The sequence below is a fragment of the Coccomyxa subellipsoidea genome (assembly GCF_000258705.1).
Source record: "Coccomyxa subellipsoidea C-169, whole genome shotgun sequence".
Lineage (NCBI taxonomy): Eukaryota > Viridiplantae > Chlorophyta > Trebouxiophyceae > Coccomyxaceae > Coccomyxa > Coccomyxa subellipsoidea.
Window position 1 is genome coordinate 1,185,429 of NW_005178024.1, and position 63,732 is coordinate 1,249,160.

General features: G+C 54.1%; 18 protein-coding genes and 1 non-coding gene across 19 annotated transcripts in view; 8 read left to right on the top strand and 11 right to left on the bottom strand.

Annotated features, from left to right (window-relative positions):
- Positions 1-554: 554 nt before the first annotated feature.
- COCSUDRAFT_t61 lies at positions 555-628 on the bottom strand. The gene has a single exon. It is a non-coding gene; the product is annotated as a tRNA-Ile (tRNA).
- A 1,049-nt stretch (positions 629-1,677) lies between these two features.
- On the bottom strand, positions 1,678-3,591 carry COCSUDRAFT_58753 (hypothetical protein; the record flags this gene model as incomplete). Its single annotated transcript, XM_005643960.1, has 7 exons — positions 1,678-1,866; positions 1,974-2,090; positions 2,188-2,451; positions 2,586-2,705; positions 2,815-2,991; positions 3,158-3,319; positions 3,433-3,591. The coding sequence occupies 7 exons, from the start codon at positions 3,589-3,591 to the stop codon at positions 1,678-1,680; spliced, it is 1,188 nt and encodes a 395-aa protein (XP_005644017.1).
- Positions 3,592-4,029: 438 nt separating this feature from the next.
- Positions 4,030-5,427, top strand: COCSUDRAFT_48957 (hypothetical protein). The gene is made up of 5 exons (XM_005643961.1): positions 4,030-4,311; positions 4,408-4,611; positions 4,707-4,791; positions 4,897-4,989; positions 5,126-5,427. Exons 1-5 carry the CDS (start codon positions 4,120-4,122, stop codon positions 5,194-5,196), a joined length of 645 nt encoding a protein of 214 aa, XP_005644018.1. The 5' UTR covers positions 4,030-4,119; the 3' UTR covers positions 5,197-5,427.
- A 98-nt stretch (positions 5,428-5,525) lies between these two features.
- Positions 5,526-6,126, bottom strand: COCSUDRAFT_19571 (ParB domain protein nuclease; the record flags this gene model as incomplete). The annotated part of the gene is made up of 4 exons (XM_005643962.1): positions 5,526-5,609; positions 5,776-5,835; positions 5,916-5,974; positions 6,069-6,126. Coding segments are annotated over 4 exons (261 nt in total), but the record flags the coding sequence as incomplete, so codon positions are not given.
- Positions 6,127-6,634: 508 nt separating this feature from the next.
- On the bottom strand, positions 6,635-9,424 carry COCSUDRAFT_44776 (alpha/beta-hydrolase; the record flags this gene model as incomplete). Its single annotated transcript, XM_005643963.1, has 8 exons — positions 6,635-7,256; positions 7,419-7,635; positions 7,793-7,924; positions 8,010-8,140; positions 8,246-8,421; positions 8,795-8,895; positions 8,997-9,093; positions 9,254-9,424. 8 exons carry the CDS (start codon positions 9,422-9,424, stop codon positions 6,635-6,637), a joined length of 1,647 nt encoding a protein of 548 aa, XP_005644020.1.
- Positions 9,425-10,061: 637 nt separating this feature from the next.
- COCSUDRAFT_67908 (hypothetical protein) lies at positions 10,062-11,338 on the top strand. Its single transcript, XM_005643964.1, has 4 exons — positions 10,062-10,281; positions 10,401-10,591; positions 10,692-10,859; positions 11,183-11,338. The coding sequence occupies exons 1-4, from the start codon at positions 10,266-10,268 to the stop codon at positions 11,300-11,302; spliced, it is 495 nt and encodes a 164-aa protein (XP_005644021.1). The 5' UTR covers positions 10,062-10,265; the 3' UTR covers positions 11,303-11,338.
- A 1,942-nt stretch (positions 11,339-13,280) lies between these two features.
- On the bottom strand, positions 13,281-17,758 carry COCSUDRAFT_19673 (WD40 repeat-like protein; the record flags this gene model as incomplete). Its single annotated transcript, XM_005643965.1, has 15 exons — positions 13,281-13,406; positions 13,586-13,808; positions 14,016-14,158; positions 14,298-14,394; positions 14,594-14,711; positions 14,904-15,069; positions 15,182-15,314; positions 15,395-15,529; positions 15,651-15,779; positions 15,946-16,085; positions 16,180-16,386; positions 16,549-16,704; positions 16,910-17,095; positions 17,174-17,326; positions 17,471-17,758. Coding segments are annotated over 15 exons (2,400 nt in total), but the record flags the coding sequence as incomplete, so codon positions are not given.
- Positions 17,759-18,340: 582 nt separating this feature from the next.
- Positions 18,341-19,204, top strand: COCSUDRAFT_58758 (ribosomal protein L35; the record flags this gene model as incomplete). The annotated part of the gene is made up of 3 exons (XM_005643966.1): positions 18,341-18,352; positions 18,855-18,908; positions 19,022-19,204. 3 exons carry the CDS (start codon positions 18,341-18,343, stop codon positions 19,202-19,204), a joined length of 249 nt encoding a protein of 82 aa, XP_005644023.1.
- Positions 19,205-19,279: 75 nt separating this feature from the next.
- Positions 19,280-20,216, bottom strand: COCSUDRAFT_54709 (hypothetical protein). Its single transcript, XM_005643967.1, has 3 exons — positions 19,844-20,216; positions 19,604-19,747; positions 19,280-19,485 (listed from the first exon to the last, which is right to left on the bottom strand). Exons 1-3 carry the CDS (start codon positions 20,028-20,030, stop codon positions 19,382-19,384), a joined length of 435 nt encoding a protein of 144 aa, XP_005644024.1. The 5' UTR covers positions 20,031-20,216; the 3' UTR covers positions 19,280-19,381.
- A 544-nt stretch (positions 20,217-20,760) lies between these two features.
- On the bottom strand, positions 20,761-23,083 carry COCSUDRAFT_25912 (kinase-like protein; the record flags this gene model as incomplete). Its single annotated transcript, XM_005643968.1, has 5 exons — positions 22,811-23,083; positions 22,269-22,448; positions 21,843-22,050; positions 21,287-21,575; positions 20,761-20,881 (listed from the first exon to the last, which is right to left on the bottom strand). Coding segments are annotated over exons 1-5 (966 nt in total), but the record flags the coding sequence as incomplete, so codon positions are not given.
- A 3,399-nt stretch (positions 23,084-26,482) lies between these two features.
- On the top strand, positions 26,483-27,529 carry COCSUDRAFT_19601 (NLI interacting factor; the record flags this gene model as incomplete). The annotated part of the gene is made up of 3 exons (XM_005643969.1): positions 26,483-26,714; positions 26,942-27,033; positions 27,272-27,529. Coding segments are annotated over 3 exons (582 nt in total), but the record flags the coding sequence as incomplete, so codon positions are not given.
- Positions 27,530-28,775: 1,246 nt separating this feature from the next.
- On the bottom strand, positions 28,776-35,295 carry COCSUDRAFT_38298 (WD40 repeat-like protein; the record flags this gene model as incomplete). The annotated part of the gene is made up of 16 exons (XM_005643970.1): positions 28,776-28,952; positions 29,114-29,260; positions 29,537-29,650; positions 30,030-30,223; positions 30,608-30,792; positions 31,141-31,286; positions 31,515-31,653; positions 31,919-32,100; positions 32,852-33,076; positions 33,320-33,559; positions 33,729-33,859; positions 33,986-34,302; positions 34,481-34,626; positions 34,755-34,925; positions 35,028-35,081; positions 35,191-35,295. 16 exons carry the CDS (start codon positions 35,293-35,295, stop codon positions 28,776-28,778), a joined length of 2,673 nt encoding a protein of 890 aa, XP_005644027.1.
- A 295-nt stretch (positions 35,296-35,590) lies between these two features.
- On the top strand, positions 35,591-39,432 carry COCSUDRAFT_67911 (JmjC-domain-containing protein). The gene is made up of 6 exons (XM_005643971.1): positions 35,591-36,154; positions 36,449-36,570; positions 36,721-36,883; positions 37,040-37,133; positions 37,268-38,703; positions 38,844-39,432. Exons 1-6 carry the CDS (start codon positions 35,729-35,731, stop codon positions 38,931-38,933), a joined length of 2,331 nt encoding a protein of 776 aa, XP_005644028.1. The 5' UTR covers positions 35,591-35,728; the 3' UTR covers positions 38,934-39,432.
- Positions 39,422-41,696, bottom strand: COCSUDRAFT_31289 (dehydroascorbate reductase). Its single transcript, XM_005643972.1, has 8 exons — positions 41,494-41,696; positions 41,331-41,360; positions 41,035-41,125; positions 40,878-40,948; positions 40,666-40,744; positions 40,484-40,574; positions 40,243-40,374; positions 39,422-40,138 (listed from the first exon to the last, which is right to left on the bottom strand). Exons 1-8 carry the CDS (start codon positions 41,660-41,662, stop codon positions 40,004-40,006), a joined length of 798 nt encoding a protein of 265 aa, XP_005644029.1. The 5' UTR covers positions 41,663-41,696; the 3' UTR covers positions 39,422-40,003.
- Positions 41,697-41,856: 160 nt separating this feature from the next.
- COCSUDRAFT_54712 (TBP-domain-containing protein) lies at positions 41,857-44,429 on the top strand. The gene is made up of 8 exons (XM_005643973.1): positions 41,857-42,380; positions 42,558-42,629; positions 42,757-42,807; positions 42,927-43,064; positions 43,227-43,248; positions 43,375-43,446; positions 43,578-43,708; positions 43,914-44,429. The coding sequence occupies exons 1-8, from the start codon at positions 42,201-42,203 to the stop codon at positions 43,983-43,985; spliced, it is 738 nt and encodes a 245-aa protein (XP_005644030.1). The 5' UTR covers positions 41,857-42,200; the 3' UTR covers positions 43,986-44,429.
- An 800-nt stretch (positions 44,430-45,229) lies between these two features.
- COCSUDRAFT_38301 (hypothetical protein) lies at positions 45,230-46,341 on the bottom strand (the record flags this gene model as incomplete). The annotated part of the gene is made up of 4 exons (XM_005643974.1): positions 45,230-45,379; positions 45,640-45,819; positions 46,061-46,155; positions 46,308-46,341. 4 exons carry the CDS (start codon positions 46,339-46,341, stop codon positions 45,230-45,232), a joined length of 459 nt encoding a protein of 152 aa, XP_005644031.1.
- A 2,285-nt stretch (positions 46,342-48,626) lies between these two features.
- COCSUDRAFT_19549 (cobyrinic acid a,c-diamide synthase) lies at positions 48,627-51,746 on the bottom strand (the record flags this gene model as incomplete). Its single annotated transcript, XM_005643975.1, has 7 exons — positions 48,627-49,015; positions 49,513-49,692; positions 49,911-50,173; positions 50,450-50,670; positions 50,982-51,391; positions 51,514-51,554; positions 51,649-51,746. 7 exons carry the CDS (start codon positions 51,744-51,746, stop codon positions 48,627-48,629), a joined length of 1,602 nt encoding a protein of 533 aa, XP_005644032.1.
- Positions 51,747-55,154: 3,408 nt separating this feature from the next.
- Positions 55,155-57,006, top strand: COCSUDRAFT_34327 (hypothetical protein). Its single transcript, XM_005643976.1, has 8 exons — positions 55,155-55,314; positions 55,471-55,599; positions 55,706-55,953; positions 56,059-56,195; positions 56,303-56,455; positions 56,565-56,716; positions 56,800-56,834; positions 56,954-57,006. The coding sequence occupies exons 4-5, from the start codon at positions 56,084-56,086 to the stop codon at positions 56,416-56,418; spliced, it is 228 nt and encodes a 75-aa protein (XP_005644033.1). The 5' UTR covers positions 55,155-55,314; positions 55,471-55,599; positions 55,706-55,953; positions 56,059-56,083; the 3' UTR covers positions 56,419-56,455; positions 56,565-56,716; positions 56,800-56,834; positions 56,954-57,006.
- Positions 57,007-57,417: 411 nt separating this feature from the next.
- COCSUDRAFT_48964 (hypothetical protein) overlaps positions 57,418-63,732 on the top strand; it is a gene marked incomplete at its 5' end in the record, with an annotated part of 8,474 nt that continues 2,159 nt past the window's right edge. The window contains 14 exons of the mRNA XM_005643977.1: positions 57,418-57,438; positions 57,866-58,022; positions 58,174-58,335; positions 58,428-58,603; positions 58,753-58,956; positions 59,169-59,562; positions 59,788-60,011; positions 60,251-61,516; positions 61,649-61,750; positions 61,890-62,003; positions 62,239-62,481; positions 62,828-62,962; positions 63,180-63,290; positions 63,557-63,732. The exon at positions 63,557-63,732 is cut by the window's right edge and continues 128 nt beyond it. Coding sequence (XP_005644034.1) covers positions 57,418-57,438; positions 57,866-58,022; positions 58,174-58,335; positions 58,428-58,603; positions 58,753-58,956; positions 59,169-59,562; positions 59,788-60,011; positions 60,251-61,516; positions 61,649-61,750; positions 61,890-62,003; positions 62,239-62,481; positions 62,828-62,962; positions 63,180-63,290; positions 63,557-63,732 — 3,485 coding nt within the window. The remainder of the gene's footprint in view (positions 57,439-57,865; positions 58,023-58,173; positions 58,336-58,427; positions 58,604-58,752; positions 58,957-59,168; positions 59,563-59,787; positions 60,012-60,250; positions 61,517-61,648; positions 61,751-61,889; positions 62,004-62,238; positions 62,482-62,827; positions 62,963-63,179; positions 63,291-63,556) is intronic.

The following is a 63,732-nucleotide window of genomic DNA, read 5'->3' on the forward strand; positions in this document are numbered from 1 at the left end:
ATCCTCGACTACTGTTAAAAGATGCTTGAAGCTTAAGCGCTTAAGCTAGCATGATTGTTGCTAGTGTTCCAAGCCACCGGTATCCTCAGAAATCCTCTGTTAATATTCATATCAGTACTGTGTTGGACCGAATGCCAAATTGGGTAAGGCATTACATTTCCCTGTGAGCATAGCCCTAGATGTTACAATCACTTGGATTCCGCGGGTTGACCGATTCAAGCCCAACACTTCCTTTCCGCTATTTTTCTCTTTTCTTTTTCTTTCTCAATCTAGTTGGACGAAATGCACATGTTCATTGCCGAACCTCTTTAACATTGCCCTGCCCTACTATTTCCAGTGATGATCACCGGGTAGTCATTGCATTATTGCAAGGATTTCAAATTGGATCCAAGTTGGGATCCGGATCCGGATGAGCCGGCCCTATGATGGCTTGAATGCAATGACTACCCGGGGATCATCACTGGGAAACAGAAGGAGCCCCCGAGAGGACAAGGTCAAAGGGGTGCGGCAATGACATGTGCACTTCGTCCAACCAGATTGAAAAAGAAAAAGGATGGCCACTACCGGGATCGAACCGGTGACTCCCGCGTTATTAGCACGATGCTCTAACCAACTGAGCTAAGCGGCCTTAGGGTTGGCATTGTGAAGGCACGTGGGCTCTTTTGCTTTGCATTTATAAACACCTAATCGACATTTGTAAACGTCGTTCCTCGATCGTCTCCGCTCTTCCTCAATCGTCTCCACTCTTGTTCGAAAACTTGATGCAGTCCTTGGATCTACAACTTATGAGATTGCCAAAAGCGTGGATTGGGCTGCACTAGTGTACTTTGCATCGCATGCTAGGCACGCGAGACTCTTTTTCCATGCATGTGGCCATGTCCTTTGCCAAAGCTCCCTCATTGGAGGTCTGATCGGGTGCTAGTGCTTCGGGATGCAACGTGTACACCTTTGAAAGACAGTGATTGACTTTGGTGCAGCAGCTCAAGGTGTGAGCAGAGAATTTTTTGTGGCATGCCAAGTTTGAAACACGTAGCATGGGTTGATGATGCTGTACAGCTGATGCTGTACAGCTTTACATTTGAAGCTGAACCAGATCGGGACGGTTAAAGTAGCATCGGAGGGCTCAGGAATTCACTCAAGCATACATTTATTGAAGATCCTATCAGCACCACAGGAGATCTTGATCCGTGGACAGTCACTTGGCAGATTTGCACTTCAATGTGGGTCGTCATTTGGAACACATTTATTGAATGTCCAAAGCTACTGCTCTGCTGCACATTGACCTCAGGTGTGCAATTGTCGGTGCAGCTTGCAGGCAGTGTTGTGCTGCTGGCCAGGGCTCCCTTGGAAAACACCTAATCTGCGGTCTCATACTCATTATCACATAGGCATACTAGACCAGTTTCTTGCCACCCCCTCGGCAGGGTTGTAATTGTGCCTTTGGCATTCTGACATACCTTCATCCGCATCACTTCAATACCTGTTTGTTTTTGCTGAGCGTGCAGCGCAATGTTTTGGCTAAAATGACTTCATCAGTAACTTCGTTTGGGCGCCACATTCTCTCTCAGCAAACAGGCGGTCCGTTGCTGTGGCAACACAAGGACACCGGGGATCCGATGGTATCTCTGTATGTCACTTGTTTATCCCTGTGTGAAAGAGTCCACAATAGTACACTGTTCACACAAGACTGGCTGGCCCTGCATGATTGGCGACCCCTCTGAGAGGTGCAGCATTATCCACTTCGTCATCATCGCTGTCAAAGGACGGTGGTGGCAGCTCGGCCTGCTTTTTCTCCTTTGCCTGCCGCTCATTGATCTTGGCAAACAACATCCGCAGCACCTTCTCCCGGTCCTCCCATGACCAGTCCTGTTTGCACAAAGATGTGAGGATGCATACTTTGATCTTGCATGCAGCGGCATGAACAGTGTAACAAAAGTACACACGCCGTTCCACTCAGAACCAGGAAGACTCACCTTGATGTCAGGTTGTTTCCCTGTCAGGAAGTTTTCACCGAGCTGAGAATCCAAGCCTGCGTCTCCTCCATTTGTCAACCCGAGAGGCTGCCTGCCGCACTTCAACTGCTCCCTCACCTGCACAGAACAGCAAAAGCTCTGCCTCAAATTCAAAAGTCATGAGCGATGCGCATTGTGGGCCCGCATGTGGCTAGAACAGTGTGAAGGCTCGCACCATGCGCAGGGAGGTGACGAGGAAGACTTCGATATCGCTGCGGCCGCGGAGCACGTCCTGCGCGAGCGAGCGCACTTTGTGCAGGGCTCGGCCGCGCGCCTTGGACAGCCGCCGCAGGGCCACGATGTCGGCCTGCGCCGCCGAGCGCTCGCCCGCATGCGCCGCCTGCTGCATGTCGCGCTCGCGCTGAAAATCCTGCAGCACACGCGCCAGGCTTGCCTCAAGCGAAGCCGCCCTCGCCCTCTCGTCCCCAAGCCGCTTCGCCTGCACCCCAAGTTATATGCTTGGTGTACCCAGAACAGAGTGTATCTTAAGCTAGGCTGAGCTGCAGCAACATGCTGTCAGGTGAGAGTCAATGAAGCACAGCCTCAAAGATAGTGAAGAGACCAAGGAGACACCTGTAGGACGCCGCGCTGGGCGTACTGGACTTCCATCTCGCATTTCAGCTCCAGATCCCTCCTCAGCTGCCCCGTCTCCGCTTGCAGCAGGTTCACATCCTTCTGCAGGGCCTCCGCTTCCTGCCACAGCCCAAATTGAATCAATGTGGTGCAGTACAGAAGCGAAGGCTTTGTTGCTTGTCTAAAAATCATTGCAACATCGAGCACAGGCCAGCAGACAGGCGCGCACCGAGATGTGCAGCTGCAGCTCTGCAACCATGCTGTGATTCTCCTGCAGTAGCCGCCGGCCGCGCGCGTCAAGCCCGGCGCCGTCGGTATCCCATCCGCGCGCCTCCTCGGCCCGCTGCTCCGCCTCTGCGCGAGCCCGCTTTGCCGCTTCCAGAGCGCGCATGTCCGCCTCCGCAGCCTGCCCCATAGCCATCACAACTGCTCTTCAGTCTGAAACAGGGTTTGCGCCACCCAGAGTCTGCCAATTCAGTAGTAGAGCCAGGTGAACACGCAGTTGGGTTTGACTGAGATGCACGGCGGAGAGAGCTTGCCTGCGTGGTCAGATCATTCTCCAGCTTCCTGACCTGCGTCCGCAGCTTCACCAGCTCGTCGTCTGCAGCAATGCGCTTTGCCATCGCATCCGTCAAGACTGCTAGTTGGCCCCTCAAGCCTGCGACTTCCTCATGCAGCCCTGCTGTCGATGCGGCGTTTGCTTGCCTCAGCTGCTCTTCTTTCAGAGCAAAGCGCTGCCGTGCAGCACTCGACTCTGCTACCATCTGCAATGAATACTCCACTCAGCCATTTGTGACATGCAGCGCTCAGGAGCTGCAACACTTGCAATCCTCAGCTAAAAACCTACCTGCTCTACCCTGGCGCGAAGCTCTGCAATCTGTTCATCTCTGCCTTCTAGCTCTTGCCGGAGATACTCTGTGATCTCGTAATTTTCGTGCTCGACAGCCTCTAGCTGTGCAAGAATGTCTCTGTTCTCGGCCCCAATAGTGTAGCTCTGCTGGTGCATTCCTCTAGCCAGCTGACTCCTGCTTGCAAGAGAACAAGCTTGCATGCATACGCCGCAAGCAGTATCAGATCAGAAATATCGCACGATGTTGCCTGCTTGCACCATATGATGTATGTCAGAAATTGGAGGTGAGCGCACTGCTCAAGAACAGAGTACGCAGGTTCGGCATCGCCTTCCCTTTCCCTGTCCATTGGTCGTGGTGTTTCTTGGGCGGGGACGTATTGATGAGATTATGCACTTCTCAAAACTTTCACGATGTTTTTACCTCGATCGGTTCCGTTACAGCAGCATCTGCTCGACTACTCCCTGCGCTAAAAATAGAGGTCCCCCCACGCCATTGGGATGGGTCCCCCCTCTCATATCCATATCTGCATCACGTGCACAGTGATCTTTTTCTTGCTTTTGCAAAGTGCAAAATTCCCATTTTGACATCTAAGTGCAAATTGGGTTGCAGTATATCTGCAGAATAGGTTTGGATTCGTCGCAAATCGAACAGACCATTGTAAGTGACATTTTGGGAGCAACCAAATGCGAGGGTCGGCAGCTTCGACGTCTTCCATGTCGGGGGTGCAGTTGACCAGCAAATGTAATATATTGAGACCTTATGGCAGCGCAGCTCATCTTCGACAAAGGGGCAGGCTGGTAGTAACAGCAGCAGTAAAGAAAAGCACTGTGAAGAACGTAGTATGTCACAAGACTCTGGTTGCAAAAGAAGATCAGGCAGGCTCTCTACTCTCAAGATGACACGGTCTTGCTCATATTCATTGCCGGGCTTTGTTAGGGCAGGTGCTTAGACTTCATCTTCGTTTCTCCCAGGTGGACAAGGTGGCAGAGATGTGCAAAGACATGCTGGACTTTTCAGATGGGAAGAAATCACAGAGGAACAACGGAATCCAGGAGTTTGTAGTGAGCAGAGATCAGTTCGAGCCAAACGTGTTTTACGTATGGGAACGGTACAGCAGCAATGCTGACCTGGGCCGGCACAACTCCAGCGCAGAGTACAAAGCCTTCATGGAAAATGTGCGCCCCTACACAGAGTGCTACAGTCATTTGAGGGGGGCTTGTATCAGTGAGTAACGTGGTACTGAATCGCTGTGATGCCTCCTTTTGTGCAGATCCAAGAGCATCTGGAAGGGCCTATCGGCATGGCGCTGTATGAGTGGAAGGATGGCAAGATCGGCAATGTCTGCGTCCAAGGAGGTGAGCTGCTGTGACACCCCACCGCGTGTGGCTTTGCGTCTGCTGCGGCTGCCAGAATCTTGTCCATTCCGAAATGTAGTGACCAGAATTGTTCTGGAGCTACAGGTCCAAAAGGAGAGGGCGGCCTGGATGATGCAACTGGGGCCGGCGGAACAGGAGCTTCCAACATGAAGCAGACGTCTGCGGTTGTCAATCTCGGTGAGAGACAGACTTGGTTGTATGGGCTGGAAGGGTCCAGTATCAGTTCTTGAACTTTGCCCCTCTCAGACTTGCGCTTTTGGTGCACGTGACTGTCTTTTCCTGTGCTGAAATCATGTCACTCTGTTGGGGACAGGGGATGTCAACAGAGGAGGGGAAGGAGACTCGTTTGGGATGGGGTTCAAGTTCCCCTGGCAGAAGGACTGAAGTTGCATGCAGCAGCTCCAAAAGGTCACAAAACATTATTAAGCACTTTGAAAGCGTGTGGAGTGACAAGCTGGGCCTTCGCAGTATCTGGTTAAATTTCTGCACGCATCTGTTCACTCACATGTACAAGACAGCAACTGACACCCACTTTGAGGGGTCTCATGCTATTTTTTGACTTGTAGCTCTAGCCATCTACTTAAATTTCTTTTCTTGTAATACTTCAACTAGCTCTCCACACTCTGTACAATGATTGTACTACATTATGTACTACAATCCTCTGTCTTGTTGGACTGCCAGCTGGACGTCCAGTATTTGATGGGGGTCATAATCTACATCATGTGCATCTTCAGGGTAGTCCTGCTGCCTCGTCTTACCTTGCATAGTATTGTCTCCCTGCCAAGCTGTTGATGTGCCTGCATGCACAATATATTTTCAAGTTTCCAACCGTATCATAATGTCGCTTTGGCGGCATGGCGCGGCTGTGCCACACATGCATGCATGCATGCATGCGCAAGAGATGGAATGCCGCAGACAAGATCTGGGCTGCTTCATGATACAACAGCGTTCCCAGTAGCCTACCTCATATCTGTGACAGCCAGAGAATCCATAATACTGTCCTTCCACCTCCAAGACATCGATCTGCGCGTTTTCCACACCATCAGGATCTCCAGTGAGTCAACTGGAGGAAATTGCACAGAATGCCTACTTGCGACACTCACCGGTTCTTGCAGCCCAATCTCTGCAATCGACTCCGCCAAATCTTTGACCTTCTTGGGATCTGCCACACCAGAGACCTCTCAGCGGTCAAGCTTGCTGTCAGAGGTGCACAAGATAGGTGCAAGCAGCAGAGCACTGGAGGTCATGCAGCCTACCATTCGTCCTCGTGCGCTGCAAAGGTCGGTTTATTTGATCCAATCTCAATTCCTGCACTCTCCTGTCGCCTTCATCAAGTTCCCATGTTGGTCAGATCAACTTCGTTGTAGATGCAGCTTAAGCACAGAAGAAGTGAGCTATACCTGTCGCCGGTGAATTTCCATTCGCTGAAGTAACTGCATTCAGCTTGCGTGTGTTATTACAGGCATCAGGCCATTGATGCAATTTTACAAACGCGTTTGGAGGGATCTTCTGAGTATTCGGAACCCTTTTGCCCGAGTGTGCTGGTGGCTGCGTCCTTACTCGGATTGGATTGCGGGAACAGATGCCAAGTTCTACATTCATGATCACGATTCAGTTACAATGTAATTGGCTCCTTGCAAATTTGACATGAGCCCAAATGCAGGTGCCCAGTATAGATTTCTGGGTCAATTCACTCAATCCACCAATTCATTGAGACTCCTATCCGTTGACTCTAGCTCAGGCCAATTGTGTTCAATCGAGAATTCACACAGATTGCACCAAAGAGAGCCAATCACATTTTCAGTAAATCCCAGTGACAAGCTCAGCGCCAACCCCCGTCCATGGCATGCAGCAAGAACGCATAGTTCCTGGCAGCATCCTGCACTGCATTCGCGTCATCCCCAAAGTGCCCGCCCTTGGCACTGTGCTCCAGGAAGATCTCGGCGCTTCCCAGCTGGTTTGCACGCAGGCGGGCCACATACTTCGCCGGGCCCCAGGCGGGCACCCGCTGGTCATTCAGCGCGCAAGTCACAAGCACCGGCGGAAACGTGTTGGGCCGGATGTTTTGGTATGGACACAGCGCCCGCAGGCTTTGCAGGGTCTCCTCGTCCGCCGCCGGGTTGCCAAACTCGTCATACTCATGCACTGTGAGCGGCAGGGAGGGATCCTGCATGGCGGTCAGCACATCCACAAAGGGAACGCGCAGCACGGCTGCGCCGATACAGTCAGGGCGCCGATTGATAAGCGCTGCGGCCGGCAGGCCGCCGGCGCTCGCGGCCTCCAGCGCAACAAGTCCCTTGCTGGTGTACCTGCGCCTGATCAGGAAGTCCATGCATGCCTCCAGGTCATCCAATGACTTGGATTTGGCGCTACCAGTTGCGGACTTGTGCCATTGGCGCCCCAGCTCCCCGCCCCCTCTGACGTGTGCCAGGGCCACAACCCACCTGAGCCATCAAAGACACCCAATCACTCAAGAATAAATGAGCATGCGCATACATGCAGATTACAAGAATGTTGGGGATGCACTTGGATGCACAGCGTTGGGAAAGGTGTACCCTCTTTTGAGCAGGCTGAGTCTCTCAGGCTTGAAGCCTGCATCCAGGCACATGCCATAGGCGCCATAGGCATGCAGCAATACCGGATGGGATCCGTCCATTCTCAAGCCGCGCTGGTGGGACAGCGTGATGGGAATCATGGTTCCATCTGGCGACTGTGCCTCCACCCTTGTGCAGATGAACTCTGGGTCTGATTCAAAAGTGATGCTCCCGGGGGCGCCGTTTTCTAGATTGGTCGTATCACTTTGCTTTGATTCATCACTGGCACCTGTCACAAGTAAATTTTAGTGCAGACTCGCAGTTCCAGGGCAGCTCTTCAGATAGCCAACATTTTCGTGCTTTGCAAATAATTTTCAAGTTGGTCACACCTGTACTGCAGACTGGCAAGAAATTGAATGGCTCGTGTAGTTGCAATTGCCATCTACCTTCTGGGTTGACAGGTGAAGATAGGCGCACTATGATGTCTCTTGCCTTAAAGTCAGGGTTGGCACCGGGGACCACTTCTGCCATGTCTTCCGGTAGACAAATCTCTCTAAGCTGATGCCGAGGGTCTGTGCCTGCATGTGACAATAAAATACTTATCCTCTTATGACAGGCATTGTGTCGAAGATCTAAGCAGGAATTCAGTTCTCTGAAGCTCACCACTCTGCAGGGACAGAATTGAAATTGCTGGCCACCCGTTGCGCCTCTCATACAGGACAAGCGCACTCTCAAAGATGTCCATGTCTTCTATACAGCATCCTTGCCTCACTGGCACCACCGTCTCCCATTGCCTGCACAGCAGCAACACATGATCAGTGCTGCTCCTCCACAGTGAGAATTTGTCCTCCGCATTGCTCTGCATAGCCCTGTCACAGCTCTTGAGAGCATATCCTTACCCTTTCCGTGTCCCTTTTAGCTCCGCAACTTTGACCACATACTCTCCCCCGCCATCATTTGTCAAGATGTACAAAAGGCCTTCATGGTGCTCAATGAAGTACTCACACCCTTCTGCGCGGGACTGTATGCAAATCTTGCTTTGGTGCCATGGATTGGCTGCGTCCAGAATGTGGACCTGCACACCAGTGTCATTCACAACCCAATCATATGGCAAGCCAAGGCTGTTGATCTCTGTACGAAGGAATCAGGTGAGGAGATGCGCACCTCAGACGATGTCTTAGAATTAGCATTGAGAGTAAGGAATCTGTAATCTTTTGTGCGGCCAACATGGAGATAGAACCGCTCGTCAAGCTCCTCCATGATGCAGATATCATTATCTATGTGCTCTCCCAGCTTGTGAAGCATGACCTTCAATACACTTATCCAGCTTTATCAGCCTGCCTTCATCCAAAACATGCCTAATGAAATTGTAGGTCTCTGTGCGTGTTATGAAATTCCAATGCCGCCGGAATTGCACCCTTCATTGCATGAACCAGCCATATGCACACCATTGAGGGCCTTTTGGACGAATCACCGACGGTGTAAAGGAGTGACTTGTCCCCAGCCAGTTCTATGCTATGCACGTCAGGGATGATATCAAGGGTTCTTCCTGTTGCCAGTACAATTTCATGCTTAACATGCTGAACCTTATGACCGCATCAGGAATAAAGCTCGGAATGAAGGCCAATGCAAGAGTGGCATTCAGCATACCTGTTTCCAAGTCGTCCACATGGACGGTGTATATTTCGGATCCCTGCTGTGTCTCCAGGGTATAAGCCAAGAGTTTTTGCGATTTGGAGACCTTCATCTGGAGAAGCACACAACCATTCGCCTTGTCATGCATGCATGAGTGCTTGCACAACCTCTGATTCTCACCAAACAGCAGGCCGGCCCTGCCACATGCGGCCACCATTGCCGTGTCGCTGCCTTATCCCAGTCCAGTCAAGTGCACGGCAGGGATCCAATACCTGTCCCAGCGTGCCCTCAGAGCTGATGTCATTCATGTCGAGCAGGATCTCCTCGAAGCCTGAGGACTGCCGGCGCAGGTAGCATGGCAGGGGTCGAGCAGGAGTTGCACGTGTCAAGTACTGGTAAATACCGAGTGTCTCAGGGAGGGAGTCCTGCATGAAGATTGCCATTGCCTCACAACACTGGAACTTAAGAACTTCCATTGGAGAGGATCACAATCATCTACATGAGCTGAATGAGGGAGCTCACCACTTGATCTGGATACTGATCAAGTATTTCCTGATGGAGTTGCCCTTGCAGGGCACGAACGGCATGGAGGTTGTCATGGCAGTACTTCTGCTCCCGTTCCAGATGCTGCTGCAATGGCTTCCCACCCGCTTCTAGATATCTACGCCAGCACATCGGACTGTGAGTAGAGCAAGAGAGGAGCAGAAGTATGCCAAGAGCTTCACTCAGCTTGAGGGCATGAGATCAGGAGCCAGCAATACCTCTGCTGTCTAATCCTCACCTGCAGTCGTCTGTGCCTCTCTGACCATGTATTTTTATGTTTTCTGCGTTTGCTGACAAACGAGTTATCAGGAAAGAATCGAATGTTGAAGACCAGAAACAAGCACTTCTCACACAGTACAACAGCTTATCTTTCGTTTTCGATGCCAGTATGCTTCTCATCAGCTTTGGAGACTATAAAACGATTCAAATATGGTGTATGGGGTCTGTTTCCCAACTCCAAGAAAAGTGAAGGAGGCAGGGGTCGAAAATTATTGGTAGACATGCCTCTGCGCACCTTCAGAGTTCTCCACTCACCAGGCTGGAAGCAGCCTTGAAAATTGGTTGAATACGTTATATATAGAAACCTGTGGAGCGCTTCATCTACTCTGAGAATAGTAGGATCGGAAAAGGCACCCGTGGTAACCAACGATTGGTGTACTAGTTGAGTTATTAATTCTTTGTTGAGGTCGAGACAGCGTTGAGGAGAACTGTAGCATCAGACTTGTTCTCTGCCTCTCTTTGATGCAGAGCACAACAGGTAGATCTCATGAAATCCAAGCAATATTGTTGATGTTGTGGCTTTCACCCCCCTTGCTTGTATTGATTTATAAATGTGCATCAAACATTATTTCATCTTAGAAATTTTTCCGCGCGCAGTTGTCGTTGGTGGGAAAGGAACAAACAAGAAGACTACTCTATATGTTGGTGGCTTGGAAGAGAACGTGAATGAGGCCATCCTGCACTCAGCATTCATTCCCTTTGGCGACATTAAGGATGTGAACATCCCTCTGGACAACACAACCGGAAAGCATCGGGGCTTTGGCTTCGTGGAATACGAGAATGCAGAGGTGAGGGTTGCTTTGCTCTGTGTCTCTGCGAGCCTGAAGTGCCCCATCTTAGAGGGCACATCAACCTTGATCAGACACCTACCTTGTGCCTTTGGGACAGGATTCGGCCGATGCCATCGACAACATGCACAATGCAGAGCTGTATGGCAGGGTGCTGCGTTGCAACTATGCGCAACCCATGAAGATCAAGGGAGGTGACAAGGGCTTCTCGCATCAACCAGTATGGGCAGATGCAGATGATTGGTACGAACGCGCAGAGGCCGAACAGGTAACTTCTAACGCCAGACCTAGGCATTTCTCCTGCAATTCTGCAGGGTCTGCAGTTCATTTGTCCAGACGTGTGCACTTACAGGGCTGCAGCCTTGCATGCAAGCAAATCCCATGACCAGTATTTGCTACCGAAAATGTGCTTCTGGATGATTACTCAAGCAGAGATCTCATTTCGAAGTATTACAGAGTGTACAACTAGCAAATGTGATACTTGTTGATTTTCCTGGGTTTTCCTGTTGCTGCTGTCTCCACTCACTATTTGCTCTTTTGGGGGGTTTCTTCGTTCTTTTCAAGTTGTGACTCTTGAGTGTGACTGAGCAGGAGCTGGAGAAATTGGCTGAGGAGCAGGGGAAGAAGGCACAGGCAGAAAAGCTGAAAGCAGGGCAGCTTGTGAAGGATCCCATGGAGGCAGCTGAAGAAGCGGCCATTGCAGGCCGATAGCACTTTGCCAGCTCTGATTCTCTAGCTGACCGCATGGGCAAGCTGTGACAGGCCTCACCGTGCCGTTGTGCAGATGTGCATGGGAATATTTAATTGAGAGCAAGAGCGAGGTAGTCCTAATATGGTACAGAGGGCACGTTTGATTTCTGAAGAGATAATTCAACAAGATGTGTTTTAGGTTGCAATTGTGTCAGCAACTTGATGATCAATGATGTCATGCAACGCCCCCATTGGACAGGCTGCAAGTGAAGCTCAAGTTGAGCCATTATCATAATCAGCGATTGCTCAGCATCATGATAATGCCATGCTTAACTTCCGAGCAATTAAATTTTGTGCATCTCTTGAGATCAACAACCGGGCAGTATAAGTAAATGATTTGTGAAAGGTTTTGTTCCAGTGGTCCTCTGTCAATGCTTTGGATGCTGATAATGCAGCAGCTGCTCCCTCAGGTCATTGATCTCTTGAATCAGCTTTGCGTTCTCCTGCACAAAGACACTTTATCAAGAAACGCATGACCACCTCACAAAGCTACTCAATTCCTATCATATTTGTTTGCAGAATCAAAACCTTGGGAAGTGTCAATTTAATTGACTGTCAAGAGCGCAGACCTGCAATAGTCTGGCCTTCTCTGCTTTGTGGGCCACGCTCTCGCTTGCAGCTTTTGCCCGGACACTTTCCACTGTCTTCTCCAAGGGCATCTGCTGCCTACAGCATGGCATCCCTATTCATGGACGGTATCACATGAAGAGATACTAAAACCAGCACGGCATTCAGATGATTTGCTCTTTGTTTCATGTGCAGTCATGCAGGTGCGGATGCCTCTGCAAATATTTGTGGGTCACCTGTTCAAATCTTCTATGTTGCTGTCCTCCAACACCGGACCATCCGCAAGGGCCGCCCCATGTGCTTGATGTAGTTGCTTCACTTGCTCTTTCAGCACTTTAGGATTCTGTATAGATGGCATGACAGCCTCCAGATCATGCTGAAAGCGCCTGTGTCCATTAAAGTCAATGTTGAAGGTACTACGTGCTGGTCAATGGCCAAGCAGATTCTTGTGACTTGTTCGACACAATTGTTGTGGGCAAGCGAACTCAGCTTTGTCTTGTCAGCAATTTGCTCGGGCGCACATGATACTGCGGTTGGCAGCTCGCAAAGTCCTGTGCTTCTGAAGTACCTCGCCACGAGTGCTATCAAGCTTCTGACGGAGATCTCCTAGGGCCAATTCCAGTGCAGACTTCTTCCTTTCCATCTCCCTCAATTTTCCTTCTGTACCCTGCGAAGGAGTGCAAAGCACTTTCATGACCTGCCATGCAGACTGCAATGCATGCCAGCATGAGGAAATTGTCATTATCGTGGGAAGGTCAGGCTGACAACCTTCACAACATCTTTGCTGGATGTGACCTCCGCCTCCCGTGCCACGACATGCTTTTTGAGGTCTTCTATATTGTGCTCAAGGACAAATTTGAACTTGTCCAGTTCTTGATTCTTCCGTTTAAGATCAAGGATGCGCTTCTCCTTTTCATCAATGGTCTCGTCGCGCTCTGTTCTCTCCTGCTTTAGTTCCAGAATATTGTGCTCTAGATTTGTAATGACCTGCACCAAGACATGCGTACAGTAGTCTACAGATGGCATCAAGTCATACTGCATGCGGCGAAGACATGCTTGTCTTGGTCAGAGTGACAGGGCAGACCAGGATCCTCCAAAAATGCCAAACTCACCTTTTGCAACTCCTGCTCATGGCTACTCAGCTTCTCACAATTCTGCAATTCTTTGTCAATCTGGCTTTGCAAGCCATCAAATCTCTTCTTCATGATTCCATTTTCTCCTCTCAGCCGCATGCACACCTCAATCTCCGCAGCAATCTTGTTATCATACCTGCATCCCATGTGATCAAAATCAAATTAAATCTTACAAGCATGCGAAACAGGTATGTGATCAAATTTGTGGTTAAATGTATGTAGGCTTTGTGGTAAAGCCATCACATTTGTTTGAGCTCCTCTATTTCTTGATCTGTGTCCTCCTCCATCTGTTGCCTTATCTCTTCATGGCTCTTCTCCATGTCTTCCTTCTCCACTTGCATTTGATCCAGCAACTCTGCATCTTCCTGCAAAAAAAGAGAACTCCGGATCATCATACCCCCCAAGTACCGCATCCCTAGGAAAATGATATGTAGGTGTCGTCATCACAGGGTCAGGGATGCTGTGAATTCTTTGTTCAAGGCAGACACTTTCTGATAAGATTGTTGCTGCCCAGAGGTGTGCGCAGTGAAGCAGAATGGAACACCTGCAGCTTGGCTGTGAAGTCGTCAGAGACCTCCTGCAGAAGGCGCTCATGGCTAGCAATGAGCTCCTGCGTCTGCTCGTCCCACCGAGTGTTGAGTGCGTCCTTCTCACGAACAAGCTCCTCATATCGCTGAATCTCGAGCAGCACCTTTGACTGGTACTGGTCATCGAGTGCCGCCAGCATAGCCTGTTCACCAGCCACTTTTCCTCTATGAAGGCATGCACTGCAGTCTCAACAATAAACAAGCTCAGGCGCCATGTTGACATGGGACAGCGTGCAAGCATGCTGCTGCTGCTGAAGGGTGCTTCACATATTGCTCAGTTTTCTAATTTGAGTGTGGTGTTGATATCCATGTTGGGCTTTAGTAGTTGCCTGGTGTCGCTCAGATGCCTCTTGGGCTGCAGCTTCATATTTGGCTTCCTGCTCAGACTTTGCCTTTTGTAGCAGATCATACTGTGCCTGCTGCTCTTGGGATGCCGCTGCAAGCGTGTCTGAGAGCTCCTTGATCCGCTCCGCCATCGCAACATCTTTCAGGCGCATGTTGTACTCGTTCTGCAGTGTCACGTCCCGCACCTATGCACGCATGCATGCACTCCTCTGTGCTCCTCAGAGGTTGTGCAGATCCACAACTAATGAAGAATTCATTGTGCAAGCCTTTCTTGGACTCCTGAGCCTTTCTCTTGCCAAGCAAAAAAGATTTTGGAGGACACACCTGTCCTTCAAGCTCTATAATGCGCAGCTTCTTCTCATCCAGGTCCAATTTGGGCAGAAGCACCTCATCAGCAAAGGCAATCTTCTCACCTTGGTCCCTGAAAGATCGCTCCAAAATTCAATACCATTGTTCTCTTCAGGCAGAGCCAGAGCACATTGACACAACGGCACAAACTGTCCGGTGGCGGAGAGCTGCACCTCTTGACCAGGGACCGCACTGGATCACGATCTTTAACCTCAAACACAAATAGGTCACCAGCTGCTGAGGTGGCATACAGCAGGCTGTCATCATGTGACAGACGCAGCCGAGTCACTGCACTGCTGAAGCATCTGACCTCCTGATTTTCACCGCTGAGCGGCAGCTTGTACGCGCGTATGCACCCCGTGTCTGTCCCGGCATACAGTGTCTTGCCACCTACATGACACACACTCCCTGTCATAAGTTTTGTAAAGTTTGCAATGCACACTCGTACTGTCCAGACAAGTAATTGGGTCCTTTGCGCATCCGTTGCTGTCAGTGTCTCTAATGAGAACCGATGAGAATTCAGCTCCTGCATGTCCACTTTGTTGCAAGATGCATGCGGCAATGAGGCGTTCGGTGACTCACCAGGGGGCAGCACGAGCTGCACAAGCATGCAGCCGGTGTCAAACTCCCTGGTGATCTGCATGCCGGTGCCGGCAATCTCCTCCAGCTCCTTGATCTTCCGATCAGAGCTGGTAGCATACATACGCTGGCTGTCTGCTGTGGCAACAGCGCAATTGTACAGGCATCCCTGCAACCATCAACGGCGAAAAATGGCAATGCACCCGACCTGGAGAGATCTGAACAGCTTAAAGTGCACAGATATCAAACAGCATGGGTGAATGTAAGCGGCTTAGGTCTACCTTCAAGACATTCTCCTTAGCTCTCTTGAAGTTCTTGAGCTTCCACTGGTAAACCGCCCCATCAGAGCCCGCAGTTGTCAGCAGAGCATCATTCGTTGACCAGGATAGGCTCTTGACTTTGCCATTATGGCCCCTGTTGTGGAAAATGTCACGAATTTTCATGAACATGTTCACCATCAGGTTGCATTGGAAAACTCAGAATTTTGTGCTCACCTGAGTGTGCCTATGAGATCGCAGGTGTAGGTGGTATAGATAAAGATGTTGTTGCCACTGGAGGCAGCAAACAGGTGGCCTCCATTGCTGAAACGACACTCTGTGCAGCCCTTTACAGGGAGTTCCTTCACCAACCTGAATTCAGCAGCAAACTGCCTGACACATGATATAAACCCTGTACAGAGCTGCTCATGGCCAGAATGGCACAATCCAGTAAAGGGCTAGTACAATGAGGAGAACATCTGCGGTGGCTCACTTGAGGTTGTCCATTAGGATTGTGAAAAGGCGCAGCTTGTCCGGGAAGCCCACTAGCACAGAAAAGCCGCCGGGGTGCAGCGCCACACTAAAAGGGTCTTCCATGAACTGCTTCACCAGCTCCGAGGTCCTGGCAGCCACGCAAACAGCACTAAGCCCCCACCTAGCACTGATCCTGCCTTATCACGTCACATGCCACCTGACACGTGTGCACACCTGGGGGTTGTCTGATAGTAAAGGCACAGTAGCATAGATGACCTCTCTCACAGAACATTGCAAGGAAGTCTGGGGTGCACCTGTCATGCACGTGCCACACGCGCAGGGTGCGGTCAAGGGAGCATGTGGCCACAACTGCCCTGCGCACGCATGCATCTGCACCTGTCACCTCTGCGCAGTGGTACTGCTGTTCCACCAATTTCAGCGCCATGTCCTCCACCTGCATGCCGCAAGACAAGCACTTCATGTGCAGTCCAGCAGATGCAAGTGTTGATGAGGTAGATCTACCTGTTGTGAGGTAGATCTGCTCTCACCTGTGCGTTGCTGGCGAGCTTGAGGCTGTACATCTGGTTGTTGTCCATCGAGGCTATGAGGGTGTCCTCTGCTGGCGACAGGGCCAGGCTGCACACATTCTGCGCTGACCCCTCGATGGCGAGCTGCTTCACTATTTTGAAGAGCCGGTCATCTGCTTCCCTCTCACACAGGATCACCACCCCGCCGGTTGACCCCACAGCAAAGCCCTGGCCAGCACGGCAGCAACTCTAAGACTTAAGAAATGAAGACGTTCCTGCCAGAGGCAAGGTGCGTCTGCTGACCATGCTGCGGGGAAGGCAGCAGTGCATGAGAAATGTGATAGCTGCTGCAGCAGCAGAGATATATCCAGGGAGTTGTGGAAATTGTACCTTGGGCGAAGCGACAATGGCTCCTATGACAGTCGAGGGGCTTATGACGAGCGTGCCCCGTACATCGCCATTGACTACCACCAAAACCTCTCCTCGGTCCGTACCCACCACAATGCGGTCCTGGTCCCCTGCAGTGCCAAAGAGTACCTCAAGGAACTGAGAAATTATCCGCAGCCATAAATAGGCTGATCCCATTTCGTTCGCCGCTACTCAGGGAATCGCTTTGCTTTCTGTTCGCTCGGCTACTAAGATGTTTCAATGGGGCCGGGTGTCAATCTCTCCCATGAACAGTATGCATGGGGAGAGCTGCCTTGCTTGATTTGACAGAATTTATGGCTGCGCAGTGACAGAACAGAAGTACAGTGGCATGCGCCTCACCCTCCACGAGCCAGGCATGGCAGGTGTAATTCTGCGGCTCCCGCTTGGCCATGGAGGTCGGCATGGGCCTCAAGGCATTCTCTTGGTAGCGGTATGTTTTGAAGATGCCGTTGCCCACAGCACTGACGATGATGTTGCCGTCCAGAGCGCTGCCAGGTGCAAACAAGATCTGCGCAGATGCATCCAGCCGTCGATAGATGCTTGGCCTAAGACAATCAGGAATATCAAGTGGATCTGATTTGCACACCTGGTTCACTGGTGACCCCAAGGCATTGCCGGTTTTTACTGAGGCCAGCACTTTTGACTTTTCCCAGGACCAGATCACCAGATTCCATTCGGGAGCACCACCCTGAGCTGCAAGAATTTTGCTGTCTGAGCTGAATGCAATGCTGGCAATTTCCTGCATACAAGTAAAGAACGATCTTCAAAATGAACTCTCCATGGAGTCATCTCCCGATCTGTGTTACACCTGGGGAGGAGCATATTGGATGGTGCAGCAAGAAACAATGCTGCACGTCCTGCAAGGGGCTGAATACCAGCTCACCTTCCCACCAATATCAACCGATGCCAGCACTTTCCTCCTCTTCAGTGTTTGCAGATCATAAATGGTGACAGTGCTCTTCTCTGCCCGCTCGGTCACTGCTAAGAATCTCCTGTTGGGCGTCAGAGCAAGGCCCAGAAGACCCTCTGACTCCGCAGGAAGCGGAATGAACTGCTGTTGCTTGGTTTCAAGATTATGAATGATGATGTTGTGCCCAGCTGGATAAACCAGGGCTGCTTCATCGACATAGTGCACGTTGTCTTTCACGTCCCCACGGAGACCAAAGATGTGCCTGCAGAAAAATAGAATAAGCAAACTTTTTCTAGAGGATATACTGTATTGCTTTATTATCTTTTGGAGCTCGCGTACCTCGGGATAACAGCCGATGCTGCCATTGGCACCTCTTAGACGATTGATTCACTATCTCAGAGAGACTTGGTCGATACCATATGTGTTCAACCCAAGATTTCTCAACAGAAGTTACCGATTGCTTCAAGAAGAAGTCAAATCAAGCCGTCACGAAAGCAGCAGGTTAAGTCCAAGAATCTTCTAATTATAGCGACTGCATGCAATACAGACACTGCCGCCGGTTTGCTGCTCTGGCAAAGCCCAAAAATTTCAAGAACTCTCTTCGCGCATTACGACCCCAGCCCAAACGGGTGGGAGCAGGGCATGGAGCATAAAAATGCTTTCGAATACGATATCCAAAACTGGCTCATGCATGTTTCGGTGCCCCCCGTTGGGAGGGGGGGATCCGAGCAAGAGCAGCCTATCGATTATCTTCTATTTGCCTGCATTAATCAGAAAGTGTGGTTCACGATGTCTCTCGCATCTGTCACTTGTAGCCTGCATGGCCTCTCCATCAGGCCTCAGATGTCCGCCAAGGTACGGTTTCTCGATATGCACGTCTGATAGTGGTTTGCTCCCATCTTCGGACGTTGCATTGTGCACTTGCCTAGGGCTCATGGGTTCCTCTTGGCTAATTAATACAAAGCAAAAGATCTCAAAGATTATCATGTGGGGCGATGGGTGTCTGTCAAGTGCCTTGGATCGGCCCCAGAGGTGCCCTGCAGATTCAGACCTTTTCTTGCTGTCTTTGATAATTTACTCGTTAGTCTTGTGGTTGCTACGATTGCAGGTCAGCTCATTGAGCAGGACTAGTACCAGCTGCAGTGCTCCTTCGCACACAGCCTTGAGTGCACGACGCAATGGACTTTGTGGAGCACAGCTGCTTCCTTCAAGAACCCACAAGGCACAGCCAGCACTTCACTCCATGAACATTGGGCTATGTCTCTTTGTCGCCAATTAGTAGCGATTGTGGAATGACAGCAGGTGCAGTGCCCTGGTCCAGCATATATGGAGCTCAAGGGAGGCTTGCTGCTTGCAGGTGCAGAGGATTGAAGCGATTGGGGCTGTGTGCGGCAAGCTCAAAACAAGAAAGGTGACCCTCATACACGGCGTCCATATTGTGCCTGCAGAAGGACGGGAAGTGACCAAGCCAGCGTGTGCGTGTGGCTGAAGTTGTAGACTCACTCGTTCCTGTGTCAAACTCAGGCTGCTGCCAAGCGCTACAAGATCACTGGCACAGGCAAAGTGCTCACTCGCAGACCAGGAAAGCAGCACATCAACGAAAAGAAGAGCTCGAAGAAGCTGTCGCAGCTGGGCAAGCTTAAACAGGTGGACCACGGTGACCTCATCAAAGTAAAGCGGTGCTTGCCGAATGCGAGCATAAAGTGACGGTGTGGTTTCGGTCAGACAGAACGGATGCCACCAATTTGCACCATCTGAAGACTAAGCTTTCATGTTCAGAACAGCAATCAATTGAGGGTGTTAAGTGCCACTCAGGCTACCTATCACATAGTTCAGGACTGACTCTTGCCAAGACATGCTTGGCTAGCGCTCAAAACAAAGTAATCAACATGGTTGCAGCACTGTAAAGATTGTCACGGAGCAGGGTCCATAGCTTGGTCTTTTTTTAGAATTACAGACCGACGTCGACACTGTTCTGCAGACTCTGCCTGCAGCAGACAATCCCACTGGTGACCGTCCTGTCAGGAGCACGTGATCACAGGGCACACTGTCTCCACTAGCATGACGGAGGCTATGAATCACTCTACTAACACGTATTATTCATACCATGGTGACATCTTTGATCTGCTCCATAATTCTCTATATAGAGAATTATATCCTCTGATGAATGAGTTCTATCTCGTGGCAGAACGTACTTCCTCCCCTTCCACAGTTCCTCTAATATCCTCAACAACTGCGCGTGCTGCAGATCTGAACAAAATCACATCCACATCATTAATGTAAGTGCCAATGCTGCCACAAGGCTGCAGAATGGGTATGACACAAACGAAAAACCTGAGGGCCTACCTTCACAGCTATTGACGCTTGGGCCCAAGCCTTGCACCCCCCACTTCTGTGCCACTGCTAACATCTTTACAGTACCGGAGTAGCTTGCGAGGGAGTAGGTAGAGCAAACAAACGGCGATGAGGACCAGTAGCAGGGCATCTGAGACAGAGAGGGTGTAAACCCGGTCCGTTTGAGGATCTGATACATTAGCCAGAGTCACCATAATTTAAAGCGCCGATCTGGACGCTGCAATGGCGTTCAGTGCATCCCGTGCTTCTATGCTAAGAGATCATGAACCTGAGCACTTTGTCAAACGTCGTGCCAACGGCTCACCTATTGATATGTGCGTTTACTTTCCAGGGATTTCAGCAGTTATTTTTTTATCATCAAATCCATGTCACCTTTTCTTTCATCCTCGAAGAAAAGGAAGAATGTGATTCGTCACTAGAGAAGCTATCCTGAAGGTGCCTTGGAAGGCACTGGCAGGAAGGCAAACTCAAGATGGTGCCCCTGGATTTGATACGTCTTATGGTGCGCCAAATACGTGCGGTACTGAAGACAAACATTCAACAAACTCACACTGTGATTCCTTAATTATATCGAGGCCCCGGTTGGTATCACTCCATTAGCCTGAGGGACAGGGCTCACACTGTGGCAGCTTCTTTTGGAAATATCGCACACATCGACAATGAGGACAAGAGTTTCGGCCGTTCAAATAAGCGACCCAGCAGGCTTGCTACAACGCGCCCAATAAGATACAAGTTCAAAATAATAGTTTGCATGAATGGCACACGACCCAGGCTGCCAGAACAGTTCCCACAGGTTTTAGATTCCATGTTCAGATCTTGAGGAATCAGAAATATGAGGCATCGTCGATAACGAGGTTGTCCACCAGTGTCTCCACCCCGTGCTGCTGGTGCTCGGGCTGTGGGCCAATGGCTTGCCCCACGATCCTCTTGATGTCTGCCACGGTCTGGTACCCTGGGTGATCATGCGGCCGCAGCCGCAGGCACTCCTCATTCATCTTCATCACAGTGGGCGGAAGCCCCTTCCTGTACCTGCAGCACCCATGCCCGCCGCTTCAGCATTCAACCACCCCTGCATGTGCTTGTCTTACGATTTTGCAAGCTGTGAACTCTTGAGAAGCAAGTTCTGCCAGTGGACTACCGCCGCCCCAACACTGGGAGTGCTTGCTGCGCCGTAAATTTGAGGCTGAGTCATACACAGGAATAGTGAAGAAACTCAGACCGTTGAATCATGTGATGCACTCTATCAACAAAGCAGGGCGGCCTTTTCTCCTTTTCTGGCGCTCGCATTGCTTCATGTCTTGCAATCCCTCGTCTACCTAGATCACCAATCATACCAGGCTGAAGAGCAGAGGGAACAGATGGTTCACGGGTGTGAAATCTCTTTCGCGCTCTAACAGAGGACGCATTGCGTTGAAATAATCATCGAGCCCGCACCAGGGGTGGCTTTGGATCTGCTCGATGGTGAGGCGCTCGTCGGGGTCGGCGACCAGGATGAGCTGCAGCAGGTCGCGGCACTCGGCGGAGATCCTGGGGTACTTGGGGAAGCGGTAGTCCACGCGCATGATGCGGTCCAGCACCTTCTGGAAGCCGTACTTGTCCGCGTCGTCCTCCGGCCGCTCAAAGGGGTACTCGCAGAACAGCATCACGTACAGCATCACCCCGCAGCTCCATATGTCCGCCTTGGTGCCATCGTAGTGCGTCTTCGCCGAAATCACCTCCGGCGCTGCACAGCACCCACCACCCATGCTAAGTGCCAGCTGACAGCATGTAATATTCTACAATAGAAATATTCTGCATGCAATTGTTTACGTGCTTGTTGGCACTTCTTTCCATGCTTGTTGGCTAGCTCAGCGCACAAGCCTGAGATGTCTCTGCTGAAACGCATTGCACAGCTGCCAGACCGGCATGCGCGCTCTTTGGTGTGCATGGCAACATCTAAAGGCAGCACGCAGCAGAAAAGGAGACAGAAGAGGAGACAGCGTGTATGCACCTGTGTAGCCTGGGGTGCCGACTTTGGACTTGGGCAGGCTGTCGTTGCTGGCCTTGCAGTATCCAAAGTCTGTGATCTTGACGAGCGGCTTGGGCGAGGCGTCCAGCAGCGTGTTCTCCAGTTTTATGTCGCGGTTGACCACGCCCATTCGGTGGCAGTAGTCAAGCCCCACAATCAGCTGCTGGAAGAACCATCGAGCATCCTCCTCCTGCACACCCCATTAAAAGCATCTGAGCAGCGAGTTCACTGCCTCCCACAATTGCCTGCGTAAGGGGCCCTTCTTCCAGATCTGTCCCATGGCAATGCGACCCCCACCAGGCAGAACAACCATTTTGTCAAGGAGCAGTCGAGGAGGAGGAGACTTGCAAAGAATGAGCATAGCCACTGAGGGATGTCTGCATCAGCATGCATGGGACACAGGTGCACCTTCAAGCCGCTGTTCTTCTTCACAAACTGGAACATGTCTCCGCCGGGGGCGTATTCCATGGCGATGGCCAGGTGGGTGGGAGTCAAGAAGATCTCCTTAAACTGGATGACGTGAGGGTGGCAGAAGTTGCTGTGGCATATGACCTCCCGCTCCACATGCTTTGTGATCTTGTTGGGCCCCTGGCAGTCGGGGCACAGCGTCAGAAGTGAATTGGATGATCTCTGCCAGAGCAGAGGTGCAATGGAACGGCGTGCTCACCTAGCTATATTCGGCCACATTTTATAATAGAAATGCCCCAATATGGAAATAGGGCGGCTTCTGTCTTTCCACAACCAATATACCACTACTGTCAAGGTTAGGCTAGCTTCAGCTAGCACTAGTTCAGACTAAATGATGCTCTCATAATGCTGAACTCTGCAATTGAGCAGCTACCAGCCGTCTGAACATCAGCTGCACAATGCTGGCAACTCTTTCATGATTATCTGAAACCAGCAGCAGAAGGAAGCTGGAGGTGTAGTCAACAACGTTAGACATTGCTCACCCTCTCAAGAAACTTGATCGCCACGAGCTGACCACTCTTCTTGTTGCGGCACAGCTGAACAACTCCAAATGCGCCAGTACTGAGATCTTTTATCTTCTCGTATTTTGCGTGCGTTGCGGGAAGGGGATCTTTCCGAGGTTCTTTCACCCTCCGGTGTTGGTCACCCATCCGATTCCCGCTCGCCACCAGCTACATGATTACAACGCACATTGAGATAAGATAAGATGCGATCGATGTGATCGTAGTGGTTTGCTGTGCGTGTCTGCGTTCTTCTGGCTCTGGCCAAGATCAGTAAAGCCTCAGTCACTATCAGTCATCAATACTTTGTCGAAGTTCTTGGCTTGCTGGCTGCAGTACGTTGCATCCGTCCCTCAATCCATAAATCGTACATATCTGAAGTAAGACATCGCAAAGAGTGATGCGATTAGAGGTAGTTGGGCTTTTTATTTCACATGAGCATCTGAGTCTTCAACAAAATACAGCTATAGAGTGCATTAATGGCGCAAAAGAAAGTCAGAAATATCAGAAAACGAAAGGCACTTGATGATCAGGAAGAAGTCTCCGATGGGGATGAGGACGATAGCCTCAGGTGATGCCCATAGTATGAGTTGACGCCTTCTTTCACAAAGTCAATGCATATTGTGGCATACTCATGACATCTGTTATCATTCATGTTCTGCAGGAAAGTGCTGGATGACACCAGACTGCTGCAGAAGCAGAGGGAGCGCAGAGCAGTGAGTACATAGCAAGCACGGCTCTGCCACTCAGCACAAGGAGTCAATCTTGCTAGTATCCAATCAAAATGGGGTGTGGATGCTGCTGCAGGGGCTGGACGCAGCTGCTGCACTTACTGCGCAAGTTCAGGAGGCCGGAGTGGTGCGGTGCTCACGAAGCCTCTTTTGTCTTGACTTTGATCAAGGATGACATGCCATAACCTGGCCTCCCCTGCTGGATCTCATGGCAACCTGCAATGTGGGCAGGTGCCTGCCTTGCGAGATGGACAGAGCGAGTTGATGGAATCGTACGTGAAGGAAGAGAGCAAGGGTGACCTCGAAATGGACCCAGAGATGTGAGGGTCATTCCTTGTTCCCCCAAACTTTGAGCTGCTGATCTGAGCACCAGCACAGTCCAAGCCCCACTTTTTATTTGACCTGCAATCCTGCGTATTGTTGCCAGGGAGAAGTACATTGAAGCTCAGCTGGCAAAACGCTTAGGCCGGCAGAAACCGTCCGAAACTGCCGATGCTGGCGACGCTGCAAGGACAGATGAGGACGACCTGTACAGCATACCAGAGAATTTGAGGGTGCAGCACTTTCCCCCTTGTATTGGATCATAAAATGTGTACTTCTCTGGACCCTACGGCATTGAAACATGTTGCAGCCAATTTGCACTGTGTGGCAACTTATATGTTCCGGTAATGGTATGCAGGCACAGAATTCCAAGCAGCAGGATGTATCTTCTTGGATGACAGGCATCCAGGAGGTCGCGCTCCCCATGGATTTCAAACTGAGGAATATTGAGGAGACAGAAGCCGCCAAGAAACGGCTTCTGTCTGCCGCTGGAGCACCCACAGCCAGGTAACAAATTTACCCTACCCAACCCTTTCACATTTGATGCTGTCTCTCTTTCAGGCAATGCTGGGGCTTTGCATGGCCATGAGCCTGATGGCTTCTTTCTCATGGTTTGAGGGTCAAAATGTAGGTCTGCCTAAAAGAAGTTGCTGACATGTTGTTTCGGAGTTGTATGGCTTTGTTTTTGTTTGCCAGGGTCCCGGTGGATGAGGAGGAAGATGAGGAGAGGCCCAATCAGGGTGCCCCGAGCGTCCATCGTGCAGTGTTCCCTCGCGATTTCGGCCGCCAAAATGCAAAGGATGTGGAGAGACGCGTGGAGTTGGTGATAGGGTGCGTTACCTCTCCTGGCCTCGCAAGTAGAAGTTCCCTGTGTTGTGTCCACATAATTGTGGTTGGTCACAGCAACATGCTTTTGCCAGTGACTGATGTGCGGCCAATGCGACAGGTCTCAACGGGAAAGACCGAGTTGGAAGGAGAAGAAGATGAAGGGCCACCGTTCTTGATTCAAGACCGCGGAGTTCAGCTGAATGCTGAAGTCAGGGTATAGCTAGTCAGCGCCGGCATTTACAGGTTGCAGAAACGCCCAGCACGTGCTGGTTATTGCTGCAAACTTACTAAAATTTATAAGCCTGCAGTCCTGCAAATTGCATCGATTATTCAGCAGGGTGAATGCAAGAGATGATGGTCTTGCAATCGCGAGCAATTGCACCACTCTGCAATTTGCACAATCATTGATTACGGTCATCATGATGCCGCATCATATGACCAGTACTCCAGTACTGTGACCGTCAGCCTGCCAGGCTGGCGGTCACAGAGAGTCATGAGGGCGGCTCAGTGAGCCGCCCTCATGAGGGTGACCGCACTAGTAAGTCATGGCTACATAGGGGCCTTCACGTGAGTGCACTTCATACTGTAAGCTCGGACTTTCAGGAATCCTCTGGACTAATATTGACTTCTCATGATGACAAAATGTCTTGCATGCATGCGAGCAATGATATGGGCCCCCCGGTCAAACCGCGTAAGTGCAAGAGCGGGAGATCCCTGAAGCCAAAACCATTTCTTTCGAGACATTAAATTACAGCATGTTCGTTTGGATTGCATTCATTGCAGGTATCTCCCTGATCGTCAAACCCGCCACCTTTTAACCATACAGGTGTAGCTTTCCGTCAGTACATTATTTTGTAGCATTGCCAGAGGCTCTGCTGTCCCGCTGCATATCTGTACATCGGGGGTCCAATAGGCTCTTGAAAGGGGTAAGAGGATTAGGTCGAAACAGATCAGGGTCTTCATGTAGAGGGCGTCCAAAGAAAGGGCATGGTTCGCAGCACAGAGAACCGAAACAGCCTGCTACAGTTGACAAAGAGGGTGCAGATATCAAACAACGATCGAGAAGCTATAGATACTGGTGACGACAGCGCAGCACCAGAAGACCACCGCCATGTGCCAGAAGAGTCTGTCATCACCCAGGTACCATCACCCCCTTAATCACAGGCTTCTGTGCTGATCGGAGATCTTTTTGGGACCTTTATTCCTTTTGCTGTCGGCGTATGTGCAGATGTGGTTGGATGTTGCAAGAGGACTCCATGAAATGGGTGTTTTGCCTTTCAGAAGGCTGACCCTACACTGGCTTGCCTGCAGGTCACGACAAGGGATGACAAGTCTCCAGCAGCATTGCAGTACAGCGGCACTGATGCCTCAGAGCGCCCCTCATCATGGAAGGAGCGTTTGCGAGCTCTCTTCTGTTGCTTCGCCCCAGATGCCAACGAGCAGTATTACCGCAGCAATGAGGCGGAAACAGCGATCATCCGCCCGCCTCAACCCCCCACCCCACCCGCATACAGGGGAGATCCGGTCATTGGACCACTGCAGGTGCTCACCACGTCATGACTACACTTACTCTGCAGAGAGTCCATTGCTTTTAGGACCATGTGCCCATGGCATGGGCCCCATGCAACCAGTGCATGGCCGTGGGACATGTTCATGGCCTTTGTCACCAGGACAACAGGCACAATGCACTGTAACCCTTTGCTCGTGTGGAGAATGAGCATCAAACCCTTCTTATGGATGCATTCTTTTGGTGTGAAACAAATTTGTGGCCTCAAAACAGGACCAGGACAGGGGCAAGAAGACACTGGTGCTGGATCTGGACGAGACGCTGGTGCACAGCTCGTTCAAGCCCATCCCCAACCCGGACTACATCATCCCCGTGGAGATCGAGGGCAAGATAGTGGACGTGTACGTGCTCAAGCGGCCCTGGCTGGACCACTTCATGAATGCCATCGCCGGCTGCTTTGAGGTCGTCGTGTTCACAGCCAGCCTGTCAAAGTACGCAGGTGAGAAGAGCTTGGCAGTGGTACTCCAAGCCCCAGGAGGGACCCATTGTATGTCCTCAGATGCATGGTTCCTGCAATGGCCGGAAGGGATGTGGCAATCGTATTTGGCAAAAGGTGGCTGTAGCATGGAATGGAAAGCAGGAATGGCATTTCCTTGCAGAGAATGTTGAACATGCATGTGAGATGACACAAGTAGGGATCTGAGAAGTAGCGTTGTCCTTGTGCAGACCCCCTGCTGGACTTGATGGACAAGGCCAAGGTGGTGAGATGGCGGCTGTTCCGGGAAGCCTGCTGCCCCTACGAGGGCAACTACGTGAAGGTACAACACCATATCACACCCGCTCTCCAACAAACTCGGTCTGCAATGCCAATCAGAAAGCAGTTCTGTTCTTTTCACTGCACTATGCAGTCAGGTGCATGTTGCTCTGTAACGAAGATGACATAAAAGTACCTCCCCAACACCACAATGGCGCTGCCGGACCTCTCTTTGGCTAGGGAATTGCCTGCAACATAGGCAGAGCAACACAATGTCAAAGCAGAGATGTCTGTGGGCGCAGGACCTGACATGCCTGGGGCGGCCGCTGCCGGACTCGATAATTGTGGACAACTCGCCGCACAGCTACGTGTTCCAGCCCGACAACGCGCTCCCCATCGGCACGTTCATCGACGACCCCAACGACCGCGAGCTGCTGGACATCCTCCCAGTGCTCAAGGCCGTGGAGAAGGTCGACGACGTGCGCGTGACTCTGGGCACCCTCGTGCAGCAGCTCGCCCACAACCAGCTGCAGCGCCGCAGCGTCTACGGGCCCGGCTGATGGGGGCGTGCCCCTGGCTCACTCAGAAACAGCGTTGCCTCTCCCGGCTGCTACGGCAGGGGTGCTGATCAGCGTGAAAACCACGCTGCACGGTGCTGGGAAGACCCCAGCTGGGGAAGCCCCCAGTCACCAGCCCATCCCGGCTGCTGCGGCAGGAAGCGATCTAGGGCACATACTAAGCTTCTCGCGCGGGGCTCACCTAAGCTGGTGACACCACATACATGGTGTTCCCCCCTTGTGGCTGTTGCGGCTAGGGCCTTGGAGTGGGCAAACACCACACTTCTCTCGTGGTGGAGATTGCAATAATTGGAGATGAGCGCGGCTGCTCAGGCTGCAGTCCAGTGGCCTTGATGGTATTGTAGGGTGTGGAAAGGGAGGCGAGAAATAAGGCAGGCGGGCATTTGATGGACTCCTTGGGTGAAGGGCGATCAGAGATTCGCTTTGGGCTTTCATTCAGCAGCAGCGGCAGCAGGCTAAACAGAATGATGAGGGCAAGCGTTACAGCTTGACATGGTTGTTGCAGACCAAGCACTCGACGAATGAACAGCATCTAATCAAAACTGTCACACGCCCCCTGGCTCCAAGCCACACCGTGAAAGTTCACCGCCACATGACGCCAAGTGAAGGGGCGCATTGATTTTGGATTTCAATTAGGTAGATTGCAAAACATACTTTTGAAGTGGAAGTTTGCAGCGTGGAAGGGAGACACCAGAGCAGTGCCTTGCGTCGCGGATTGCCTTGCAGGGGCACAGGGTGTCCTGCAGCTGTCGGTACAGCTGTCGGCAATAAGTCATCCTGTGCGCAGATCCTCTGCCAGATTGCAAAAGATTCCTATTTTTGGCTGATCAGTGGGTTTCTTTCACGAATCTGTCACAGATTATCTGTGTTGAAAGCTCTGCACTACCACCTACTGAGGCATCTGACATCTCATGCAAGTGTCTCGATGGACTCCTGGCCAGTCAAAGTCATAGATCATTTGGTGAAAATGCACTGACAACTGCGTGAGTTAATGATTGTCTTTTACAACGTGGAAATTGTGAACAGTAGGCGACATTATTTTCAAAGGTCAACGGGTGACAATCAGGAACTAAATTCTTTTCAACATTTGCATATACATATCTTCTGTGATCCCAGATTTTGCCATGCATGGCACACCATCCTCACATCAATTAATGCATGTGCTCAATCAGTAAACCGAGCAGCATGCAGCATGCCCTGCAGCGCTTTGCAATATTGCATCACTCCCTCAACCTGCCTTCTCAAGCTGTCTTTGCGGCGCCTGGAGTGCGGGTTTGCTAGCCGCACACAGGTAGCGCAAGGTGTACAAGTTTGTGTCACAGGCACTGGCTAGGTCCTCATGGGACTTGGTCACAGCCTGCTGCAGCGCTCGGAAGACTGGCATCGTCCTGGAGGCTGGCATGGCCTAGACAGAAAGAAATCCACAAAAACCCTCAGCCAGAAGTTCTCCTCGCAAGAGTCAACATTTACAATCAGTGGACCAGAATCATGCCTTCTGACGGATGTCACAGATCATATGGCTCTACGAGCCAAAGGGCTGTTCTTTTTATGGGGCGGGCGTCGCACCTGAAGTGTTGTGCCATGCCGGAGACACAGCGAGCGGACCCACTTAAGGAGGAACTCCAGGTGGGGGGAATCTGTCATGTAGTCAGCCAAAGCCGCCAGCACGTCCGTCAATGCAGCCGCCGGCACAGACCCGGCAATCATGTCAACCTGCAGCAAGGATAAATATACTCTTGAACACCCATTCAGCAGCTGCTGTTTGCCAAAGGTCGTCATCTTGCAGCAACTCCACGAAGTGCATGCATGAGCATGCCCGCGCCAGTGCAAGGTGTCAGAGACATGAAGATATAAAGTTTGAAACTGCCAGCCCAAAAGGCTGACTTGATATGTTGGGGTGCCCGATGCCATGTGTACATTCCCTTCTGTAAGGACTCTCTGATAGACGGAGCAACCAGTACGAGATCATATTAAGCGGGATGGACACACCTCTTCGGGCGGTGTGCCGAGGATGACCTGGCGCAGGAGCTGAGCATCCTTCAGCCGCAGCGTCACCAGCAGTGCCCGCAGCCAGGCGCCCTCCCTCATCGCCCGCCGCGCCGCCTGCGCCGCACACACACCCTCAATAACACGCATGTCTTTCCATGAATTCGTATTGAGAGTTCCTATGCAAACATCGCCCTGTGTCCAGTGATATTTGATCAGGTGTTGCAGCAGCGTCAGTAACGGCTCAAGTAGTGAAGGTTGGCCTGCGCATGAAAAGGCAATTTCAAAAGGCAATGTACCTCATCTCCAGCCCGCAGTAATCAGGAGACCAAGAAGGCGGAGCTGTGATTGTCAGTTTGGCTGGCCGCAAGATAGACAGGTATCCATGAGGGTGGACCACGTGGGGAAGGAAAGGATAATCAAAGGTGAGGAGGAAAATGGTGTTCCCTCCTCCCCCATAATGCAACACTCAGAAAGGGTGGGTGAGTCAGCGCGCCTGCGGGGTGACGTCATCCGCGAGGTCGGTGGGGTCAAACATGGCGGCCGGATCGAGCGAGTACAGCAGCAGGCCGTCCGTGGTGGCTGCCGCCCAGCAGCGCCCCGTGGGCGACAGAGCTACCGCGCGCGACCGCACCGCCGGCCGCCGCTTGCCGCCCGTCCCGGGCAGATCCTCTTCCCCTGCCGGGCCCCCTGTCACACCACAGCACACGTTACTACCCCTCTGTTCCAATGCCTGCTAGTATGTGGGCAGCATGCGTAGTTCTTGCTGCGACATAAGCGCATGGCCTTCGTCGAGCGTGCGAGCAGGCTGCAAGGGCAGATAAAGCTCGCTCTGGACAGCGCTTGGGCACATGCACTTGTTGACACAAAGCACGGCATGTGACACTACCAGATTCATACAGACTGCCAAGCTGCAATGGCAGAAGCTGCTGAGTGCTTACAGGCTCTGCGCAAGCCAGGACATCAGCTTCGCCGGCTCCAAGCAGCTGGAGGGGGCATGTGACCAAGGGGACCAGGGACCGGTGTGGGTCATTAACATGTTGTACATTGATCACCCCAAGGACCGGGGTACACCTGCGGTGGTGGGCGGCAGGAGGAGGTCCTCGTCGTCAGGGGCGTCGTCGAGGAGCTGGGCGGGGCCGGCGTCGGTGAGGTGGCGCGAGTTGAGCTGGTCCAGGACGCCGTCCAGGCTGCGGTTTGCGCTTATCTGCACCCGCCGCAGCAGCACCTTCTCCTCCACGTCATACAGGCACACAAACCTGCGCCGCCATGCACATGCTCAACCTCTGGCATGGGCGCTGATTTCCAAGTAACCCCACCGGAAAGGCACCGCATGGTTTACATTTGGTTGCCGCAAGCAACGCCCGGTCGTAGTGTACCAGCGTGATGCGCTGCGTTTCCGTGGCAAACTATTGAATTCCACAAATGAATTTTGCGTAATTAGCAAAGCAATCCAGATTCACCCTTCTTGAGCAGGACACTTTGCAACTTTGCAGAGCAGGTCCGGGTCAGGATGGGCACAATGTTGGCAGAGTCTGAGATTTGATCAAGTCAACGGGCATGATAGCGACTGGTGTTGTATGAACGGTGTCAGCAGCGTGGCACACTTTGAGGCGCCTGCAGCGAGCAGCATGGAGCCGTCCGCGGAGAAGGCGAGGGAGGTGAAGCACTGGCCTGAGCTGCGGTTGCCGGCCGCTCGCCGATCCGACTGCAGCCGCCCTCCTGCTATGTCGCGCCGACCCTCAATGGTGCCCTGACGCAACATAATCACATAATTTAACAGTGCTTACCTGAATGCAATGTTGGGCTCAACGGTGAGGGTACAATCTAAAGACCAATCTGACAGGGCTATATTCATCTGATTGTGTGGGTGCTAAGGGAGCTCAGTTGAGGAGGCCACGCATCCCAAAGGAGATGGGTAAGGTCAGGGATGAGAATTGAACAGAGAAGAGGGGAAAGAACACGATGGGGGGTACTGTACCAGCAGCTGGGCTTCGAGGGGGTCCCAGAAGTAGATCTGGCCATCGAGCGTGGCGGAGGCCAGCAGCTTGCCGCTGGGGGCCCAGGCCACCGCCAGGACATCATGCGTGTGCTGCAGCACCTCCACACCCCCTTTCCCACTGCATGCATGCACCATTCTCTTGATCAGTCCCTGCCCAAGCCTCCACAGACACACAGGGCACCGGCAATTGCAATGCCCAGGACAGGTCAACATGACAACTAAAATTGGTTGTGCCTGAATTCCAATGTGATTCTGTGCTTGCTTAGTGTGAGCTGCATAGTGAGGCATCCTATCACGATGGGATTGTGTGCTGCTTTGTTTTATAGAGAAGAGCCTGCACTGCTCACTGGTGCAAACACAGAGAGAGACAAGGAGGGTTGCACCTGAAGACGTCCCAGGTGCGCACAGTCTTGTCCCAGGAGGCGGATGCCAGCAGGGGTTGCGTGGGGGAGAAGGCCAGCGCCACGACGGGGCCCTCGTGCGCTGCCAGCACATCCAGCAGCCGCGCCGTCTTCACCGACCACACAAATATCTGGAACGTGTCCAGCGACCCTGCGCACACCACCTGCACACAGCCGCAACCACAGCCCCTCAACTTGGGTCATGCACACAGCTAGAGCCGGTTGCGAATGACCTTTGCACAATTGGAAGCTGCATGCTTGCTTTGTGAACACTCAAATCGACTACGAGAAGGGGTCATCCTCTCGAACTGCATAGCAAGAAGAGGCTAAGCGCCAAATTTGGTGGTCACACAGAAAAATGCCATGACAATATCTGTGTTGCAATTCCCAGAACCGCTGTCTCAAGGCCAACACAGTCTTTTAAATTTTGCTCACCTCTACACCGTTGCCTGAGCCTGTCCAGAAGGGAAGCTTGGTGCAGGAGTGCCATGTCACAGAGTATACAATATTTATTGTAATCCACAACACCCTCCAGGAAGGTAGCTCAGGCAACTGAATAAGGAAGGTTCTGAACACTGCACGGGCCCAGCAACAGCGGGCTACGAGCTACAAAGCAGGCATTACCTGTAAACTTCACTGTGTTACAGCTGACTTAGCTGTGTAGAGTCCTGTCTCAAGCGATGATGCCCACATGCCATGAGCACTGCAAGGCTCACGCTTCAATACAAACGGCCTGTCAAGGGTGGAAAGACAGGAGGGAAGCCGCTGCAGACGGTGTCCTTCAGCCTCCTGCTGTCTGACATCAGCTTGAGCGGCCACATCCAAGTGTTGGCCCCATGAGCCATGAGCGCTGCAAAGCTCACGCCCTACTACAGGCCTCTGACCGTGGTGGAAAGATAGAAGGGAACGCCGCACCTCTCCGGCGGGGTCGACGGCGAGGGAGGCGAATTGGACGGGGGTGGGCGAGGTCATGGTGCGGAAGTTGCGGTAGCGCAGCAGGTCCCACGCGCGCACCGTGCCGTCCATGCTCGCGCTCACCGCTGCGGACGACGTCGGCAGAAACGCCACCGCCGTCACTGGCGCTGTATGCTCCGCAAATGTCACAAAACAGAAGCCGCTCGACACCGTCCACAGCTTCACCTGCATTGCAAGAAGCACGCACATTTTATCTCTTCGCTGTGTGCATAGATTCCCCTTGCTTGCAAATATGCATGGCTCTGACACACAGCCATTAGCACCACAGCGACAACAGCGGTCATGGCATGGACACTTACAGGTGCCATAAACATTCCAACCTCAAGTGGCGGGGGATAACACCCGATGCCAGAAGAGAACCCTGCAGAAGAATAGCTTGGGGGAGCGTGCATAAGAGATATGCGGCACCTTGTTGTCATCGGCGCCTGTGGCAATGTAGGCGCCGTCGGGCGAGAACGCGAGCGCAGAGACATCGTAGTGATGCCCCTGCTGCTTGAGCACGTATGACTCGCTGCGCCACTCCCACACCAGCAGCTGTCCCAACGCAGCGCAGCCCAGAGCCACCCAGTCCCCCCGAGGACTGATTGTCACCGCAGTGATTGCCTCCCGGGACACGCTCAGCATGTGCACGTTCTCAAACGCCGGCAGCTGCAGAACACCACATCAGCCAGCCCGTCAATGCGACTCAATGATGGGCTGCCCCCGCAGGATCGGATAGTGTCTCCAAGATGCCAAGATGCACGGAGTGAGAGGCTCTGTGTTGGTTCTCAGATGCAGACAGTGCTGTTCCAATGCTAAATCATTGTTTGTGGTGCACCTGATATATGTCAAAGATTCCGCTGCTGAAGGCGACGACCATGATCCTGCTTGGCTTGTGGTAGTCCAACGCCGTCAGCCGGGCTCCGCGCTGGTTGAAGAAATGCTTCTCCGCAAGCTGCCACCTTCCCTCTGCAGAAACAAGCCCATTTCTCTTACAAATTATAGGCCTACTTAATCATGGTAGAGGCCTAATTATCCAAAATTACACCCCATGTGCATGCTGCGCTTCGATTGACATTTATCGGCTCAGCGCACCTGCATAGTTTGTGCTGCCGGCCGTTGCCGCCCTCTGCCGCTTGGGCGGCCTGTCATCCCCCTGGGAGGGCCAGTCGCTCTGCCCATTGGCGCCTGCTTCGCTGGGCTGCGGAGGGGCCGAGGGCTGGTCGCTGTGGAATTGCCAGGCAAACAGGGCGCCGTCCCTGGACACCGTGAGCAGGTGGGGGGCAACTGTGCCCTCCAGCTCGGCTGCTGAGGCGGCGGCGGCTCCCACAAAGAAGACCCCCACCAGCATGTCCTTGTGCCCGCTCAGCATTGGCGGCCTGTACCCCTCGATGGGATGCAGTGAGAAAACCCTGTACACAGTGCCCTTGCATTTACGATTTTGTCACGACATTCATGTAATGGCCTGATGTGGACATTCTGCAGGCACTGTTTGCCTTGTGCCGCTGTGTACTTCGTGGACATAAGGTCCAAAAAGTGATATAAGGTCCAAAAAGTGGCATCTCAGATGTCAATATCAGAGGGGCGCACCTCGCGGAGAGGTCTTTGGAGGCCACTGCAATCCACTCGCTGTCCTCGCTCCAGTCCAGCGAAGTGATGTCTGCTGCGCAGCCGCCGTACGTCCGGTGAAGCTGCATGGGCGCTGTCGTCTTTGTGTAGCCTGGTGTGCGCCAGATCTGCGTGACAGGGCATGATACCGCCATTCAAATGCCATTTGGCATGAGAGCGCAGGAGTGAAAATGATTTGCCCACTGCGTGCATCCGCTAACAGTGGATGGGGAATTGCCTGGAGAAGCCGTCCGACGGCACAGGCAACGTACTGCCCGTCAGGGCTGAAGCAGGCTGCTGCCACCGGGCCCTTGAATGAGAAGTGGTGTAGGAGAACGCGGCGGCGCCTGTTGATGAGAAGGGACCGCCCGTCCTCATCAATGGCCAGCAGCAGGCCTCCGTCTGGGCTCAGGCACAGCGTCCTGATCTGTTGTGAGCAATCCATGTTCATTAGTCAAATTGGCAAAGATGATAAAGGGAGTTCCAACAGCAGCAAACTTGCTAGGAAGGCACTTCTCATGGAGCACACCTGCTTCAGGGCCTCGAAAGGGAGCGTGGAGCTCGTGCTCGCAGTAAGGTCCACCTGTGAGACGCCCAAATACATTTTTAGCATCGAAGTCCATCAAGTTATTTACTTTTTACCAACTTCTATTCAGCAGAGAAAATACGGATAGCTAAAAATCTCATCGTACCGATGAGATGCGGTTCCCAACAGCTGAAAGAAGGTCCGTGCCATGAAGGATCAGGTTTCCACCGCGATATGGGGCTCCGAGCAGGTTTGCAAACTTGTAATCCATTTGTACTATTTCGTATTTAACGCAATCATTGCGCAATCATTCGATCGTTGTCCGTTGAAAAGCTAAATTATTGTCTCTTTTCAATCATAATCGAGCACCTTTCAATATTTATCTTGGAAGTCTCTCGATGGCTTGCGCAAGGAGCCGAAGGGCTAGGCGTCGGGCTGGCGCCAAGTTTGGCCACTCGCAGTGACGTGATCAACATGTGTTCGTCGCTACCTCATGGGCTGAGACGCACCAAGCCCAACCCTTAGTATTTCACGTAAGATCCAGCTGCTTTTCGAGCCCGATCCTACTCCTGCAGAGGCCATAGCAAGTGCTGCCGTCGAGCTTGAGGTATTTGTGGAAGCAGAAAACATTTCGCCACCGTTTTTAGTGTGGCACTGGATGTGTCCTTAATGCCGCAGTCTGCCTGTTCGCGGTTCCGGAGTTGATGGTTCTGAAGTGCCAGGAAGTGCCGGTGTTCCATCCGACCTTGAAGGACATCAGCGGGTCTTTCGAGGCATACATAGAGTCCATCGAGAGGCGCTTTGCTAATGTGGGTCTTGCAAAAATAATACCACCAAAGGGATGGACTCCAAGGAAGGAGGGCTACTCTGATGACTTCGATTTCGAGATCCCGCGTCCCATCAAGCAGCATGCCACGGGCAAGCGTGGGTTGTACCGCACGCTGCTGGTGGAGCAGAAACCCATGTCCTTGGCGAAGGACTTCAGACCTATAGCCGTGGGGGATCCCAGCCTGCCGCCAGCCAAAGAGACTCCGGAAGAGGTCGAGCGCCGCTTCTGGCGCAACATCACGCTGCGACCGCCCCTCTATGGAGCAGATGTGCCAGGGAGCCTTTTCGATGCTGATCTGAAGGTAAATAGGGCATCATGTCCATTATTCTAGTCCTCGTAGTACTTATTTGTGATCATTCCTGGATATACATGTGACGGGATGCGTGCTATTGTCCAAAGCATGCAGTAAGTAGTGGTTGCTACATAACTGCCTTGTCATCCAGAGCGTGTGCCTAGCGTGCAAATATCCGTGCAACATGTCATGTCTGAATTCCTAGGTATGTGAGGGCAGGTGTCAAGGTTGCATGGAGGAAAAGACGTGTGGTTGTTGTGTCACAGAAGGTGACCTTATCTAGCTCACCTGCCTACTTTGTAGGGCTGGAACCTGCGGCACCTGGACAGCCTGCTCAGCAGAACCCTGGAGAAGAAGAACCTGGCCATCCCTGGAGTCAGCACGCCTTACCTGTACTTTGGGATGTGGCGGAGCATCTTTGCATGGTGGGTTTGGACCTTCATCAGCCGATAAAGACGATGTGGAGTCCAGGACATGAACTGCACTGCGTCTGGCCTGTATTAGAGGTTGCATGAGACGCTCTTCAATGTGACATCATTGCATGCAAAGTGATGCATGCATGCCCTGTCATGCAGGCACACCGAGGACATGGACCTGGCCAGTGTGAACTACCTGCACTGCGGGGCACCCAAGTCATGGTACTGCATCCCGCCAGCGCACAGGGAGCGTTTCGAGCGCTTCTTGCAGGGCCTGCTGCCAGACATGTTCCGCGCCTGCCCAGAGTTCCTCCGCCACAAGGTGCAGGAGCCCGTCAGTGTGGATAATGGGACCATGATCGTCTCGGAAATGTCCCTGACTCCATGAAGTCATGACATGCATGTGTCGTGCGCCTTGTGGAGGACATGCGTGCTGGTACAGCCTCAGGAATACTGAGCTGAGGAATGCATGGTGCAGGAGCTACTTGTGTCTCCCTACATGCTGCTACAAAACAACATTCCAGTTGTGCGCTGTGTCCAGCGACCTGGAGAGTTCATCATCAACTATCCTGGTGAGCAACAGCTCACCCTTGTTGACCTGCATGATATGATACCTGCCTGGCAAGTATCCACATCATCTTGCGCATCTCCATGCATGATACAGCTGCTGCTGTGAGTCTCAAGTTGTTTGTGTTTTGATGCGCAGGGGCATACCACTCCGGCTTCAACCACGGCTTCAACTGCGCAGAGTCCACCAACTTTGCAACGAAGACCTGGATCGCTGTGGGTGTCAGCGCGGGCTTCTGTGAGTGCCAGAAGGACAGCGTAGCCATCCAGATGAGCCTGTTCATGAGCGAGGCAGCTCCGCGCGTGCGCCGCATGATTCGTGAGGCGGAAGCCTCCAGCTCCGATGAGTCCGAGTCAGACAGCGAGTCAGGCAGTAGCAGCGGAGACTCAGACGATTCGGATTCAGAAGCCGAGGGATCGGAGGATGAGGCGCCGGCTAAGCCCGTCAAGCGCAAGGGCAAGGCAGGAGCCAAGAAGCCGCTGGTGTCTGGCGGTCGGGGAATGACAGCAGTTGTGGGACCTGCCAGCAAGGGCAGAGGGGGTGGAAAGGGATCAAAGAAGCAGCTAGTCTCTGGCGGGCGGTCCATGGCGGCAGTGGCTGCGCCTGCCAGCAGGGGAAGGCCTTGTGGCAAGGCGCCAGCCAAACCAGCTGCAAAGGCTGCAGCAAAGCCGGCGGGCAAGCGAGGGGTATCCAACCCCGCACCAAAAAAGGCCCAGCGGAAGCAGCAGCCCAGGGCTGAGGACACTCCAGCCAAGCAGCCTGCACGAAGGTCAGCCAGCCGCAAGCCCGTAGGCACAGTGTCCCGTGCAGTCGGCAAGCGGGCGGCGTCCCTGCCAGCCAGGCTACTGCCGATGAAGGGCGGCGGCCTCAAGAGGAAAATTTCTGCCAAGCAGGCCGCCGCTCGCTTGGCCTCCGCCAGCCGAGGGCAGAGCAAACTTCCCAGCAAGGCCGCATCCACCGCGCGTGGGAGGCCGCCCGGCAAGGCCTCGGGGCGCGCCACAGGCCGGAAACGGTCACCTGTGTCGGCCAACACACGGGCTGCGGCGTCAGCTGGCAGTGCCAAGCGGCAGCGGACGGAGAGCGGCACGCTGCCGACCCCGGCGCGGCGGCACGCCGATGACGGCGCGCAGCAGCGGCGGGAGGTGCGCCCGGACGCGGCCAAGGCGGCGGCCGCCAAACGGGTCGTGCAGCGCGCCAGGCAGCCTTCGCCGCGCGCAGCCGCCGCCGCCCAGGGCTCCATGCTAGGACGCATGCTGACGCTGACGGCCAGGGCCGCGGAGGCCGCCAAGGGCTTCCTGGGCGGCGGGGGCAGCACAGCCACCAGCACGGGCCTTGCCGCGGGCCCGCCCGGCTCGGCGCAATCGCTGGTGATGCCCGCCTGCTCGGTGCGGTTGGTGCCCAAGGGCTCCCTGTGCAGCCCAGCCGCATCCAAGCCGTGCCAGGTGCCAGGCTCGCCCAAGGTGCTCAGGGAGGTCCCCCGGCGGCCGCGTTCGGTGCGTCTGGTCGGCGGCGGCGGCCGAAAAATTGTCGGGCCAACGTCAGACCTGGCACCCTCTCCAGTGCGCCACCTGCAGGTGCAGTCCAACAGCTCGTGTCAAACTGCAGGGCAGTTCGGCTTCTTGCTGCCCAGAAATCAGGACATGTGCTATTCACTGAACCCGGCAGTGTTATGCGTGCACTGCAGACATGACGTTTTTTGTGCTGACTTCTGCAGGCGTCCAGGGGCACAAAATTGCTGGGGGTGCAAAAGCCCACACCAAAGTTCAAACCAGGCAGGGTGCGCAAGCAGTTAGTTGCGAGCTGAACTCTTCTCTGGGCTTTGTTCTCTCAAGATGGTGTTTTCAAGATGTCAGCTTCCTGGAACGACCAGGTTGTACATGTGAGTGCAGTCGTAAGGAATGATCCTCCTTATCTTTTGATGCCTGGCTAACGAGAGGTAAACAGCACACTGGTCGGCTGCTGCTTACATTGTGCATACACTTGCAAGCCTGCAGCAGCGTTTGCGTCAGAATGTCTGTGAGCCAGCTGGCTGCCAGCAGTGCTTGCCTAGGATCCGTGGGAGTCCAGATGCTGGCTGAGGCGTCCATGTCATTTGCAAACTCATTGCCAGTGGCTGTGCCAGCCCCGAGGGGTGCAACAGGATGAGTGTTCTGTGGGTGATCTTGTTTCATGGTGTTCATACAGTCCTGATGCACTACCTCTGCTTTTTGCTGCATCTTGAAGTCAGCCTGGACTAGAATCCGGTCAATTTCATCATATTGTGCAATGTGCTGCAGTGCCTGTAAAACAGGAAATGGAGAGGACTCGTAACACAGCAGCACAATGCATTAAAATTTTTAGCATCTACAATTGGAGATGTTCATCAGCTCCCGAGTTGCAGCAACTGCATCGTCCTTTCATCATGATTCTTCAGAAAATCCTGGACCTCGCAGATAAGGATAAATCTTCATGAGACGAGACCAACCATCTTCCGTTTGCCCAGCACATAAAATACCATATTATTTTCCTCAACCACACATACAATGTTGGGCCGACCACAGCGATATGCACACCACACATAGCAACATGCACTACCACAACGGTCATCCTTGTCACTCAGGATGCCTGGGCCGATTATGAAAAACTGATCAGTCATGACAATCGTCAATTGGCAGGTTGTGCTAGCAATTAACAACTCTTCTCACGCTCCTGTATATGATTGTCACTCAATGAGGGCGCATGCACTTGCACATCTTGCGCCATTGCTGCACAGCATGCAGCTTGCAATAAGAATGGTGTAGACGATCACTGCCACGGCTTTACATCTTATTCAATCCTTGCAACAGGTCCGCAGCTCATGTGAGATGTCGCCTGTTCTTTGCTTTCGTCCGCCAGTCAAGCCTCCAGGTGAGCTTTCCATCCCTGAACGACCTTCTCTGGCGGGTAGTAAGTCTGCTTCCAACTCTCGCGGCTCCTGATCCTCTGGTTGTATTCCTTGAGAGCAGTGAGCTCATCTGGGATCTCCCAGCCCTGCAGCATCAACACACACAGGTCACGAGGACCCTGCATCTAGCATCAGAAAGTTCAATTGTGTGCATTAGGTCTGTAATGTTGGAAAAGCAGGTGCAGCGCACCTTGTATTCCCTCATAGCATGCTCGACGTGGTAGAGCTTTGGTGCAAGGCCCAGGTCCGCCTGGTTGGGCCTCGCGCCACCAAGGTACTCCTTTTTGTTGTCCTTCAAATAGTTGTTGATCTCCTCCAGCGACTGCCCATCAACAATCTCATCCTCAAACCCCAGGAAGCCAGTGACATTCTATGTATGGTGTCATTTATGAGTCTGGAAATTAAGAAAGGGTAGTAGCTGTGAAGCGCACCTGGACCAAGGTGCCGATCTTCTTGGACTCTTCATCTGTGCCCTTCTTGGCCTTCAGCGCCGCCACAAAGCTGGGGAACAAGGTCTCTCCCCTGCGCTTGCAATGGCAGGCTCAATATCTCCAGGCCCCAACATGCAAGAGTAGGAAGGCACACTAGTGGCCGATGCAGAGAGGATGCTTACACATGAGGAGGTGCATCATGCTTGCCAAGAGGCGGCTCAGGGAAGCGCTCCTCCAGGTAGTCCACAATGGCTGCACTGTCTGTGTCAGACAATCGTCTATTTTGTCAGAAGCTGCTTGACACTGCAGGCCTGGATATGATCATGTCAAAACCATTGAACCTGTGCAAGTGGTACTTTCGCCTTGAGTGCATGAGAAGATGGCAGAGATGCACCTGGGATCCAGCTGTCTTCCTCCAGGTCATGGATGATGGGGACGCTCCCCTTGGGATTGATGTCAAAGAGCCTGCACAGCCACATGCATGCATCACACATAAAATATCGGTTTCCGGAATCAGGACATTGTTGGATTAAAGCGCGACAGAGCCTCACCACTTTGGCTTGTTGCTGAAGTCAATGTACTCTTCCTTGTACGGGACGTGCTTCTCTGCAAGTGTCAGCAGCGCGCGGTGCGAAAAGGGGCCTGTGGTGGCACAGTTGGGATGGCTAGTAAAGCAATTTGGATGCCCATTATTGCAGTATTGTTTGGCTCGTTGTACTCTTTACTTTCCAACAACTGCTCCTGGACTGTTATATCATTTTAGCTGTAGGCCAAAAGCCATTGACAAAAACCACGGGAGCACATGTCTGCCGATGCTTGGGGCAGAAAGGAAGAAGGGAGCACTCACAATCGCCTCGCTCGTGCGCCTCAGGATTTCCTGCAATCCCAAATTGATGTGTCAGATCCAAGATCAATATTCTTTATGAGGTGCGCTCCATGCAGGATCTGATATCTCACACTCTCCGACACGGAAAAGCATAGATCTTATTCTTATAGATGCATCATCGCACCTTTCACGTAGGCTTCAATGATGGGACTCGTCGCCATTGCAACGCACAGACGCAGAGCACCTCTTCTTGTGGTTGGACTAGACTTGACGAGTGATGGGACGTTCTTGATCTGGGCCTTTGTCGGACCTACAACAGGGCGCACAATGGCTCGGCTTGCACTGTTGATCATCGCTCATATACAAAATTTGATATATTGCACTGGGATGAATTTTCTGTGCGACAATTTGTGTTGTGAATCTCCCAGCCCGTGCTGTAGGGTTTCCGGAAAACACATCACGCCCTTATCGCAGAGGGATCTATAAAACCCTTCCTTCTCGACAAGAAGGTTCCTTTCACAAATTCTTGCTGAGCAAATTTACAAGACTAGGAACAGCCCATGCCTCAAATACAAAACAGTGGTAGATTCTGGAACATCTATGAACTTGCTCTCTGATGAGCACTAAGTGCCCACCTGCTTGATGAACACCTTCTGGCAGTGCAGACACCCTTTACAGTGTAATTGAGGCGCTCCCGCTTTACTCAAGGATCTAGAGGAACATTGTGAATCGTGCTTGCCACTGATTTTCACAAGGAGGTCGTTGAGACGAGCTTAGCCTTCGTAGCTGAGGTTCTGTGCCTTGATATCTCACCGTACGCCACCTTCCTTCCATTTTTCAACTGGAGACGAACAATTGACCCTAGTCAATCCAAGGGTCGCTGGCCCCAGGATGGCTGCGGGTCCTAGCTCGGGGCCAGTGCCTACACAAGAGCTGGCAATAGACCGCTCTGTGCACCGCTCGGGCATTGTGCCAACGCTGCAGAATATCGTAGCAACAGTCAACCTGGATTGCAAGCTGGACTTGAAAACCATTGCACAGAAGGCACGAAATGCTGAGTACAATCCAAAGGTAGACTGCCCATCCCTGCATCTTTTGCAGCATACTTCTCGTTGATAATGATGAGACCTGATGAGAAAGGATCGTATTCAATCATTGGAATGACAATACTATACTCTGTCATGCAAAGGACAGTTGCAACTTGTGCACTCTCCGTCCTTCTCCTCACTGAAAGGCTTGTTATGGCAGAGGTTTGCAGCGGTGATCATGCGAATACGAGATCCAAAGACCACTGCCTTAGTGTTTGCTTCTGGCAAAATGGTAAGCCCTGATGACCTGTTTAGCCTGCAAGCTGTGCTCCTGTACAACGATCTGGCATCACGCTCTTTTGATGCTACCCCAAATGAAGACTCTTGCTCAGAATGAAAACAAACTTCTCCGTCACCAGGTCTGCACTGGTGCAAAGAGTGAGGAGCACGCAAGGACTGCTGCAAGGAAGGTGCTGATATAGCTGCCAGTCATCCAGCTGTTCTCAATTGAATGGACAAGCTTCAAATGCTCGAAAGCCTGTGCAAGGCACGTTGAAGCGATATGTGCTGTGACTGTTGCCTGGTGCAGTATGCTAAAATCATCCAGAAGCTGGACTTCCCTGCCACGTTCAAGGACTTCAAGATCCAGAACATCGTGGGATCCTGCGATGTGAAGTTCCCCATTCGACTGGAGGGCCTGAATTACAGCCATGGAATGTTCTCCAGCGTATGGACTCCCTTCCGCTCTCAAATCCTGAACACTTGCACGGAGCTGTCATCCTTTGCCACAATGCCACAATGCCATATTGCTCTGCAGCATGAGCTCAACCTTTTCTCATCTACTGGTATATCACTGGTCTGGTGTTGACTCTTCTGTGCTGGGGTGCAGTACGAGCCAGAGCTGTTTCCAGGTATGTCAGGTTCTGCCAATCTGTCGAGCCCATCAATCTCCACTGCTGCTTGTGACTCCTGTCTTATTGCTGCGAGCCAGTATGTTGTCATCTGCGGTGTGCAATCATTGTGTGCATATGCCACAGGTCTGATCTACAGAATGAAGGAGCCCAAGGTGGTGCTGCTCATCTTTGTGTCGGGCAAGGTTGTGCTGACAGGTGCGGAGAGCACAGAAACCCACATTTAGTTGTTCTCACCCAGTCTTCAATGCACTTCATCTGCAAAAGCCCGCTCCCATTTGCTGTCACAAAACAGGAGGGAAAGGATTTGAACTCCGCTGCTTGTGCAGGTGGCAAGAAGCGGGAGGACATCTATGAGGCATTCGAGTCCATCTATCCAGTGCTGCAGGAGTTCAGGAAGGGGGAAGCGGTGCCAAGCGCACCGGCCCTGCCCTCCACGGCCCCTGCCCGAGCCCTACCTGTGCGACACACTCCCTTGCATCCTGTTGAAAACCGCCCTCAGCTCTGCATGCAGCAATGTAAATGTTTACATGTCAATTCGCCTTGACAGCTTTCTGGCATTCTCATGCTTTCCTGAAGGGGGTGCATCGTCGAGCTTGGATCCCTGAAAGGTTCAGCGGTTTGAGACTTGCAGTTCCTGAGGTGCTGTGTGTTGTTCGCTGCAGGCTGCTCCCGGAAGCACTGTACAGCTGGGACTGCCAGCACCTCAGCTGCAGCTGGCTGGGCCATCAACATGATGGTGCATGCTGCAAGTGCATGGCGGTTGTTAGCTGAGAGATCTAGCATGCAATGGCTGCGTGAGTGCGTGCGACAAGCATAATGGAGCCATCTTGTTTGTCAATTAATTGTGCTGTTTGATATGCATGGGGGCCTTGCTAAGTACATACACAGTATGTCTTGCGTGAAACGATGGCGAATGCCGGATCTGCACATGTAGGGAAGAAATAATGTTCTGTACACATGTGCGTATCCCCGTGTAATGCGTATCCACGACATATATGCGTATGTCCCTCGGCCCCGGCTGGCGGTATAAATACTGAGCACGGTGCCCACAGTTGATTGGGTCTTGGATCTGGTTGGATCTTGCGAGTCCATAAAGGGGTAGGATTTTGGCAGCCTTTACTGCAGCTTGTCTGCAGACGCACCTTGCTTCTGGCAGGAAAAGCGTGTAATAATAAATAACACATGTGCGTGGAAGATGCACTGCATGGCATGTATAGTAAGGATCTGGATGCGTTCGTGCCTCTGGCCCATATGCCTATTGTCAAAATGCTGCAGTCTGATATTGTGGCAATTTCTGTAAGCATTTCAATTCGAAGTCTTCTAGAAGAGTTCTTGATGGATGATAACCTTCCCTTTCAACAATCATCTCATAGACATGCTGATGAATCAACCACATGGATGTCAACTATACATGTACATGCAAAGTTGCACCACATGCTGATGCTGGGCTAAGAGCCCCTAAGAAGCTGAGACTTGGCAGATGGAAAAAATGGCGCTGCGGGCCGGGACACTAAAATTGCAGGGTCTTAGATCAACCCTGGTAAAAGAAGCGCGAATATTTGGAATACAATAGCGATCTTTGAGTGTATCCCTCAAGAAGTGCAGGCAGCCTTGCATGCACCTAGTGAGCGTGAAAGCAAGACATATGGTACAAAAGGGTCATGATGGATGTTATTCAGCAAACGCAGCGGCTACCTATCTAACAAGCGGACATGGGTACGGGGCTATTCTCAATGAGTTCAAGTTGGTTCCTCTTTTCCAGAACTCTCCAGCGCTAAGGAAAGCTGCCACGCCCCCCAAAAAGGACGAATTTTATCTCGACAGGCATGTCAACAAAGTCGATAGCCCCAAACTTCAGAGACAGCGGCAGCCTTCAGAAAGAAGAGCCCACAAAAGAACACCTGCGTGGAAGCCTGGTAGGCATCCACACTGCCCTCTTCAATGGCAACTGCAGAGCTGCTCCGATTCACTTATTCTTTCATCGGTAGGGCAGAAAATAATTGGGGACCAGGCGCTGCCGGCAGCGCTGTCCGCCGTGCAGCGCCAGTTTGAGGACGGCCTTTTCGGGGCAGCGCCGCAGCACCAAGTCTGGGTGCAGGATCCGAGCCAGCACCTCCACCCCATCAACCTGCCAGCAACCACAGCCCAGCCATTGAAACGTTGCGGCCCATTGCATCCTTGGGACCTCCACTGAAGAGAGGCAGTTTTGAAACAAAGGAGAAGGAATGCGGAATGCGCGATGTGGCGATGGCAAGACAGAGGAGACAGACAGAGCGGTCAGGATTGCAGAGACGGCTCTGCAAACATCCTCAAACCGAATGTAGCGAGGAAGGCGCATAAGTGCAAACTCAGGCAGCAGAAGGCGACAGAGGGAGACAAGGTGCGCACGATGCGGGGTCCGGCGCGCAGCAGCAGGGGGGCGTCGAGGATGTAGACGCGGCCGGTCTTGACTGCGGGCAGGCCCCACCAGCCGGGCAGCGCTGCCAGCTCAGACACCGGCCCCAGCGCCCCCGCAGGGCCACCAGCACCCCCCGCCACTACCAGCACCTCCGGCGCAAACGTCCTCACCTGCGCAGCATTCCCCCCTCTCATGTCACCATACGCTTGTTTTTATATTGTCTCCAGCATCATCAACTGATGCAGGAGCCGGCAGAACCTGTAAAATGACAGCAGGGGCCGCAATGTGAAGATCCCTTGTGTACCAGCAGGGTGGTTCAGAGGGCAAGCTGCATGTGGGGTGAAAGGGCACGCTGGACATGTAGCACGGAGTTGTACAAACAAGCAAGATGGTCTGAGATGGCGTTCCCACCTCGTCCCAGGCAATGCTCCGGCCAGTAGCGCCCGGCTCCAGCAGTTCCTGGTCGCCTCCTGACAGGTCCACCATCTCCGGCAGCCACAGCCCTCCTGTGCCAACAATGATTCCCATGAGAAAGTTCTGCAGCACGTGCTCTCCTCACTGTCTCAGAAGTAATTGCCGTTGCTTCAGCACAGCCTGCAAACCAACACCCTGCCAAGAACACAAAATTGGCAGTGTGCAAAGCAGGCGAGCGCATCACCTATCTTGAGAGGCTGCAGGCTTTCAAGGACCATGACTCGCGGCCGCGACTGCGCCGCGGCGACTTCCGCAGCCGCGGCCCTCAGTCGCGCCCGCAGCTTGTCCACCAGCCGCATCGCCTCGGCCGCCGTGTTGGCCGCCGCACCAACCTGCGCATGCCCATCACAGCCCGTCTCCCACCATGCAGCAGATGTTACACCGAGTCTTGTTGGACACGCAGAAGCCTAAACCAACAAGAAGATTACTAAGGTTGAGCGCACCTCCAGGACAGAGTCCATGACGTCGCCCAGAGTTCGGGGTCCGAGCACTAGCAGGCGCGTGGACGAGTGCGGGCCGCAGAGGCCCGCCTTCTGGAGTGCCTGCGGCCACAAACCAGCCACACCGTCAACAAGAGTAGCTGCACTCTCCCCATGATCGCAACCAGTGACATGAGACCTAGGTCCCCCAACAGTCCCCCAGACATCAAATTGCACCTTCTCTACACCATTGCCCCCTCGAGGATATTCTTTTCACGCTCCATTTGCCTGCATGCCCGCTGGACATCAGCGGGAAGTTGATCCACCCAAAGGCTGGGGTGGGAAAAGGAGTCGCGCACCTCTGCGACGGTGTGGGCGTCTGTGGCGCAGGCGGCGCCGGAGTCGCTGGCCAGCACGAGGCCGGGCCCCTCTCTCGCCAGCATCTCCGCGTCCACCGTCCAGGCGGGCCCCCCGCTGCAAGGGTCCCTGCCGGGGGGCCGGTCGGCGGCGGTGCAGTCGGCGCTGCAGCGCACCACCTTGTGCCGGCTGGCCGCCTCCTTCGGGTGGTCGCACAGATCCGTCACGCCCGCCACCCTGCATGACACACACAGTCCCTTCAGCTGTTCTTCGCATGATGCCTCACCCAGTTGGGATGCCAGTCGCTACTTTGTGCGGAGGATCTCGACAGGACCCGGCGCCACGCCAGGAGGAGCAGGGGGTATCTGTTTGATCCAATGTGAAGACTTTGAAAGGGCTGTTTGGCAGGCAAAGGTTTAAATGTGGGTTTGAGAAGCAAGAGGGCAGGCGCACCTGTGGCCGAGGCCGAGGGCGAAGAGGATCTCTGTGGCGCTGGGCACCAGGCTGACGATGCTGTCACTGGGCGCGTGCCATGCCGGCCGCATCCATGCGCCATTGCCGCCCTCCAGCGACGAGCGGCCCGATGTGCTCGCGTACAGCGTGCGATCCCTGCACCCACCGGCGCGCAGGTGAGCTTTCCCGTGCACGCCACCACATTTGGTCTGGACAAAGCTCACGCCATGCATGCAGTGTCTTCCTGTAGGCTGTTTGAAAACTGCCAAGTCGGCAACAATGTGGGGCCAGATGGCCATACAGCAGCATAACCTTATGAGTGCTGCAGACAGAAAAAGCTGTACTATAACACTACTGTGATACCTGTCTCGAGAGGCCGCCAGGCTGGTGCTGTGGGGAGGTGGCAGGTAGTCTGGGTGGCCGTTCTGATGCAGGGAAGGTGCAGAGGCGGTGTGCGCGCCGAGCGAGGATGCATGGTGCTGCTGGAGGGCGGCGCAGGAGGAGGTGGGGGGGTGCGGCGGGGGAAGCTGGTGGCAGGCGGTGGCGGGCAGGTAGGGGTCCTCGTCGGGGGGCGTGCAGTAGGGCGAGCGCTGCGTGGGGGACCCCGGCAACGGAGAGGTAGCGGGCGAGCGGTACAGCAGATCCGACGAGAACGCGCGCGACAGCGTCGTGCTTGGCGACCGCGGCCGGCCCCCTGCACAAAGCCCATCTGTCACAACTACATATTAACGATTATTAGATGACAACCCCGCATGTGCAATCCAATAGACCCTAAAGGTGCCAGCTGGACCTGTTAAACATGAAAGCACCTGGGAAGAAAGGCAGGGATGGCAAAGGCAGGCCTGGCGCAGTCATAGGAGCACTTAGTGTTATCAGGACTGAGAGTTAATTAGCGGCTGGGCAATCCCGCCAGAGCACACGCAGAAAAGCCACGATAGGAAGGGCAGGTTGTGGCACACCGAAGGGGTACTGTTTGCCGTGGTGGGCCACGGTGTCGACGCTCATGGCGCGGTCCATGTCGGAGGCGCGGTCAAATGCGTCACGCACACCCTCGCTGAACGACCGGTTCATGTGCGCCGCCAGGTTAGGCGACGACCACACCTACGCCGCAGCCCCTCACCTCAGCCCGAGCCCCAGCAAAAATCCCAGCAGCAGCAATCACATAGGCCGTTGAAGTCACACTAACTGACTTCTCTATAGACCAAGGCGTAACTGTCTTAAGAGAAAATCTGCTCTGCATGCCATGCAACAGGGTGCTCCACCTCATCTTCATCTCAGGCCTGAGGATCCAGAGGATCTAAATCATTAGGCAGCCCAAGAACAGTTTTCCTGAAGACAATCTGCAAGGCGTAGGGCAGTCGAGCAGGCAGCCGCACCGGGAAGATGGGGCGGGCGCCTGAGGGGAAGTTCGTGGTGGACTCGGGGGACACGTGCGCGCTGTTGTACCCACGGCCGCCGCGATTGGCGTCTGCAGGGAAGCTGCGCGGCCCGGCAGCCTCCGCGGCCGCGGCGGCAGCCGCCCTGACGGCGAACAGGTCGACCACCGCGCAGCGCTCCACCAGCTCAGCTGCCAGGCCCGGCCGGCTGCCAAAGTGCAGGTGCACAAAGCTCGCCAGCACGTTCTTCCAGCTGTAGCCCTGTTGCGCATTTGGCACAGGCAAAACTTAGCCAAGCACTTGGTACCGGTATTACGTGGAGGTGCTGACCAGTTAGGCCTGACTTTGATAGCAAAGACAAGATCACTATCCTTCATCTTAAGGAAAGCCCAACATCTCGAGTTCTCTCAGGATCCCAAGGCCTCCATATATATGCCAATGAATGTGGGGATGCAGGGGGACATGCCTCCTGGACGGGCTTGGATGCGGCCGAGTGCAGCAGGGCGGAGTAGCCGGGCTGCCAGCCCTCCCCGCTCTCCCAACGCCCGCTCATGGAGCTGCGCAGCGCATTGCCGCCGCTGGACGGCCCCGGGGCCAGCCCACCAACGACTCGTTCCTGGAGCGACACATCAACCCCTGTCAGCCACTGTACTGCGCTCTGCTGTTGCCACTACAATGTACTCTGCGGTAGGTGGCTCACAACACGAACGAGGCAGCCACCAGGCCAAGAGTGAAGGGCTGCAAAGCTCCCGAGGCCCTCAACAAGATGTCCTGGCGTGGTGACTCGTTGTCAGTGTGGGTGGAAACTTGCGCCACACCTGCAGGATCTCGGCGGTGTGGCAGACGTGGCCGCGCGCGGGTGCGCCGGGCGCAAACAGCGGGCAGGCCTCCTCCACAGTCACCTCCACGTAGCCGCGCTTCAGCCGTGCCGACGTCAGATGCGTCCGGAAGGGGAACACCCCGGCTGCACACACCCCACCATTCTCAGGTGACCTCTGGCAACCTCACAGAAAATGAAAGCATATCCTATTGACATGATTAAAATTATCCTTCTGCCACACTTTGCCAGGATGCCTGGCAGGTGAGCAGCTGGGTAGACAAGAATATGCGCTGGATGAGGCTGCGGCCATCATGAAGTTCATAGCAAAATGAAACGGGTGAGAGGAAAGGGATGAGGCACACCCATGGCACAGGGGAGGCTGCCGATGGGCTGCACGCTCTGGCTGAGGTAGATGAGGCCGGCATACTCAGCATAGATGACGCCGCCGGCCTCCGCAAAGGCGTGCACGGCTGCCATGAGCTGCCGGTTGCTGGCCAGCTCCTCTGCGTAGCGCTCGGGGCAGCCCCCGCCAAAGTACAGCCCCGCCACGCCCTCCGGCAGCGAGTCCACCAGCGGCGAGAAGAACACCAGCTCCGCCCCCGCCTCCCTCAGCAGCGCCAGGTTCCTGCAGCCCATAATTGACTTATTGCTTTCATGTTTTTAGGTATTAAGGACTAGGTGCATCAAACAACACCTGCTTTATCCTTCCCACTGGTCTCGGTCCTTGCACTTTCTCCACAAGTCATCGGCATGGCCAATAGCCCCAGCTGTGTGGGCATTGTACACATAATTTGCCTTCTCAGGAGAGGCCCCCATGTGCAGCCCAGAGGACCTCATGCGCACATCATAAAAACAGCAAGCAGCCTCTGATATGCAAGGCGAGCTCAGGCGAGAGCCTCACTCGGTGTAGCAGTGCCCAAAGGCGACGTCTTTGGCCACCCCCAGGCGGACCCGGGGCTGCGGCGGCGCGGGCTGTGGGGCGAGGTGCGCGGGCGGCGGCGGCACCGCGGCAGTTCCTGCGATGGCCAGCAGCGCATCGATGTCCACGTGGTCCTCCACCAGCCTCACCAGGCCCGGCCGTCTGTCCTTTGTGGAGTTGCCGTCTTCGCTGATCCTGCGCAGCTCCCTCATGCCTCCCCTGTCCCCCTGCTGGCCAAATCAGCTGTACTCACCACGCATGTACATGTCCCACAGATGCAGCACAGTAACGTGGCAAAGAGGACCTCAGTACTGTGCTGAAAGTGCTGTGCTGAATAACAATGATACAAATGAATAAGAAACTCAATGTACTGTATTCTTTTGCAAGATTCACACAGGCCGCACAGGTGAGTCACCGTGAATACAGCTCTGATGGGGACAGCATCATCCAGAGTGTGACAATGACTGCAAGGAACTCAAAGGGGGAGAGCTGGAGAAAGGGGCACCTTGAAGACGCCCCCCAGAACGGGAACATCGATTCCTGCTGCCTCCACTGCCTCTTCCAAGCGCTGGATCTGCTCGCTGTCTGCGACTCTGTTGAGCAGCAGCCCTTTCAATTTGACGCTGCTGTCGAAGGCTTGGTAGCCCTTCAGCATGGCTGCAGCGCTGCGCCCAATCTCAAAGGTGTCCAACACCAGCACGACTGGTGCCCCTAGCCACTTTGCCATCTCTGCAGTGCTGCCCTCCTCCGATTTGCCGTCCCGACCATCGAACAATCCAGCCGCTCCTTCGACAATGCAGAGGTCTGACCCCTCTGCGTGGCGGTGAAAAGTCGCCAGGTTTTGCTCACGGCTGAGCATCCAGCCATCCAGGGTTCCTGACGGCCTTCCCGTCGCAGCTTCGTGCTGAATGGGGTCACAAAGGTCTGCAACACCAACAAATCAAAAATGAACCCAACGCCTCACAGTCATCCATAGACCCCGGAAAGCAAGAGCACTCAACAGGAGTAACTATGCTGGATGTTAAGCGTATGCGAGGATAGCGCACCTGGCCCAATTTTGTATCCCTGGACCGTCATCCCTCGTCTCCTGCATTTGTAATAGACACGTTGAATCGGGCTCTGGAGGGTGAATACTAAAGCACTGCCTAACATCCAAGCGTCGAGGGGAAGGGCTCCAGCACCTCAGGACAGTCATTATTGCAGTCGCAAGAGAAGTCTTTCCGACGCCGCTGCATGTGCCACCGATTATCAAGGTTTTGAGAACGCAATTTTCCTCCATGCCCCACCAACAGCATAGCTATGTTGAAACGGCCAATTTCCAGATTCCCCTAGTGAGCCCCTCGTACGCTTGCGTGATTTGTGTGATCAGATGGCACCTTTGAAACGTGCTAGATAGTCTTGTAATGGTCAATGCACTCTCAACTTGCACCATGCACTGGACAGGCACTGCACCAAAAAGAAACGCGAGCCAGACTGTCGCCTAGATTGGCAACTGTGCCACCTCAGGTGACCTGGCAAACACGTAATCATGAAGATTCAGCTCCGTTGAAGGGGAAACGATGCTGAGGTCAGGTACACTAAGACTACCCAGCTCCCATATCAGTTTCCTATCAGGTATGTGTTCCCCGTCTTGACGCGCGCCGCGGCCGCTGCAGCGTGACAGCTGCGCAATAAAAAGCAGTCGGCGCGGGTCCCCCGCCGCTGCGGCGCGCTGGCGCTGGCCGTCAGCACACCAGGTAGCATGAAGCATGTGTTTGGGCCATGTTTACAAGTTAATTGAGTTTGATGAATTTTCCTGTCCCGATCGTATGAACGGCATGCAGGATTGAAATCATCTCGATATTGATCATCAATGAGATGGCACACTCAGTGGCTTCGTATAGCAGCCAAATTTCATCATGACTCAGTCATGATGACTGGTTAGTACCTGGATGAAGCCAGAAGTACCACACACCGTGCAAGTTCAAGCTGCAATATAGTATGAAAGCTTCAATTCTATAAACTGACAGTTCTAAGAAACAATGTACAGCTACTCAAAAGGTACACGGCAGCGCCAATCATACTTGCATTAATAGTGTGCACCTCGAGCTCGGCAATACGCAGAGATGCAGTTCTGGCGCACTCTATGAGGCTGTCAAGGTGCTCAAGTAGTTCCAGTGCGTGGCGGCGACGAGTGTTGCAGGCTGCAGGCAGCCGCAAGCTGCATGTACCAGCGCACGAGCAGGATCTTCCTGGTGTAGTCATCACTGCCGCCCAGGACCTGCTGGATGCTGGAGCATGCTTCCACGGCCACATCCGCATCGCAGCTGAGCACAGCCTCCTCCAGTGCCTGGAGTGCATCCGGGAGCACCTGTGCAGAAGCCCCCACACCTTGCTCAGAACCGCACCTTTGCGCAAACGCATCCTGATCAGCAACAGCTGCCATGATCCCCAAGTTTCTGCTCCATGTCGGAAGGTTGCCATGTGCATTCTGATAACCAGCAGTAATCATTTCCCCATACTATTGCTTGCAGCTTGTCTGCAGACGCACCTTGTCTCTGGCATGAAAAGTGTGTAATAATAAAGATAACAACTATTGCTTGCACCAGCGCTTGCTAGAGCAAGAGTCACAGGGCTGGCAGGAGAGTCCGCACCCCAAACTCAATGATGAGCATGAGGTGGGCGAGCAGGTTAATGAGGTCCAGGCCCTGCTGTGTTGCACTGGCGGAGGCCGGCCCCTGCAGCAGCTGCTGTGCACGCTGTGCCACGCGGCGCAGCGCGAGCAGCAAAGCAGGGCTGCCCACCGGCAGCTGCCGCGCAATCGCATCGCAGCCGGCCGCCAGGCCGGCCAGGGGGGTGCGCCCGGGATAGCCCTCCAGCGAGCGGCTCACATAGTACGGCACCACCTCCTCCTTCTGCAAGGAAGTAAAAGATAATTTATGTAAAAGATAATCTATGATCTTCATGAATAGCACTGACAGTTGGGTGATGCTGTCATGATCAAGAGAATGTTGTTGGGATGAGGATGCATCAATTGGAGAGTGTGTAGCATGGCGGTAAAATCACCATATCCATGCGGCCCAGCACAGCGCAGAAGAGCTGGTGCGCGGCGGAGGCCACGGGCGGGTGGGGGTGCAGCAGGTACAGCAGCGCTACGGGGCACACCACGTCCCGCACCTTGCACTGCAGCACACAGCTGCAGGTCAGTGCGATGCAACCTCGTAGAATCTCACACTACATTTTTGAAGATAAAGAAACATGTAGGAATGAAAGAGCCACAGAGAAGGCGCGCGCCTGGGTGAGCTGGGGTATGCACGGCCCCAGCATGCTCATGAGGAACTGCATGCGCGAGGCCAGCACCAAGTCCGCCTCCCACAGTGGCCGCCCGCTCGCGCTGGGCCGCACGAGCTCCGCGTAGGCCGGCAGTAACAGCAGCAGCCCCTGGCATGCCTGCACCGCATACATACGCTCTACATTTCTGCTTGACACAAGCATGAACAACAACACGGAGGACTCTACAAAACGTGCATTCAATCAAGAAAGAGCAGGGGTTTGGGACAGCGGTGTCAACAGATGTTGCAAAGGGCACTTCAAAAGGATCATCCACGCCCTTACTGTATGATCTGAGGATGTCTGCTCCTCCTTAAGACTGCAGAGGCATCAAAATTGATAGCGCACCTCGGAGGTGTTGGCGGTAGCGGTCAGCAGCGCCTGCAGGAGCAGCGAATAGACGGAGAGGCGCATGCGGCAGAACTGCAGGTGGCCCAGAATGTCCAGCAGCCGCACCGCGACCTCCTCGGGCGCCATGCGCGACTGCCCCTCCGCCAGCCCCCTCACTGGCTTGGCAGCGGCGTCCCAGAACGTGGACATCAGCAGCACAGCGCACATGAACACCTTGTCCAGCACCTGCATTTGCATTGCAGTCGCCATTCAGTCCTGCAAATAGCTGCAAAGCGTGACACACAACCACTGGCCCCAGGCACTTAAGATAATGTCCTCTCAATGCTGTCCATCACAGCACTCCTCAATGTACAAGTGCACAACGTTGACAAGCACCAATTTCCGTCAGGCAAGAGAGATATTCCTGGGACTCAGGCATGCTGAAGCAAGAATGAGGATGATGTCACCTGTCTGACTGCTCCGCTGTCGACCGCTTCCAGCCAGGAGTGCGGCGTGCGAAGCGCGTACTCCCGATACCTCTCGTGAAAGGAGACGGCAAAGCGATGCACAGCCAGTTGGGCTGCCTGCACAGACCCCAGGCTCAACTCAACTCTCCACCCCAATTACACACTTATTTGGACTGTTCCAAATCCAAATCCAAATCCAAAACAGAGTCATGTAATTATTTGGAGAAAGATAAGGCACCTGCTGCTCGTGTGGCTCTGCAGCAACATACATGTCTGCGGCAACGCGAGCGCAGTTGGCTGCGCCGCTCACAAGGGCGCCGTTTAAGTGCTGCTGCAGCCACGCCGATGCAGCGGCGGGCGGGAGGCCCTCAAGAGCAGCCGCAAAGAGGCCATCCAAGCTCAGTGCGCTCTGCACCAGGGTTCCCAGCAGACAATGCAGTGCTCCAGGGGACACAGGCGGCCGCCGGCAAGCCTGCCAGCAAAATGGAGGGAAACTCAAGGCCGAGCACCATTCTAAATAATCTTCCCAAATTTGTAAGGGGAATTGAGGTGTAGTTGCGTACTTGCTTCAAATGGCGCACCTGATAGGCTTCCATGCATGCCAGGGAGGATGCATCCCGCCAGAGAGTGTCACCCGCCTGCTGCATGCTCTGCTGCGGCAATGCATCTCCGTGCATGACGCTGTGCGCGCCTCCCGCATTTTCTCTGCTGTGTTGAACCGCACAAGCTGCAGCTGCTTGCCTGCATATACATAGCAGGGATGAATGCCCCTGATGTGAGGCAGTCAGCCCTGGATCAAGGGCATTTACTGGCAGATCAAGCAGGTGAACAAGGGGCTGAATGACGGGTGCACGAGCGCAGGGACTGAACGAAAGGTGTGCATGCGCAGGGGCATGCCTGCATGATGTGGACACAATGTGCTCCAGAAGCATGAGGCCTGAATCGTGCGCGGGAAGCGGTGGGGAAGCTCGCGAGCAGCCCTCTAGCAAGCCGCCAGCTGCCAGCACACACCCGCTCTGACACTCCCTGGCATCCAGTGCACTCTTCAGTCACGCAGAATAATGCCCGTGCAAAGGAAGACAGTAAATTCGACCAAGCTGAAAAATCCGCTTTGAGATTGCAGCAAGGGCACCTGCTGTTGCTGAGCGCTCCGCTGCTCAAGAGCTCTGCCAAGCCACTAACATGTAAGGATGCCTCTGCGGGCTGGAGGGCCGCCGTGCGCGTGCCGACAAGACGCATGGCAGTATAGATGGGTGCCATGCTGTCAATGCCGGCCAAAGCAGGCGAAGCTGTATCTGCCTGGTCTTGCTGATCTGAGCGCAGCGGTGTCCATATGGAGAGGAAGCAGGCCAGCACCCAGAGAGACGTCTGCAAGTCATCCTGTGCAAACAACTCACTGTCATTTCAGTTGAGTCTGTCTTATTTGCAAGCACAATGGAACCATGCTGTCAAGCAGAGGGTGTTCAATTGAGTTCAGTAATCAACCTGAATAGCTGAGAGCAGGTGGCCAATGGCAGCGATGAGTCCAGGCACAAGACCACTGCCCAGTAGCTCGTGCCCCTTCCTGTGCAGCGTGTCAACAACTGCTCTGCAGCAGCGCTCCCTGCCAACCTCATCAGCACCTGTAGATCATTACACAACAAATTCATAAACATGCAGACATAACTCCAGCGTTCCACCTATCTTACCGGTGCATAGACACATTTTGGAGCTGTAAAGGGAAACTTGCCTCTACTAGCGCAGCCGAGGAAGGAGACAGCTGCTGCAGCCAGCCTGGGTGGGCAGCCAGGGGCTAGGCACAGCTTCTCAGCAGTGGTGATTGCAGACGCAATTAACTCACTGTGAGGGCCGTCATCTGGCCATTTGTCCTGTGCGCAGGCGCCTGCACACGCCATACCACTTGGTGCTGAAGAAAAGGCTGGACCGGGAAGTGCATCTGACAAGCACGATAGACACTGTGAGGTGGTGTGCCAGGAAGGACCGGTGCTTACGCAAGGGAGCCCTGAGCTGCATGGTACCAAAACGGGCCAATAACACGAGGCTGCATGCTTGCACTTCTGAAGCATGCAGCTGCGGTGCAGGATGCTTCAACAGTCTCAGCAAAGCCTCCGCATCCTCAAGCTGTATTTTACCAATGGATTGCCTGCACACCTCAGGCGTCAGTCTCCTTCACAACCTGTTCAGAGAGTCACAGTGAAGCCAATACCATGATGTGAACCGACTCGCCTGCCGGCCACCAGACGCTGAAGGGCAGAAAGCGCCTGTGATGCAAGCAAATAGAGTAAAGGCACGCTGCTAGAGCACTGTGACGTGTACTAGTGAGTAGACGATCTACCTTGCCTTGCATGGGATGCCCACAGTACAGGCAATGCATCCTTACCTCCTCATCAGAAGCAGGCTCCCGGATCTGGATCCAGTCTGCAGCTCGAGATGATGAAAGGGACTGCATGATGCTTTCACAGAGCTCATCTAACGATCACTGAAGCAGAGTCTCTCCTTCTCTTGGCGCCAACTGCAGCAGAAGATCCAGCTCCAGTTCCAGCTTGCAATACATACATACATCAATTACAACTGTGTCAAAGACTGTTCGAAGCCAGGGAAATTTGGTCGTCTTCCAGGTCCTTGCTGGCTGATGACATCATCAGTGCCAGTCACCATCGATGCTGGCTTTGAGCAGAATGGCCGAACCAGAATGGACCTCCCAAACCCGGACTGAGCTCCGGATGCATCCATATAGATTTGCAGAGAACCTCAGGGAAGCAAAGCACGGCTTCAGATGTCGGAACCAGAGGGAATCCAAGGCGACAAGGCGATGAACTAGCGCAAGAAGCTGGTCTGGACCCGATGGCTGGGTTTGCCAGCAGAGTAAGCGCCTCTCGCGACCTAAAACACGCTCTTCGAGATGTCCTGGGTTGCGATGCCATCAGATCGGGTGGGGATGAATACGACCTTGCGGGAACGCTCCAGAGAAAGCTTGGCTCGTTGTCATTCCGAGGAAACCCGCACCATGGTGGCTGTTGCCACACCTGTGAGGTGGACATCCGTCAGGGATTCGTGTCAGGCGATTTGCGCATAGAAGGTCGAAGCGTTGAATCCTGCTCTAACTTCTCCAGCCTCAGGGCTTCCACATCTGTGGTCCATCAGGTGCGTGCCTTCCTGAACCCAGAATGCCAATAGAACCTTAGCTCTTTCTGGTGCCATTGAATGTCTTGTATACCTATGTGTTATCTAATCATGAGCATCTGTCTAAATACCGATGGGTTCCAGATGAGAAGGCTGTGTTGTCCTGCAGGGAAAGTGGATGTATGAGGTCACCCTGGGCACTTCAGGGATCATGCAGCTCGGTTGGGCCACTAGCAGCTGTCAGTTCAGCAACGAGGAGGGCGTTGGCGACTCAATGGACAGTTATTCTTTCGATGGGAAGCGCGTGCGCAAGTGGAATATCAGCTGTAAGCTTGCACCCAAGCGCTTTTAAGCTGCAGAAGTGCAAGACTGCTGCTAGTGTCAAGCTGTGAATTGCAGGTTGCAGCGGATCTTGAACAAAGAGCTGTTTAGTACAAACATCACTAGACCTGTTGATGTGCTTCTGGGATCCTGCAGGTCTACCGTACGGTCAGGACTGGGCTCAAGGAGACGTGATTGGCTGCGGGCTCGATCTCGACACGTTGACGGTTTCATTCTGGCGCAATGGGGTGCATCTGGGCGCAGCCTTCCAGAGCATCCGCCGATTGGCTTACTTCCCTGCAGCCTCGTTATCGTATGGTGCGTTTGAAGCAGTACATCAGCACATCATGTAATTGCAATGCCCACTCAGCACTGATTATTAAGTCATCATCATGCCGTTTGTGTGACAGGGGAGCGGTGCGAGTTCAATTTTGGATCACGGCCCTTTGCTCACCCCACAGAGGACTATCAGCCGCTAGTGAGACCTCCAGCTCACTGTGCGGGTGCTGCCTACCTTCTGGGCTGCTTCCGGACGCTCACTGCCGCACAGCTCGCCTACAAGAGAAGCTGCAAGAGGGGGACCTGGGTGCGCAGCACAGCTCAAGAATGTTTCATCAGCACAACCACTGAGAGGCCATTTGCAACACCGCATACAAGTCAAAAACTTCCAGGCTGCAAGTACTGTTTACCCACAGTCTCAAACACTCATCACTCACCTCCTGCTTTGCATTGCAGGCTGTGCTGAACGAGGGTGGCGTCTTGAAGCAGCTTCTGCTGGATCTCGGAGGCCTGCTAGGTCCCATGCTTGCAGATGAATATGTGGTCATGGAGGCGTTCCTGCCATTCTTGCTGTCTCTGGTGGAGGAGCCTGCCGTGGCCGGCGACGGCGCCCTGTTCCTCGCGGTCAACCTCATGAGAGGCCACATCACCAGCGGCGAGGTGGGCGGCTTCATGTCAGGATGATTGTGCCACACAAAACCATGCGTATGGCCTCATTGAGACATGTCCATCAAATCCATGGCAGACACCCTGCAAATGCATGCCTTTTGCTCTTCTGCTGTTCTGCCCAGTCAAGGGCGTGGGCAAATGAGACGACTTGGAATCTGGAAGCTGATTCAAAGATCTTATCACGTTTGTCGTGGCGCGTGCAGATGCGGGCGGGGATGCTGCATGTGCTGGATTGCCTCTCTTGGAGGTGCCGGACAGCCGGCTGCATGTGGGCGGGCAAGGGCAGCCTGCAGAGCTGGCTGGACTTTGCGACCGCGCTGATGCGCATCCCCGCCGTGCGCGATGTGTGGCTGGCCGCGCCCACGTGGAAAGCATCCTTCGAGGGCTTCCTGGCAGTAAAGCCCCCGAGCGCGCGCGATCTGGCCGGCTGTCTGCCCTTCGTGCACTGGCCCGATGCGGAGAAGCTGGGCATGGACGTGGTCAGCAAGGAGCACTACAAGCGCGCCAGCCGCGACCTGCAGGCCGCACTGGCCGCCGTCTACGACCGCCACTCCGAGCTCTGCGCCCTCCTGCTCGCCACCCCGGGCGCCGACACCTGTGCGGGGCCCCTCTCTGCCAAAATGCCTTCTTAGCTAGATTGACGATTCTGCTAGGACACATCAATCTGTGCGCAATAGCAACTCTGTGCAGAATAGAGCGACTCCCAAGAAATCATTTTTTCCTAGTATGGCATCCGTATTTAGTGTCAGCACGAGGCATGCGAGTACCCTAGTTGTGGCCAGCAAACAAATTGGTTGAGGCTTAGTGGGTATGATATTGCAGGGGGCCAGCAGGACGTGCCCAACCGGCTGACGGAGCTGGTGCAGCACCTGGTGCGCAAGAACCGGGGCACGAACCGCAACGTGCCGCCGCCGGGCCTGTCTGACAGCAGCGTGCTGGTCTCCGCCTTCTTCATGCTGCTGCGCGTCCTGCGCCCCTATCTCGAGGGCCGCTCCAACGGCGACGGCGGCCTCTCCACTTTCCCAGCCGGCGCCATGTTCCTGCAGGTCTGGCATCATGGAGGAAATCATACCCTGTTGCCTGCACAATTGTTAAGATGTTTTAACCCAGGGAACACTGCAATTTGCGGATGAAAAAGCTCAAAGCATATTCTTCAACCACAGTGGCAAGGTGATTTGCAGAGCATGGTGCACAAAGCAGACCCCATAATAAAAGCAACAAGGGTATTTGCAGAGTATGATGAGGGCCTGGACCACTGGTTACCGTAATTGTTGTGTGCATGCAGGGCGTCGGAAGCCGTCATCTGGACCCATACAGCGGGGCGGGGAGGCTGGGGGGCGCGCTGAGCCACCTGGAGAAGACGGCAAAGCCGGACGCTGTCGCGCTGATCGCCATGCTGTCGGTCGGCCCCGTGCAGCCGCTGCCGGAAGGGTCCGCGGCGGCTGCTTCTCCGCAGCCGGGACCGCCCACGCCCGGCCAGCTGACTCCCCGCCAGCAGCGGGGCCTGGAGCGCTGCGGCAGCCAGGCCTCTGCCTCCAGCGCAAGCTGCTCCTCCAGTGGCACGGTGTCCTCCCGCGACAGCAGTGAGAGCAGCGAGTGCGGCCGCATGGATGCCTGCGCGCACGACGGGCAGCACCAGGCCGCCACGCGCAAGCGCTTGCACGCGCACAGCTTCTTCGCTGCGGGGGATGCGCCGAGGGCCCCCCTCATCGACCGGGGGGCAATGCCCCCACCCTCCGGGCTCCCCTGGACCGCCGAAGCTTCGGCTCGCACCCCGCTGGAGCACGCCTGGAGCGCGCCCGGCGCCCTTCCCGGCAGCTTCCACGCAGCTGGCGACCCCGTTACGCACGCAAGGCTCCCGGCCGCTGAGCCCCTGAGCAGTCCCTTCCAGCAGACGACGCACAGGCAGGGCACTTTGCCGCCCCGGGCGCTCTTCCAGGGGCCTGCCCTGGCCTCTTGGCTGGACCACGGCGTCCCCCGGTCGCCCCACAGCGAAACCCGGCCTTCGGCCGCCCACCCGAGCTTGTCTACAGGCTCCGGCAGCAGCAGCAGCGTGGCATTAGGCAGGCACATGCACCCCTGGCAGCGCGACCAGCCTGTAGGCCACGCGGCACCCAGCCAGCGTTGTCCCTACTTGGCATCTGCCGCGCACGCGCCCGTCGCGCCGATGCGATGCGATAGCGTCCCGGCCCCTTGCTCGTTCGCGGAGGGGCCAGCCCTGCAGCAGCGCAGCCCGGAGCACTGGCCGGCGGTGGCCGGCGGCGCCCACGCGCCGCAGACGCCAGCCGCCGGCCGCTCCTATGGACCGCCCGGGATGTGCGGCCAAGTGGAGGGGCCGTCCTACTGCGGCCAGGCCGCCATGGAGGTGCCCGGCAGCAGCCAGGGCCGGCAGCCGCCGCCGCTGACCGGCCGTGAGGCGGCGTGCCTGCTGGACGCGATGCTGCGGCTGTACCACCTGGGCATGGTGGGCGCGTTCCGCTGCGCCAGCTTCCAGCAGCAGAACGCCACGCAGGCGCAGCAGCACGTGGAGGAGCTCAAACACCAGCTGCAGGTGCGCTTGCAAAGGTGTCACTTGCTTCCTACTGAGACAAATTTTAGTCATGCGTGTGAGCCTGATGTCTGGATGAAGCGGTCCTGTCGCATTGGAGATGATGGCATTAAACTGGCTGTTGATGTGCCGCAGAGCATGCAGAACAACGATGAGGAGCTGCTGAAGTGGGCCAAGTCGATGAAGAACTGGCAGCGGGTGCTGGTGGACAGCGCACGCTTCGCAGCCTGGCACAACGTGCGCAACCCCCTACATTCCTGGCCCGTTGCCGCTCACTTCCACCATAGCTTCATTATCTTGCCTTGCTCAATTTTGCACTGCCTCAGTCCACCCTGCATTGCCTGAGAGGTGGCTGGTGTTCTGTGTGGGGATGCAGGCGTGCTTGTTTGGGGCGAGGGGCATGGAGGGCTTGCTGGTGCTGGGCACCTACACTGCGCGCCTGCTCTCCGCCCTGTCCGAGCACCGCGTCCTCTTTGCATACGTGCCCGAGGTACCTGCACCCCCAAGCCGCATATCCGAGGACAATTTACATGTCATCGTGTTGTGCTTGGACCAACCTGTCAGGCTCAAGTGAACCTGCACGAGAGGCATGCATCCTTGAGGCATGTATGCGCTGACAATTGCCCCCATTAGCCCACCACAACAAAGCCAACACTGTCATATGTGCAAAAGCTTTGGAGTCATCTGGGGCCAGTACTGACAAGATGAGAGCATCGTTGCTGCAGCTGTATCTGGAGGCGCTGTTGGACGGTTTCCATGCAGTGCGATCGCGGCCGCACGTGTCCAAGTCGCCACTGTTTGCTGCGTGCGCGGACGCGCTGGTGCCGTTTCTGGCGCGGCGTTTCCGCGACGAGGCGATCGTGGGGCCGGACTTGCGCGAGATGATGCTGCAGACAGTGTCGCTGCTGCTGCAGACCAAGGCCTTCGTGGCCAAGTTCGAGGAGAGCCACGACGCACGCGCCCACCTGGTGCTGCCTTCTGCTCCAAATGCCCCTCACCCCCTGTCTGTGACAGCTCACCTGCAGCCCTAGAGCAGCCCTAGAGGGCTGTAATAAATGCTATAATATATGCAAGTGATTGGTCAGGGGAGCTTCCGACCTGCACCCACAGATGACTAGGCTCAAGGGTAGCCCACCAGCGCTTGGATTTGGGCCTCTGTTGCTCAATTTGCAGCCCTGCTTTTCAGTCAAGTCGCATGGATGTTGCATTTCTTTTGGCTATCATCGGGGAGAGGCAAAAGTTTTTGAACTATCGAGAGAATTGCATGTGCGAGTGAGCGGATGGTGTGTAAGCGGCGGGTGGGTGTGCCTGCAGGTGGAGGGCTTGTTGGAGGCCTTCAATGGGCGCGACTGGGTGCCCGTCTCTAGCATCCTCTCCCGCCTCACCAGCTCCAATGCTTTTGGCGCCTCCCTCGCGCGTGCCGCCGCCAGCAGCTCCATCATATTTCAGGTGCGCGGAGGCCACACCCTTCTCCCTTAAGTCACATAAAAAGCAACCTGTTACAGCAATTTCTCAGCCGATCATGTCTGGTCAGTTGAAGGCAAAAAAGGCGCATGGCAGAGTCTTGATGAAGGATAAGGTCACCAGGAGTATAAAGAGGAACCTCATTATACTCCCCTTATTACATTAAGGGACCTGTTGAATTTGTGCATGTGTGGTGCTGCAGGCGTCCCTGGTGCAGATTACAGAAGCACGGCCAGAGCTGTGCGAGAGCTTCCTCAACCGGCTCTTTGCCATGCTCAACTGGACCCTCACCGAGTTCACCGTCGCCGCTCAGGTGCGAGGCCAGCTCCTCCACCTTGCCCTACGATTGCCCCAGCTTCTTTTTTGGGTACTGTCAAAGCCTATAATTGGAGACCTAATTTTGGCACCAGCAGCTTCTTACATCATCAAAGCCATCCCGGCAGGCTGCCACAGCGACATACCCACTTATATTTATGCGGCTTTTGAAGGAGGAGTTGTCGTAAAGTTGGAGTTGGAGCAGGCGGCCTCAACGCAGAGTCTCCAGGAGAAAAGCACCTAAGGGTACGTTTTTGCGCGCAGGAGCTGGGCGAGGGGCCGGAGGGTGCGCACAGCAGCGAGGAGGCGCTGAAGCGGAGGTGCGTGGTGATGCTGGAGCTGGCGGCCACGCTGGCGCGCGTGCTGGAGTTTGTGACGGCGCGGCTGCCGCGCGCGTTCCTGGCGGGGCCGCCCCTCAACATGGCGCGCCTGGCCGAGAC

Bases quoted from the DNA above. Each gene is read 5' to 3' on its own strand.
- COCSUDRAFT_48957 (XM_005643961.1), top strand. From the start codon at position 4,120: ATGCGAGGGTCGGCAGCTTCGACGTCTTCCATGTCGGGGGTGCAGTTG. The intron at 4,792-4,896 runs GTGAGCTGCTGT...CTGGAGCTACAG, and splicing joins CAATGTCTGCGTCCAAGGAG to GTCCAAAAGGAGAGGGCGGC. The intron at 4,990-5,125 runs GTGAGAGACAGA...TGTTGGGGACAG, and splicing joins GTCTGCGGTTGTCAATCTCG to GGGATGTCAACAGAGGAGGG.
- COCSUDRAFT_31289 (XM_005643972.1), bottom strand. From the start codon at position 41,662: ATGATCAACAGTGCAAGCCGAGCCATTGTGCGCCCTGTTGTAGGTCCG. The intron at 41,361-41,493 runs GTGCGATGATGC...TTGGGATTGCAG, and splicing joins CATTGAAGCCTACGTGAAAG to GAAATCCTGAGGCGCACGAG. The intron at 41,126-41,330 runs GTGAGTGCTCCC...GTGCCACCACAG, and splicing joins GGCGCACGAGCGAGGCGATT to GCCCCTTTTCGCACCGCGCG.
- COCSUDRAFT_54709 (XM_005643967.1), bottom strand. From the start codon at position 20,030: ATGTATCAGATCCTCAAACGGACCGGGTTTACACCCTCTCTGTCTCAG. The intron at 19,748-19,843 runs GTAGGCCCTCAG...GATTTTGTTCAG, and splicing joins AAGCGTCAATAGCTGTGAAG to ATCTGCAGCACGCGCAGTTG. The intron at 19,486-19,603 runs GTATGAATAATA...TGTCTGCTGCAG, and splicing joins AGATCAAAGATGTCACCATG to GCAGAGTCTGCAGAACAGTG.
- COCSUDRAFT_67911 (XM_005643971.1), top strand. From the start codon at position 35,729: ATGGTTCTGAAGTGCCAGGAAGTGCCGGTGTTCCATCCGACCTTGAAG. The intron at 36,884-37,039 runs GTGCAGGAGCCC...TGCATGGTGCAG, and splicing joins CAGAGTTCCTCCGCCACAAG to GAGCTACTTGTGTCTCCCTA. The intron at 37,134-37,267 runs GTGAGCAACAGC...TTTGATGCGCAG, and splicing joins GTTCATCATCAACTATCCTG to GGGCATACCACTCCGGCTTC.
- COCSUDRAFT_34327 (XM_005643976.1), top strand. From the start codon at position 56,084: ATGGCAGCGATGAGTCCAGGCACAAGACCACTGCCCAGTAGCTCGTGC. The intron at 56,196-56,302 runs CTGTAGATCATT...AGGGAAACTTGC, and splicing joins CCTGCCAACCTCATCAGCAC to CTCTACTAGCGCAGCCGAGG.
- COCSUDRAFT_67908 (XM_005643964.1), top strand. The intron at 10,592-10,691 runs GTGAGGGTTGCT...CCTTTGGGACAG, and splicing joins TGGAATACGAGAATGCAGAG to GATTCGGCCGATGCCATCGA. The intron at 10,860-11,182 runs GTAACTTCTAAC...GTGACTGAGCAG, and splicing joins AACGCGCAGAGGCCGAACAG to GAGCTGGAGAAATTGGCTGA.
- COCSUDRAFT_54712 (XM_005643973.1), top strand. From the start codon at position 42,201: ATGGCTGCGGGTCCTAGCTCGGGGCCAGTGCCTACACAAGAGCTGGCA. The intron at 43,065-43,226 runs GTATGGACTCCC...GCTGGGGTGCAG, and splicing joins GCCATGGAATGTTCTCCAGC to TACGAGCCAGAGCTGTTTCC. The intron at 43,709-43,913 runs GTGCGACACACT...TGTTCGCTGCAG, and splicing joins CCCCTGCCCGAGCCCTACCT to GCTGCTCCCGGAAGCACTGT.